The sequence below is a fragment of the Triticum urartu genome, chromosome 2A (assembly GCF_056163025.1).
Source record: "Triticum urartu cultivar PI428250 chromosome 2A, HENAU_Tu73, whole genome shotgun sequence".
Lineage (NCBI taxonomy): Eukaryota > Viridiplantae > Streptophyta > Magnoliopsida > Poales > Poaceae > Triticum > Triticum urartu.
In genome coordinates, this window is record NC_141874.1 from 491,169,098 (window position 1) to 491,240,093 (window position 70,996).

At 47.7% G+C, this 70,996-nt stretch overlaps 3 protein-coding genes across 5 annotated transcripts; 2 read left to right on the forward strand and 1 right to left on the reverse strand.

The window, feature by feature from the left end:
* Positions 1-16,523: 16,523 nt before the first annotated feature.
* HDA9 (histone deacetylase 9) lies at positions 16,524-22,073 on the forward strand. The gene is made up of 14 exons (XM_048701335.2): positions 16,524-16,761; positions 17,335-17,447; positions 17,542-17,659; positions 18,203-18,277; positions 18,345-18,564; positions 18,791-18,854; positions 19,848-19,940; positions 20,027-20,135; positions 20,356-20,405; positions 20,479-20,569; positions 20,817-20,887; positions 21,068-21,166; positions 21,355-21,421; positions 21,711-22,073. Exons 1-14 carry the CDS (start codon positions 16,725-16,727, stop codon positions 21,794-21,796), a joined length of 1,293 nt encoding a protein of 430 aa, XP_048557292.1. The 5' UTR covers positions 16,524-16,724; the 3' UTR covers positions 21,797-22,073.
* Positions 22,074-29,287: 7,214 nt separating this feature from the next.
* LOC125538026 (neutral/alkaline invertase 3, chloroplastic) lies at positions 29,288-32,488 on the forward strand. The gene is made up of 6 exons (XM_048701334.2): positions 29,288-30,005; positions 30,363-30,531; positions 30,625-30,836; positions 31,256-31,749; positions 31,833-31,881; positions 32,019-32,488. The coding sequence occupies exons 1-6, from the start codon at positions 29,490-29,492 to the stop codon at positions 32,346-32,348; spliced, it is 1,770 nt and encodes a 589-aa protein (XP_048557291.1). The 5' UTR covers positions 29,288-29,489; the 3' UTR covers positions 32,349-32,488.
* A 380-nt stretch (positions 32,489-32,868) lies between these two features.
* On the reverse strand, positions 32,869-36,644 carry LOC125538025 (serine/threonine-protein kinase D6PK). 3 transcript variants are annotated; one of them, XM_048701332.2, is made up of 3 exons: positions 36,224-36,644; positions 34,047-35,746; positions 32,869-33,927 (listed from the first exon to the last, which is right to left on the reverse strand). In XM_048701332.2, exons 2-3 carry the CDS (start codon positions 35,546-35,548, stop codon positions 33,078-33,080), a joined length of 2,352 nt encoding a protein of 783 aa, XP_048557289.1. In that variant the 5' UTR covers positions 35,549-35,746; positions 36,224-36,644; the 3' UTR covers positions 32,869-33,077. The 3 variants fall into 3 exon arrangements, with proteins under 3 accessions (XP_048557289.1, XP_048557290.1, XP_087400284.1); XM_048701333.2 differs by lacking the exon at positions 36,224-36,644 and adding an exon at positions 35,823-36,207; XM_087544158.1 differs by lacking the exon at positions 36,224-36,644 and having other exon boundaries at positions 34,047-35,765.
* Between the last annotated feature and the right edge of the window lie 34,352 nt (positions 36,645-70,996).

Here is a 70,996-nt window from a genome sequence, read left to right on the forward strand (position 1 = left end):
AGGTAGTCGCGAGTGGACTCGGCGGGGCCTTGTACGCACAAGGAGAGCTGTCTGGGCTTGGGAGCCCGCTTGTAGGTGCTGGTGAAGTTGCGGACGAAAGCTTCTGTGAAATCTAGCCAGCTGTTGATGCTGTGTGGTTTGAGGCTATTGAGCCAGGTCCGCACCGTGCCTTGCAGCATGAGGGGCACGTACTTCATGGCAAGGCGCCGGTTGCCGTTGGCTATGCTAACCGCCGTGGAGTAGTCGATCAACCAATCTTCCGGCTTCACAGAGCCGTTGTACTTGGGCGTGTCTCTTGGGAGAGAGAACCCTTTGGGGAAGGGCTCGTCGCGGATGCGGGGGCCGAAGCAAGGCGGACCGACATCGTCTTCTTCTTCTAGCGCCGGGGATCGCGCCAGGCGGTCGATCCGATGGCGGGCGTCGTTCTCGCCGACTCCTTCGCTGCGACCTAGCCGGCCGCTGAGAGTCGGATGCGCAACAGGCGGCGGGGTGGGATATCTCTCTCCATGGGGCCGAGGCGGAGGCGGGTTGCCCCGCCACTCCACGGCCCGAGGGTGGCCTTCTGCATCTCGCTCGATGGAGATCCGGGTTTGGCTTCGGCTGGCAGCCGGCTCTTTCTCGCGCCGCGCGCGGTCTCTACCCGCAGTCGGTGTCCAGGACGTCGCGCCGTGATCTCGGCGCGGGGGAGGGCTTTCTGCGCGGGTGTCGGCTTCGTGCCACTGCGCGGCTGCATCGATCAGCTGCTGGATGCATCGGGTCATGTGGGGGAGTTCTTCGGCCCCCAGTCCGTCTAGCTCGTCTACGGCCGCCTGGGCGGCGCGCAGGTTCTCAAGTGGAGTGGCGTAGACTGGGCGGTCGACTCCTAACGTGTCGGCAACGACAGCGCCACGCTGTCTGACAACGCCGGCCCGGCTAGGCCCGCCTGGGGGCGGCGTGCCAAAAGCGGCGCAGTCGGCCTCGTGTCGGTGGGCCTCAGCGAGGCGTCTCATGGAAACCAACTTCCGGCCCCCCGCGAGGAGGGCGAGGCGGCGAGCCTCCAGTGCTTCAGCATCGGCGTCAGCCGGGAGGGGGATGGACAAGTCGTGGACCGCCGCGTGCGGGGCGTCGTGGGCGCTCTCGTCAGCAGCGCCGTCGTGGCCGATGACCATCACCTCGGTGGTGACAGCGTTGCAGCCATCGGCTCGGGGAAGCGGGTCGTTGTAGATCGTGACGTTGGTGGGGAAGGTGTCGAATGAGGCCGTGTCGGAGTCGACAGGCATCGGATCGGTGGAGCCAACCGACTCCAAGTCCACAGCAGGCTCGCCGGAGACATGGAGCCGGCCGAGGAGGTTGACGAGGTGGTCGGTGCCCGCGTCAGAGGTGAGCTCGTCGGAGATGAGGGTCTTGTCGAGGAGATCAGCGAGGCTGCTCGCTGCGCAGGTGTTGGGGACGCCTTGTACCGCGTCGTGGCAAGCGCCATCGGGCGTGCCGGGCTGGCTACGCTCGCGGGGGAGGAAGAGGGTTCCCGTCCAGAACAGGTCTCCGGACGACGGTGCACCTGGCCCCACGGTGGGCACCAAATGTCGGGTGGTAGGTGCGACATATGCCAACGGGTGGCTTATCATTGTGGGAGCCAGTAAAACATCGCCGGTGCCTGGAAACGGGATGAGGCGAAGACATGCACGCCGGCGAATCTTACCCAGCTTCGGGGCTCTCCGTGGAGATAACACCCCTACTGCTGCTCTGCGGGGTCTCCGCATGATCACTAGATGAACAAGTAGCTACACGATGCTCCTTGAGCTGTTTGGTGAGAGGAGGAAGAAGGGCTCTGCTTGCTCTCTTCTCCTCCCTACGTGGTGTCTAAAACTAGCAGGGATCAACCCTTTGCATGGGTGTCCCGGGGGGTTTATATAGGCCTACCCCCCGGGGGTACAATGGTAATCCGGCTGGGCATGGGGCCCAGCCGTCTGTGTCTTCGCTCTCCGGCTTCTGTGCCGGCTGCTGGGGCCCGCCGGCTGCTGGGGCCCGCCGGCTACCAGCTCCTTGGTCGACAGGCAGGCCCCACTGTCCAGGGCCTTGTCGGTGGCTGGTTACTGTTGCTCAATCTTGGTGACGAGGGCTTCGCCGAGGTAAGCGTGGCTACAGTGCTGCCGTCCGGCGGGTGACCACTGTAGCCTCACCGCGTCTTGTCTCCTTAATGGGGCGTCTCCTTCGAGGGGGTGGCAAGCCGGCTGGAGAGAGACGGCTCCGTCTTGGGCCGACTAGGGGAGGCCAGGCCGCCTTCGGGTGTCTCTCTGCCCGAAGGGGCCCACCGCCCGTGGGCCGTACTGGTAGCCCATCGTGGATGACATCAGGGTCAACATGGCAACAGCGCTGCGCCGGACGGGTCACGGCCACCCGTACGGCGCACTGTGCCAGGCGCGCTCCGGGATTCGGGGGTGGCAGGCTTCACTGTAGCCACGCCCCATCACATCGCCGTTATGTGGATGCAGACTTCGAGGGTACGATCTTGACCGCTTTATGGGAGCCGGCTCCTTGGAGTCGGCCTTCTCGCAGCCGGCTCCTCGAAGCCGGCCCTCCCACGGCTTTCTTTATGAGGGCTGAAGTCGGGCCGCCTTCCGATAGCCGGCCTGGGAGACAGCCGGCCAGGGAAAGGCGGCCCCATGTCTTGGATTCTTGAGAGCCGGATCGGCTCGTAATTTTTTCAGAAAGGCCAGGGGGAGCCGGCTGGGCTACCCGTGGTCACTTACTCCGACACCAAGGGCCTTGCGCTTCTCAGCCTCATTGTAGGCTTGCACACACTTGTCAGCCAGGCTCTTCATGCGCTCACGAGAACCTTGAGCTTCTTCACGCTTCTTGAGAAAGGCTTCTTTGAGCTCGTGCAGCATGATCTTGAAGTTCTTGACCTCTTGCACGCTGAGCTTGGCCATATGCTTCTTGAACTGAGCTTTCTCAAAGTCAATCTTTTTCTTCAGTTCGACGATGCGCTGAGTTAGAGCTAGCTCTGAAGCAATGGCGCCATGGAAGGCGACACTGAGGCCAATGGGAAGTTGCAGATCTTCAAAGCTGAGGTTGGGCGTGTCAAACCACTTATCGATGAAGTCGTGGATGATTGCCACGTCAAAGAGAGGCAAACTGTTGAAGATTTCTGCTTCTTCTTTGCTCTTGATCAGTTGCTCAAGAGCGTCATCTGCAAAATCTTCATCATTGGATAGATCAATGGCATCGTTGCGCAGAATAGCAGCAGCAGTCAGTTCTTAGCTGGTGTGTGCCAGAGGCATCTTGACTCTCGGGGGCTTGGAGATGCGTGATAGATCTTCAGACTGCACACTGTCTTCAGGAGGTGCAGTAGCCAGTGGTTTTGCCAGTGAGATTTTTGGTGCTGAGGCAGGCTTTGAAGCTTTAGGCTGCTTTGGCTTCTGCGGCTTTGGAGTAGGAGTTGGGGCTTCATCAGTGTCAGCATCATCATCAGAATGATCCACTTTGGCACCTTGAACTGAGATGTGAGTGATGAGGCCATCCAGGTTGTAGAACGGACCGATGACATTGGGTTCTGCATCACGTGTGCCGTCAGCACGGGGAGCAGAGGGACCAGGGTTGAAGTCTAGTCCCAATGACTTCTTGTTCTGCTTCGCCGAATTCTGGGCAAACTGGAAGTTGCGCTTGAACAGATTGTTGTCACGACACCATAGCAATGACGATGGGTCAGCATCCGCAGGCTGTGGTCCACGGACCAAGTAGGGATAGAAGCCTTGTTCAATGGCTTCATCTCTGGACCTGGGTTGAAGATTTCTGTATAAAATGTCTCCCCATGGTCGCTTGATGGCATTCTTCTCAGCATATTCCTTTGTCACAAACCTGTACTTGAACCACTCTTCTGCCCAATATCGTCGAATCCATTGGATTCGTGTCTTGCGTTGATTGTAATCCTCTTCTGGACCTGTCTTGTACAGTTCTGAGAGGTCATCGGGCAGATCTCTTGATGTTTCACCTCGATGCTTTCTGCCACCCTTCCTTGCTGATTTCTCTGCAGCCATGAACTTTAAACTGAATGGCTTCAATACGTTCAAAGGCTTCAAGGGCTTTCACTTTCTGGACAAACAGGAACTGGCTTCGGGAGAATATATATGATGTTGTAAGAATTCTGCAAATGAATGCAGACTATGAGAACCAAGGGATTCTCCCACGGACATGTACCTGTGACAGCATTAAGGTGCAAGGGAAGGGGAAGAGGTCATATGCATTCTCAGAAGATTTTGAAGATAAATCAGTTTAGAAGACATTGACCTCATCGTGCGAAGACATTCACTCACAGATAAGGAGTTGGTTCCAGATTTGTACGAATCCACAGATCAGTACAAGTGAGGAATCTAACTACTTTGTGAAAATAAGTGAACATACTAGGCATAATATGAGATGCAGTATGAAGTGGATCCAACATGTGTGAACAGAAACTTCTTGTGGTAGAAAGTGACGAATCTATAGGATCAAAGGGGCCGTAAAAAGGAAGTTTTATTTACCACACAATGAACTGCTAGACGGAGTGGAAGAGGAGGCCGAGCAGTTCGATCGTCCGTGCCCTAACTTGGCGACGGAGGACACCTACGGCGACGGCGGAGAAGACGATGTCCGCGGCCAGCGTGAAGACGGCGTCGGAGAGGTCGCGGCAGCTAAGCGCTTCGTCGACGGCGTCGTCGAGGGCTAGCGGTGGCGCTAGGGTTCGTGCGAGAGTGGAAGAAAGGATAATGACTGTGGTGAGGCGTGTATTTATAGGGACAGGGACGGCACAGCATTATTACACAGGTGCCCCTGGCGACTCACATCTGAAGAACACGTGGACATCATGCAACATATCGGAGGTTGTTCCACGTTCCCACGCACGCCTGGATTGTCGGGTGGTCGTTCCCACTTCTCCGGGTTTCAGGTGAAGGAATTAGCATTGAAAACGGACTTAATATTTGTCTCTGTATCTTCTGCTGACAAGGACGCAGAGAAGATATTCGGCAGTTTCAATAGAATGCATATGATTTGGAGAGATAGAGTTTGAGATAGAAAGCATAGAGAGGTTAGGGTCCGATCACATTCACTAAGTTCAAAAGATTCAACAAGAAGACATAGCTATAAGTGAATGCTGTAGAGGACAGAACACTAGTATATATATATATATACATATATATATATATGATCAACATAATGAAGATAATCATGAAGACATGTTGAGATTGAAGCCAAACCAAATGTGAAGACACAGCAAATGTAACACCATGGGTAAAACACTTCAAACAGACGAATTTTGTGGTGGCGTTACCCACCGTATAGGAAGTATTAGACCCAGACACGGCGCACAATTATCGTGGCGCTCCGAAGTCAAATTCCGCATTAATGTATTCACACTTAGAATGTATGTCTTCATTGATTGAAGATATACTTTACTTCGTGTGTTGCACATCTAAGTCATCAATATGCATAAGTGTTAGGATGTGTGCCTGATCACAGGACATTTGAGGATTCCAAGATATTTAGCTCACACCGTAACTTGCAAAATCTCTTCTCATCCAAGGGCTTGGTGAAGATATCTGCCAATTGCTCTTCAGTGTTGACGTGTATGATATCAATATCTTCCTTCACAACATGATCTCTGAGAAAGTGATGACGAATTTCAATGTGCTTTGTCTTCGAGTGCTGAACTGGGTTGTTGGCAATCTTGATGGCGCTTTCGTTGTCGCAGTAGAGTGGCACTTGCTTCAGATGAATGCCATAGTCTTTGAGTGTTTGCTTCATCCACAGAAGCTGAGCGCGGCAAGATCCAGTAGCAATGTATTCAGATTCAGCAGTGGAGAGAGATACACAGTTCTGCTTCTTTGAAGACCAACATACAAGTGATCGTCCCAGAAAATGACATGTGCCTGATGTAGACTTGCGATCCACCTTGTCACCAGCATAATCAGCATCCGAGAATCCAACCAGATCAAACTCTGAGCCCTTTGGATACCATAGTCCCAGAGTTGGGGTGTAAGCCAAATATCGAAGAATTCGCTTCACAGCTAAGTGAAAGTGCGTTATATCGACTAGAGGGGGGTGAATAGGCGATTTTTATGAAAGTCTTCAAAATGTGGAAGTTATGAAGACAAACAGTAGAAATAAACCTATTACCCTGCAGCGGAAGGTAGACTACACTAGGCAAGCCATAGTCAAGTATTCAATAGAGTGAAAGCACAATGACAAATAGCTGCAATGTAGTAAGGATCAGGTAGGAAGATGTTATGAATCCAAACAGAACAAGCAGTCACTCAGTGAAGATAAAAGATAGTGCAATCATACAATGACTTCACAAGGAGTAACAGTACGTAAAGAGAAGGGAAGGATGAAACCAGTGACTCATTGAAGACAATGATGTGTTGGACCAGTTCCAGTTGCTGTGACAACTGTACGTCTGGTTAGGGCGGCTAGGTATTTAAACCTGAGGACACACAGTCCCGGACACCCAGTCCTGAACACGCAGCTCAGGACACCCAGTCCTCACCGTATTCCCCTTGAGCTAAGGTCACACAGACCTCGCCCAATCACTCTGGTAAGTCTTCAAGGTAGACTTCCAAACCTTCACAGACTTCGTTCACCGGCGATCCACAATGTCTCTTGGATGCTCAGAACGCGACGCCTAACCGGCTGAAGGATGCACAGTCCTCAAGTGTAATAAGTCTTCAGATCACACAGACAAGAAGACCTAAGTGATGCCTAATTCTCTTTGGCTCTGGGTGGTTAGGGCTTTATCCTCGCAAGGAATTCTCTCTCAAAGGCTTCGAGGTGGGTTGCTCTCAAACGACAAAAGCCGTACTCTGAATCTGAGCAGCCAACCGTTTATGGTTGTAGGGGGTGGGCTATTTATAGCCACTAGGCAACCCGACCTGATTTGTCCGAAATGACCCTGGGTCACTAAGGAACTGACACGTGTTCCAACGGTCAGATTTCAAACTCACACGGCAACTTTACTTGGGCTACAAGCAAAGCTGACTTGTCCGACTCTGGACAAGATTCGCTCTCATAGTCTTCACTCGAAGACATAGGTTATGTTTAAGCATCACTTCAGTCATTCTGACTAGTTCGCTTGGACCCAACTTAACAGTACGGTGGTTCCTATGACTCAACACAGAAGAAAAAGAACTACGAAAGATCTAAGTCTTCGAGCTCCATAGGCTTCATGCAGTGTCTTCTCTTGTCATAGTCTTCAATGTGAATATCTTCATATACCACCTTTGACATCAATGTCTTCATACATTTTTAGGGGTAATCTCTGGTAGGAAAACCGAATCAATGAGGGACTTCTACCTGTGTTATCCTGCAATTCTCACAAACACATTAGTCCCTCAACTAGGTTTGTCGTCAATACTCCAAAACCAACTGGGGCGGCACTAGATGCACTTACACTAAGTGATGCGATTCCTTTGGTGCCGCTTGTAATCGAGCACACATGCAAACACTAAGCATAATATCTGGCCTAGATGCACATAGATAAAGTAAAGAACCAATCATGGAGCGGTATACCTTTTGATCGAACTCTTTACCATTGTCATCGGGACCCAGATGATGTTTGGCTAGCATTGGCGTCATGAAGCCTTTGCAGTCTTGCATACCAAACTTCTTCAGGCAATCTTTGAGATACTTCTCTTGAGATATAAAGATGCCATTGGGTTGCTGACGTATTTGAAGACCAAGGAAGAACTTCAGCTCACCCATCATGGACATCTGATATTGCTCTTGCATCATATATCCAAACTCTTCACTGTACTTCTGATTGGTGCAGCCGAAGATAATGTCATCCACATATATTTGGCACACAAACAGTTCACCATCATGTCTTCGTGAAGAGAGTGGGGTCGAGGGAACCAGATTTGAAGCCTTTGCTCTTCAGGAAGTCTTTGAGTGTGTCATACCAAGCCCGAGGGGCTTGTTTGAGGCCATACAGTGCCTTGTTGAGCTTGTACACCATGTCAGAATGTTTTGGATCTTCAAAGCCAGGTGGTTGTGCAACATACACTTCTTCTTCAATGTTGCCATTGAGAAAAGCGCTCTTCACATCCATTTGATATAGAAGTATGTTGTGATGATTTGCATAGGCCAGCAGTATGCGTATGGCTTCAAGTCTAGCCACAGGAGCAAATGTTTCATCGAAGTCAATCCCTTCAACTTGAGTATATCCTTGAGCAACGAGACGAGCTTTGTTTCTGACAACTTGACCATGCTCATCTTGCTTGTTGCGATATATCCATTTGGTGCCTATTATATTGTGCTTCCGAGGATCAGGACGCTTAACCAGTTCCCATACATTATTCAGCTCAAACTGTTGAAGCTCTTCTTGCATAGCTTGAATCCATTCAGGTTCCATGAAGGCTTCTTCAACTTTCTTGGGTTCTGTTATTGAGACGAATGCGAAGTGCCCACAGAAATTTGCTACCTGTGTTGCCCTTGAACGAGCGAGTGGACTTGGTGCATTGATGCTATCGATTATTCTCTCAACCTGCACTTCATTTGCAACACGAGGATGTACAGGACGAAGATTTTGCTCTTGCTGATCATTGTCATTGTTAGAGGGATTGTCTTCAGTCTGAGCATTGTCTTCAGGTTGATCAGGTGCGGAGATGATAAGTTCTTCTTCAGGTTGAGCTTCAGAAGGTATGATTTCTCCAGTTCCCATAAGTTTGATTGATTCACTGGATGGAACTTCATCTAGCACATTTGGCAAGTGCTCTCATTGTGAGCCGTTAGTTTCATCGAACCGCACATCCACTGTTTCAACCACTTTGTAATGGAAGAGATTGAAGACTCTGTAGGAGTGCGAATCCTTTCCATATCCAAGCATAAAACCCTCATGTGCTTTTGGTGCAAATTTTGAAGTGTGATGTGGATCCTTGATCCAGCACCTGGCGTCAAATACTTTGAAGTAACTGACATTTGGCTTCTTGCCAGTAAGGAGCTCATAGGATGTCTTATTCAGAAGCTTGTGAAGATAAACACGGTTGATGATATGACATGCTTCTTCCTTGCAAGGGTGTGGAGGTTCCTCATGCTAGCATGCCCTAGCCTTCGATGCCAGAGCCAGCATTCAGAAGCTTTTGCTAGAAGACATACTACAAGTTGTGGTCCTGCTGAGAAATCTACAACATACAAATCATCTTTTCGATACCCTTCAAACACTAGAGACTTGTCAGATTCCATTAGTACAAGGCAACGATATTTTCCAACCATCACAATCATGTTTAAATCACAAAGCATTGAGACAGACATTAAGTTGAAACCAAGGGATTCAACAAGCATGACTTTATCCATGTGTTGATCCTTTGAGATTGCAACTCTACCTAGACCCATTACCTTGCTTTTACCAGTGTCAGCAAATGTGATGTGACTTTTGTCTGATGGATGTAAAGTTGAGTCCATGAGAAGGCTTCGCTTGCCAGTCATGTGATTTGTACACCCACTATCAATAATCCATTCTGAAGCAGCTGGTGTCGTACCCTACAGTGCAGTTAGGGGGATAGGCTTCACGAAGAGAATTATGAAGTAAAAAACATTTGACAAACCAGTGGATTATTAAAGCTTAGATCGAGATTAGGACTGATAGGGCAAGTTGCAAGCGATTCAGAAAAAAAGTACATAGTAAGACCATTTGGACATTTGATCTTGCGCCCTACAAGATGTTTAAGGTCCCCAGCAATAGTGTCAGACGATTTTGGTTTTCGGCTGGAGACCTTTCCCTGCAAAAGAAAGTTAAGCTTTCTTAGCCACTCACATCTTCAGGGGTGGCTTCAAAGCAATAAGTCTAAGTGCAGCATCTGAGAACTTTGGCTTTGGAGCCCTAGCAAAAAGTCTTGCAGGTGGACAATAGTATTCATAAGAATAAGCAGAATAGTTCTTGGTCTTATGAACATGGCGGTTTGATGAACCACACTCATATTCATAGGCCTGAGTATGGCTTCCCTGCAAAACATTTGCGTTAGTGTGACTCAGGTGAGTCCTCTGTCTATATGAAGCCTTTGGACCGTATGAAGCCTGTGGTCTGGGCTTTGTCTTCTTCACCTGTGGTGTCATGATGACATTCACAGGGAGATTCTCCAAACACCTTTTCGGCACCCAGATCTTCTTCATAGGCGGTCCATTACTGCAGTTAGTACCAATATACCTGGCAAACACTTCACCATTCTGATTCTTAAACAGTTTATAGTTTGCATCAAAGGATTCATCAATAACAATGGGGTTAGCACAAGTGAAGCCAGATAGAGTGGATGGATCTGCTGAAGGTTCCTTTGCAGCAACCCATGTGGTTTTGGGGTACTGCTCAGGTTTCCAGTAAGAGCCATCAGCATTCATTTTCCTTACGAACCCAACACCCTCTTTCCTAGGGTTTCGGTTCAGGATCTGCCTTTTGAGGACATCACATAGTGTCTGATGCCCTTTGAGACTTTTGTACATCCCTATTTCAAGCAGTGTCTTCAACCTAGCATTCTCATTAGCAATAGCAGTGGTGTCTTCAGCAGAGGGGTTAGTTTCCACATCAACAGTTGAAGATATTGCAACAGTAGCAGTAGTAGAACATTCAGCAACAGAAGTAGCGTTATCACGCTCAATGCATTTAAGACATGGTGGTTCAAATCCTTCCTGAGCTGAACTAATCTGTTCGGCGCGAAGTGGCTCGTTTTCTTTTTGAAGATCTTCATGAGCCGCTCTCAATTTTTCAAGATCTTGCTTCCTTTGAAGATAATAATAGGAAAGCCTTTCATGAGCTGTTGAGAGCGTTTCATGACGACTTTCAAGTTCCTCATACTTAACGTGAAGATTTTTTATGTCTTCAATTAAGGACTGAGATCGAGTCATTTCAGCGTCTAACAGATCATCGCTTTTGTCTAACAGTTTTTAAATGTGTTTCATGGTTTTTCTGTTGTTCAGTTGCAATTTTAGCAAGTGTTTTATAGCTGGGTTTGGAACCACAATCAGAGTCATCATCACTAGATGTTTGATAGTGAGTAGTGCGTGTGTTTACCTTGGCACCACGTGCCATGAAGCAGTAGGAAGGAGCGGAGTAGTCCTTGTCATTTGCATCGGTGTCAGTGATGAAGTCATTTTCTTCAGTGTTGAAGATGGACTTGGCAACGTATGCTGTAGCCAGACTTGCAATGCCAGAATCGGACTCCTCCTCAGACTCCACCTCCGCCTCCTCAGAAGCGGACTCATCCTCAGAGTCCATTTCCTTGCCAACAAACGCACGTGCCTTGCCAGATGAGCTCTTCTTGTGTGATGAAGACTTGGAGGAAGACTTGGAAGAAGATTTTGAGTATTTCTTCTTCTTCTTGTCATCAGAGTCATACTCCTTGCTCTTCTTCTTCTTCTTGTTCTCATTGTCCCACTGTGGACACTCAGAGCTGTAGTGGCTAGGTTTCTTGCACTTGTGACATGTTCTCTTCTTGTAGTCATGAGCAGAAGCTTCATCATTCCTTGAGCTTGATCGTGACGACTTTCTGAGGCCTTTCTTCTTGGTGAATTTTTGTAACTTCTTCACAAGCATAGCAAGCTCCCTTCCAATGTCTTCAGGATCATCAGAACTGCTGTCAGATTCTTCTTCAGATGAGGAGACAGCCTTTGCCTTCAAGGCACGAGTTCGCCCATAGTTGGGACCGTAGATGTCTCTTTTCTTAGAAAGCTAAAACTCGTGTGTGTTGAGCCTCTCAAGTATGTCAGACGGATCGAGTGTCTTGAAATCAGGACGTTCTTGAATCATCAGGGCTAGGATGTCAAACGAACTGTTAAGTGATCTCAGGAGTGTCTTGACGACTTCATGCTTGGTGATCTCAGTAGCGCCGAGGGCTTGAAGTTCATTTGTGATGTCAGTGAGTCGATCAAACGTGAGCTGGACATTCTCATTGTCATTTCTCTTGAAGCGGTTGAAGAGGTTGCGAAGGACACTGATTCTCTGATCTCTCTGGGTTGAGACGCCTTCGTTGACCTTGGATAGCCAGTCCCAGACTAGCTTAGATGTTTCCAAGGCACTCACGCGGCCATATTGTCCTTTGGTCAGATGACCACAGATGATATTCTTGGCAGTAGAGTCCAGTTGAACGAACTTTTTGACATCAGCGGCAGTGACACCTTCTCCAGCCTTGGGAACGCCGTTCTTGACGACATACCATAAGTCGACATCAATGGCTTCAAGATGCATGCGCATCTTATTCTTCCAGTAGGGATATTCAGTTCCATCGAAGACGGGGCACGCAGCGGAGACTTTAATTATCCCTGCAGTCGACATAGCTAAAACTCTAGGTGGTTAAACCGAATCACATAGAACAAGGGAGTACCTTGCTCTGATACCAATTAAAAGTGCTAGTGATCGACTAGAGGGGGGTGAATAGGCGATTTTTATGAAAGTCTTCAAAACATGTAAGTTTCGAAGACAAACGATAGAAATAAACCTATTATCATGCAGCGGAAGGTAGACTACACTAGGCAAACCATAGTCATGTATTCAATGAAGTGAAAGCACAATGACAAATAGCAGCTAGGCAGTAAGGATCAGGTAGGAAGATGTTGAGAAGCCAATCAGTACACGTAATAACTCAGTGAAGTCGAATGGTGATGCTATCGTATAATGACTTCACAAGAACCAACAGTAAGTAAAGGGAAGGGAAGGATGAAACCAGTGACTCGTTGAAGACAATGATTTGTTGGACCAGTTCCAGTTGTTGTGACAACTGTACGTCTGGTTAGGGAGGCTGAGATTCAACTCAGAAGACCTCGTCTTCACCTTATTCCCCTTGAGCTGAGGACACCCAGTCCTCACCCAATTACTCTGGTAAGTCTTCAAGGTAGACTTCCAAACCTTCACAGACTTCGTTCACCGGCGATCCACAATGACTCTTGGATGCTCAGAACGCGACGTCTAACCGGCTGGAGGATTCACAATCCTCAAGTGTAATAAGTCTTTAGATCACACAGACAAGAAGACTTAAGTGATGCCTAACACTCTTTGGCTCTGGGTGGTTAGGGCTTTATCCTCTCAAGGAATTCTCTCTCAAAGGCTTCGAGGTGGGTTGCTCTCAAACGACAAAAGCCGTACTTTAACTCTGAGCAGCCAACCGTTTATGGTTGTAGTGGGTGGGCTATTTATAGCCACTAGGCAACCCGACCTGATTTGTCCGAAATGACCCTGGGTCACTAAGGAACTGACACGTGTTCCAACGGTCAGATTTCAAACACACACGGCAACTTTACTTGGGCTATAAGCAAAGGTGACTTGTCCAACTCTGAACAAGATTCGCTCTCATAGTCTTCACTCTAAGACATAGGATTTTGGTTAAGCATCACTTCAGTCATTCTGACTTGTTTTCTTGGACCCCACTTAACAGTACGGTGGTTCCTATGACTTAACAAAGAAGAAAAAGAACTACGAAAGATCTAAGTCTTCGCGCTCCATAGTCTTCATGCGATGTCTTCTCTTGTCATAGTCTTCAATGTGAATGTCTTCACATACCACCTTTGACTTCAATGTCTTCATACATTTTTAGGGGTCATCTCTGGTAGGAAAACCGAATCAATGAGGGACTTTCTACCTGTGTTATCCTGCAATTCTCACAAACACATTAGTCCCTCAACTAGGTTTGTCATCAATACTCCAAAACCAACTAGGGGTGGCACTAGATGCACTTACACCGCTTCCACTTCCGCTTATTCTTATGCTTCTGTTACCCAATTCGCTTGAGCGGTAGTACCTCTCTAAGTGGTAGCACTGCTCCCCGAGCGGTACTACCTCTTCGGCAGAACTACCATTCATATTTTTCTACCTCGTTGGTTTGTTTTGACCATGCTAAGCGGTAGTACCGCTCCTCGAGCGGTAGTACCGCTTGTGCAGGACTTGTGGGCATAACGGTTGGATTCGGGGGGTGGGGCTATTTAAGGGGCCCTTCTTCCCCATTGGTCCCTATCCTTTGAGCTCGTGTTTTGTCCCAATTGTTGACCTTCTTCGAGCTTGCTATCTCTCAATCCCTTCATGGATTCTTGCTAGTGTTTGGGGGGAGGGAGAGAGAGGAGATCTAGATCCACATTTCCACCTATCACTTCCCCCTCTATGTGAGGGGAACCCCTTGGATCTAGATCTTGGAGTTCTTGGTGTTCTCCTTCTTGTTCTTCCTCTTATATTCCTCCATAGCTTTCATTGCTTTGGTGGGATTTGAGAGTGAGGGAATTGGGCCCCCAGTGTGCCCTTGCCATTGCATTAGTTGCATCAGTTTGAGTTCTCCACAGTGATACGTGGAAGTGAAAAGTTGACAACCTTATTACTCTTGGCTGCTTGGTACCCTAGAGCTTGTTCCTCTTGGGTGCTTGAGCGCCCTAGACGGTTTGTGGTGTCTCAGAGCTCAATCATTGTGGTGTAAAGCTCCGGGCTTGCGCGGAGTCTGCAATTAGGGTATGGAGATTGCCTCGAGTAATTTGTACGGGTTCCAGTGACCGCCCCAAGGGTTGTCAAAGTGTACGGGTTTGGTGACCACCCCCAAGGGTTGCCATTTGTACGGGTTCGGTGATCGCCCTCAAGGGTCCCTTAGTGAAATCACGACATCTTGCATTGTGTGATGGTGTGAGGAGTTTACGGTGGCCCTAATGGCTTCTTGGGAAGCATTGTGCCTCCACGCCGCTCCAAACGAAGATTAGTATCTGCAAGGGTGTGAACTTGGGGATACAACGTCATCTCCGCGTGCCTTGGTTATCTCTTACCCGAGCTCTTTAATTATGCACTTTACTTTGCAATAGCCATAATATGACATGATATATATCTTGCTATCACTTAGTTGTTTATCTTACTTAGCATAAGTTGTTGGTACACATAGGTGAGCCTAGTCAATTTAGGTTTTGTGCTTGACAAATTAAACGCTAGTTTTATTTTGCATTTGTTCAAGGCTAAACCGTAATTATCTTAAAGCGCCTATGCACCCCCTCTAGGCGATATCCATGATTTTTCAATTGTTTTGTGTGGGCATACTTATCCATATAGTCATGAACAATGTTCTGATGCCGGCTACACATGAATAATACTAATTCCCCTACAAATATTTAATTTAATTTCCCTGAGTAAAGAAGCATAAGCTGAGATAACATGGTATGGTCTCAAGTTTGCTTGTGTTTAGATTGGACCAAAATTATAAATATCATTTATTAACTACTATATACATACTAAATTAAATATGTTGATTTAGCCACCTAGATGTTTATAAAATAAACTGAATCCAGCCGCAAGTTATAGAACCCTGATGTTCCTACAGGCTCGGCTAAAATGTTTGACCAAAAGAATGGTTCGGCTAAGTTAGACCCTTGAGTACATTTCATTAGTTCAGAAAATACTCGCTATATCTAAATATAACTAGTGCTCAAGCGAAGATATCTAAACGTATTTCGTTACATACATTCGTTTGAGTAGCAGTTGTTTTTAGACCGACGAAGACTAAGTGGTTGTTTGGATAGTGAATATTAGCCCTGGGTTTTAGGAAAACAAGTTTTAAGCTGATTTTTTGCTAAACCGGCATTACTTATTTTTCTGTGCATAATCGATTCAAGGAAAACTTTGTTTGGGTGAAGGAAAGCCTGAAACCAGCGTACATAGATCCTTGTTTGGAGACTGATCGGCTGCAACTATTCCCTCTCTTCCAGAAAAAAAATATTTGTATTTTCTACGTATTCTTCTACCTGTGAGCTGGTGGCCTTTCCAAAGCTGGCCACTTTCTTCAATCTGGCCGGACGGCAGCTTCCAAATCTCCAATTCATCGTCGCCGTTGCCTCCTGTCACCAACACCACTTCCAAGCGGCTCCCCTCTTTGTGTCCAGTTACTCCTTCGTCCCCAACTCATAGAAGCTACAGCTCGCCTACACTTTGGCTTTGACGAAACGACGCACGCGCGACGCCGGCAGTGGATTTCCACGGCTCCTGCAGGGGTGCCCTACGGCTTTTGTAGTGGGCCCACCGGAGCCCAAGAAGAAGGACATGTACGTCGGCCTCGCCTGCGTCGTCGTCAAGGGCAAGCTCATGGATGCTCTGCACCGTCCTTGGCACCTTCGTCCTCATCGGCGATGGAAAAAACAGCGCGTGGAGGTAGCTGCGGGAAGGAATAGTTGGCGCCAATGTGTTTGTTGAGGAACGAGCGGAGAGAAACAAGTCAGTTATGGAGAGTTTTCTGTAATCTTGTTTTCTGAAAAACGACTATTAGACGTTTTTGATAAAACCTACTTTCCTGGCTTTGTGAAAACAGAATTTTAGTTATCCACGTTTTTGTTGGAGGGTCCAAACATGGTTTTAGTTTGTTAGACAGTTATATGAGTTCACGGAAAACTGGTTTGGCTAATCCCACGTATCCAAACAAGGCCTAACTAATGGGGAGTAATACAGTATTTTGTACAGAATCAGAAATAGCAGTACTTCCAACTAAAAAAAAACCCAGTACCTTTGAGTACCAATCGAGGCGAAATAATTCACCCGCGCAATAACTTTGACCGTTCGATCATGGTACCAACACGATCCTGACTGTCCATGCCGGTCCAGAACGTTCCCCAGAGCCATCGCCTCGCTCGGTTTTCCCCTTCCTCCTCACGCACGACCGCCCCAACTTCCGCCGCCGCCTCCGCCTCCGCCGTCGCGAACTCGCTGTCGGCTTCCCCGGCTGCCCCCATTTGGCGCCGCCTCCGCCTGTAGAGGCAGGCGGCCGCTGGAGAGCGCGGTCATGTTGGAGAAAGACAGGATATCCTATTTCTACGATGGTATGTTCCCTACGCCCCCTCTTCTGCAACCCCACCCCCCAACCAACCACCGTTCATACCTAGTTCTCCCCTAGTCGCAATTCGTTACTCTTACTCCTCCTAGGTGTCTCATCTGGCAATTTCGAAAGTAGGGGGAAATACTGTGTGGGCATAGTGGTATGTTGTGCTTGTTTCGCCGATTTGTAGTGGCAAGACGTCAGCATGGGTCATTGCAGTCGAATCCTGTGCTATGGTTATGCGACAAGGAAAATTACTTGATGCTACGTGCCATTGTGATCTGTTCAACTAGAATTGGTGTGTCCCTGTTCTTTGGCCTACTATTTCCTTGAGTTGTTCAACCCTAGCCGTAGGTGCATTGTAAAATTTGCATTAGTGTATGCTTCATTCTTGGTCGATAAGGAAGTCAAATGGTAAAAATTTCTGCGCTAGTTATTTGATTTGGTTCTCATGACTAGTTCCTTAACTGTGTTGTTTGTAGAAAATCCACACACCTTCAACACTATATAAGTTTTTTTGCTGTTCAACCTTTTATGATTGCTTACTTGGTTACTTTTCTGTGACCGAACATCTCAGGGGATGTTGGCAATGTGTACTTTGGGCCAAATCACCCGATGAAACCGCATCGCCTTTGCATGACACACCATCTCGTGTTATCATATGATCTTCACAAGAAAATGGAGATATATGTCGGTATTGAATTATTGTTCATCCCCTTTCTTTGTAATTATGAATTGTTTAAATGTGTCGCTTACCTTATTTTGCTCCCATTGGATTTTGCAGAGACCCCACAAAGCATATCCAACAGAGCTTGCGCAGTTCCATTCTGCTGATTATGTGGAATTCTTGCACCGAATAACTCCTGATACCCAGCACTTGTATGCAAGTGAATTAACTAGATGTATGAATGATTATATTTTTCTCTTTTACAGACTACTCTCCCAGGCTTTGCTATTTTCACAATAAAATACACGCCGCATATATTGCTTGCTTATATTTAGCTGTAAAAAAATCATGTCAAAACTTGGTTAGAACATGTGTATGACGAGTGGACCATGTGCCATGTGCCTAAGAATTTGTGGCTCGCCACAGTTGTTTATATGAACCAAACGCCAGCAGCATTTGGTCAAACTTGCGTAACTTCTGACACCTAACCCAAAACTCCCAAAATGATTTACCTGAATCTAAGGTAGTGCTATATTAGCTTAGGTCTTTGGATGTATGCTTAAAATAGAAGCGGAACACAGTAAGATGGTCTGATCTCTCAACAAATTGTTGTATCCAAATGGAAGCTTAGCTGTTTGCACTTAAATGAAGAACTGTCTGCTATAATTTCCACAATATGCCTGTTGTACTAAATGGAATTGCTAAAAATCACATCTCCATGTATTTAGGGTATTCTTACTTCACTTATCTGACTTCGTCATTGTAATCATTGTCCCAGACAACCTTGGAGAGGACTGCCCGGTCTTTGATGATTTGTTTGAGTTCTGCCAAATCTATGCTGGAGGAACTCTAGGTAATAGGAAAATTGCCAATGCTTCTTTCTGTTTTGTGATCTCTCTAAGCATTTCTTTATTTTTCAGATGCGGCTCGAAGACTAAATCATAAAACATGTGATATTGCTATTAATTGGGCTGGTGGGCTGCATCATGCAAAGAAGTGTGAGGCATCAGGCTTCTGCTACATTAATGACCTGGTTTTGGGAATTCTGGAGCTTCTCAAGTATCATGCTAGGGTTCTCTATATTGACATTGATGTCCATCATGGAGATGGAGTTGAAGAAGCCTTCTATTTCACTGACAGGTTCATGCTTTTATGGATAGTAAAATACATGACTGTAATTGTTGATAGGATGTGTCTCACTGATCTTCAGAGCCTCCATAGATGCCTACTCTTTTGTTATCACCATATATTCATTTTAGTTGCTAATCTCTGGCTCTGTCTAGTGTGAGGTTGCTGTATAGTAATGCCGCTGTCTCTTTGAGAGCCTTTAGATTTCCAATCTGATTTTGTCTATACATATTTGCAGGGTAATGACTGTAAGTTTCCACAAGTATGGTGACATGTTCTTTCCTGGCACAGGTGATATTAAGGTAATGTTCCACTGACAAGCTTTATGAATATACATTTTATGTAGTTGCTTTTACTTAATTTCTCAGTAGTTCATCGCTATTATTTTCAGTTTGTATCTTAGTTTGTGCTCAATATTGGGCATGAGTTTTATGGTGTTTGTTGTCCCCTATTTACTTATGTCGATTAAAGTTGGAATATGAACTCTCAATTGTATGAAATAGAAGAGACATTTACAAACTGAGTTACAATGGGTTTTAGCATAATATTACTCAAAGCTGATGGTACTGGAGGTAATCAATAATTTTAGGAACCATCGTGACATACTTCAGTTTCTTCTTTTCTTCACTCTCTCCTGTCCACCTAGAAGTAGAACATGTAAGTATGTGACTTTTATCATTGAACTCTTGTCTCTATTACTGGACAATCTTGGTGCGGTATTCTATCCAAATAGCCAGCATCATATTTGGGAATGGTGGAGGTTTATGATCTATATTTGATAAGCGGTAGTGCCAAAAAGGATGTTCTTCATTCTGATGCATGTATTATCATCTGAGCTTAGAAGAATAGAAGCTGTCAACTGACCAACACAACCCTTGCGGTCATGCTTGAACCATCACTTGAAGATTCACTTTATCGTTTTTGTATTGGGTCTTTACTTTTGCCATAATGCTATTTTTGCACATATTTTATGCGTGCATCTGTATGAGTGGAAGGGTTTCTTTACGCAATTGTCTTTGATTGAGTTGCGAGTTCTCCAATCAAAATTATCTCATCAACTAGAGTTTGTAACTCACATAGAGGAATGGCAAGGTTCGATATGAGCAGAAATGTGCGCTTTTCTATTTATTAACATGCTGAAAAAAATGGCACTTGCAGAGCCTGCATCTTGCTTTGTTTTTAAATAGTTCAATATCACGTGCTGTTAAGTAATGATGATGAGAGCTTTAAAAAATTTAGCTTCATTTTATAAGGATGTGCTCTTCATATCAATTTACCTGGCTGTCATTTTGAAGGATATAGGAGACAGGGAAGGAAGATATTATGCAATCAACATCCCACTTAAAGATGGCATAGATGACAGCAGCTTTACTCGGCTTTTTAAAACGGTAAAAGTCGATGTGCATTACTTTATGTTTATTCTTGTTCTTGTTCTCTACTCTTATGGAGGTACGTAATGTTGCTTATCATGTAGATTATTGCCAAAGTTGTTGAGACATATCTGCCAGGTGCTATTGTTCTTCAATGTGGGGCTGATTCATTGGCGCGAGACCGCCTAGGGTGTTTCAATCTTTCAATAGAAGGTACTCTCTAAAACTTGATATTACGTGCTACTATAGATTTGGCAAAACATCAGATGTATAAACTAACCGTGATTACCTTGTCCCCACTGTTGAATTTGTGTATTCTGAGAATTTTCTTGCGTTGATGGTATTTGGGTCCTTTGGACTTTAGTTTCATTGAGCTAACTCACTCGGATAATCTATTATTATACTTACTAACTTGATCTGTTTCCATAAACAGGCCATGCTGAATGTGTAAAGTTTGTTAAGAAATTTAAAATCCCGCTGCTGGTAAGGGAGAAAACTATCATTGTATGATTATTTTTGCTCTTTCTAGGATATTCATGTATTTTCAAACATGCAGGTGACAGGAGGTGGTGGGTACACCAAAGAGAATGTAGCACGCTGTTGGGCTGTTGAAACTGGGGTTCTTCTAGACACAGAACTCCCAAATGGTATCTCATTTGTTTGTTCTGCTCCCCTTAACCTTGTTGGTTTGAGTGACAGTAGCTAGTATAATCCTTCAATATAGCGGCATTTTTCTTGTATTCTTTTTCTTCTTTTCTTGATCTTGTAAGGTGAAAAGTGAAAATAAATCCAATATTGTCCCAATACTCTTCCCTTATAGAACTACTCTCCATAAGCAATTCTTCCTTAGTGGTTATCCATTGTCCGGAGTTTTACATGGCATTTTCTTTGCAGAGATCCCTGACAATGAATACATTGAATACTTCGGTCCAGATTATACATTGAAAGTACCAAATCTGAACATGGTATGAACCTTTCTGACTGATCTTTCTAACTCTATGCCTGCCTGGTGTTGTGGATTTAACTGTTGTTTGGTGTGTCATGTTTTTATATGTTGGGTACGCTTAACTAGAATATCAATTTCTTTCTTTAGAGGTGTGTAGATGTGCAAATGATATTTGTCTTCCTATTGATGAATGGACCAGGACAACTTGAATAGTAAGACGTATCTCAGTTCAATCAAAGTGCAAGTAATGGAGAGTTTGCGGGCCATACAACATGCACCTGGCGTTCAGATGCAAGAGGTTAGTTTGTATTCTCGTCCACATGTTGATTGTTGAAACATCCCAATTGAAACCGGGGATGGATACCATGTGAAGACTATAATATGCCTTTGCGTCTTTTGTTGTCTTTAACTTTCTTGCTTCCACCAGGATAGTGTAGTTTGTTGTTTCTGAGCAGAGACCGGATACATAATGAGTTTATTTTGCAGGTTCCACCCGATTTCTATGTCCCGGATTTTGATGAAGACGAGCTGGATCCTGATGAACGTGTTGATCGTAAGTGAAATACCTCTGGCATGTCTTGCAGTGCTCATATGGACAAGTAAAAACTTGATGATTTCTCCGTGCTAACTCGCCATTGTCCTCTCGAAGCATGTGCGCGCCACATAATGAGAAATTTCCCCTGAAATGAAATAAATGCGGTCCATTTTGTTATCTATTTATTCTTAAATTGGTTGTATTCTTCTTCATTCAGCCAGCTCCTTGCCTGGTATTGTCTCCAGTCCTTCTGAACCGTGCCATCATATTTCTATTTTCTTACAGAAGTGTGTATTATGTCATGCAGAGCATACCCAAGACAAGCAGGTTCATCGTGACGACGAGTACTATGAAGGCGACAACGACAATGATCACGATGACGGCGGACATTGAGATCGGCATCTTGACGATGTATGTAGGTGGAAGCTGAAAGTCTTTCCCGCAGCAGCTGCTGTTCAGTTTATAACATCGTGGGATGGGGAATAGTTGGCTGATTGACATTTTAGGATCTGACGCTAGGGCTGGAGAGCATTGTGGGAGAACGTAACACTTGCTGACTTGTACAGCATTGTACGATCTCACATTTGTACTTATTTAGCCTTTGGATTATTCTTGTATTTGTATGTATGGCCTTTTTGAATTTGGAAAAGCAACTGATTGATAACGTTCATAGAGGACTACTTTTTCCCCGAAACCTAGGGCTCCCTGGCGGCGCTAGGGTTTCGACGTGGAAACCAATCGGCGGCCGCGGATCTCATCGGCGGGCCGCCCGAAGGACTCGGCGAGGGTGATGGCTACACCACCCGCGGCGGAGACGTCTCCGCCGCAGGCGAACTCGGGATCGAATAATACCAGATCGGCGAGGGAGAAACTTGAGGAAGCGCTGGGAAAGCTGGACATATCCGAGGAGGAGGCGACTCCTCTCGTCATAGATGACCATCTGGATGGTGCTCCGGTGAAGTGGTTGCTGGCTGGTAAGGTTCTGTACCGCAATCAGTATCATATACACATCATTGGCAATGCTTTGCGACCGGCTTGGGGAAACCCTAGAGGACTGCAGTTCCGCTCGACTGGAGCGAATATGTTTGTGGCTGAATTTGAGTCCCAGCGAGACCGTGACAGAGTTTGGGCAGGATCGCCTTGGCACATCAACAAGAATGCGGTCATCTTGGCCGAGTTTGAAGAGTGCATGCGCCCAGATGAGGTCAAGTTCGATCGCCTGCAGGTTTGGGCTAGGGTTCTTAATTTACCCTATAATTTGAGAGATGATGCATGGAGCCTCCCAATAGCCAGGATGATAGATAAAGAGGTTCAGATTGCTAAGTTTGATCACAACGGAGACTACCTCCGAGCTAAAGTATCGGTGGAGGTCAATAAACCAATGAGGAGATGGGTGCTTATTGATTCGGCGAGGAGAAAGAAGGTGGATTCTTATGACATACAATATGAACAAATCCCATACTTCTATTTCTCTTGTGGGCGGCTGGGCCATTCGGATCTTTACTGCTCTAACCCAGGAACACGTGATGAGAAGGAAGAGCTTCCGTTTGGGCCAACACTGCGAGCTCCTGATGAGAACAGGTATCCAGCAGGTAGCGAAAATTCCTCCAGGGGCCAGAAGTCTGACCATAACAGCAAGCAAGAGACGAGGAATTCTAGAACAAAATCCAAGCAAGATGCGGGGGAGGAGGTGGTCTCGCCCTTGAAGAACAAAGAGAACACTCGCTATAAGAGAAAGGAGGGACCGACCGCAGTATATCAACCGAAGCAGTTGCTTCTTACGGCAGCACAAACTCCAGAAAATCTAGATCCGAGTACAAGCACTGCAGGTGGAGAAGATGATGAGGATCTTGTTCGGGAACCAAAGAAGAAGAGGCCTATGCCTGACAACTCGGCAGAGACCGGTGACCGGTCCTGCCCAGCCCAATGAATTGCCTCTCATGGAACTGCTGGGGGCTTGGGAACCCCGAGGCGGTTCGAGAGCTTTGCAGCATTGTGAAGCTAGAAGGACCCACTCTTCTCTTTGCCATGGAAACAAAAATTAAGGGGAAGAGAGTTGAGGACTTGCAAAGACATCTAGGCTTCGGCGGGTGCTTTGCAGTGGATAGTGTAGGCCTTAGTGGTGGCATCGGGCTCTTTTGGTCACATGATGTTATTGTTGATCTGAAAAACTATAGTTATGGACATATTGATGCTACTGTTAAATACAAAGATCAAAACTCCTTTCAGTGGAGGTTTACTGGTTTTTATGGAGCGCCCCGAGCTGAAGATAGACATCATAGTTGGCGTTTCCTATGTACTTTGTACACCATGCCGCATGCGGCCTGGATTTGTATGGGTGATTTTAATGAAACTCTCTATGCTAACGAACACTTCAGTCGGGCAACTAGGCTTGAGAGACAAACGAGAGCTTTCAGAGAAGTTACCGATGAGGTGGCCCTCCAAGATTTGGGGTGGTCAGGCACAGCTTACACCTGGGACAATCGGCAGGCAGGTGATGCAAATGTCAAGGCGAGGCTGGATAGAGCCTTTGCCAATGAAGAGTTCCGGCAACGCTTTTAATACATCAGAGTCAGACACTTACCTTCTGTTGAATCAGATCATTGTTTTGTTGTAGCGGAGATAAAGGAAAAGCTTACGAACATGTCACGAGCAAAGAGACAGTTTCGATATGAGAACGTGTGGTCATCGCATGTGGACTATGACCGTATAGTTGCTGCAGCGTGGCAAGAGGCAAATAGAGGTCCGGGTCTCCAAGGTATTGCGGACTCACTGCATCATCTGAAGGAAACGCTTGAACCTTGGGGGTCTCGTGAGTTTGGCTGCTTAACTCGCCGAGTCAGACAGCTACATAAAAGACTCGACAATCTTCGGTGTCGTTCGGTGGGACGAGGGCCAACGGAGGAGGAAAAAACTGTGGTCCGACAGCTGCGCGAGGCCCTTCACCAGGAGGAGATTTGGCTACGGCAGCGTTCTCGTGTTCCTTGGCTGAGAGAAGGCGATCGTAATACTGCATACTTCCAGGCTCAGGCAGCTCAAAGGAAACGTATTAACAAAATACAAGGTTTATGTCGAGCGGATGGCTCGGTTTGCGCAAATGAAGAGGAAGATAAGAGTGAGGTTCAAGCATTCTATAGGAATTTATATGAATCCCAAGGTTTTATGGATTCTACCGAGCTGCTCACTCATGTTCCAGTTAAGGTCACGGATGACATGAACGTGGAATTAACAAAACCCTATACGGCGGCGGAAGTCAGGGCAGCCTTGTTTCAAATGGCTCCCTCCAAAGCACCGGAGGTAGACGGTTTCACTGTGGGGTTTTATCAGCGTCACTGGAGCTTAGTAGGTGAGGCAGTAACTGCGGCAGTGTTGGATTTTCTAAACGGTGGAGAACTACCAGTGGGTTTGAACGACACTTCTATCACTTTGATCCCCAAGGTACGGCATCCCCAGTTCATATCGCAGTACAGACCCATTGCATTATGCTCGGTTCTATACAAGATTGCTTCAAAGTGTGTGACGAACCGAATGAGAGCATATATGGATGTGATAATCAGTGAAGAACAAAGCGCGTTCATCGCTGGACGGCTCATAACTGACAATGTCCTAGTTGCATATGAGAGTGTGCACACAATGAGAAGGCGGAAAAAAGGGAAGAACTATGCTTGTCCAATTAAACTAGACATGATGAAAGCGTATGACCGTGTCGAATGGCATTTTCTTGAGGCTATTCTTACGAAGTTGGGTTTCAACATGGTCTTTGTCCGGCTGATCATGAAGTGTGTATCTTCGGTACGCTTCTCAGTCCGGGTAAACGGGGAGCTGCTGCCCTTCTTTACACCCTCGCGTGGGTTGAGACAAGGTGACCCGGCGTCACCTTTCCTTTTTCTACTCTGTGCGGAGGGTTTCTCCTCTTTGCTGAAATTTTACAATAATGGGCACATCGATAGAGGTATAAGAGTGAGCTACAGATCGCCATGGGTGTCACACTTGCTGTTCGTGGACGACAGCTTGATCTTCATTACTGCAACCACCCAAAGTGCAGAGAGATTGAATGACATCCTCAGAATTTACGGGGAAGCATCGGGTCAGTGTGTTAATCGTACTAAGAGTGCTATTTATTTCAGCTCCAACATGCCGGCCCAGCTCAAACAGCAGCTTAAATCGGTTCTCAACATCGACGTCGAGGCCTTTAGCGAGCGTTACCTGGGGCTACCCACGGCGGTTGGCCGCATCACAAGCGGTACTTTCGACCACATCGGGGAGAGAGCTCGCGGGAAGATACAGGGATGGTCTGAGAAACTACTTGCATGCGCAGGTCGTGAAACATTGCTGAAATCAGTTGTTCAGGCGATTCCCACGTACTCAATGAGTACATTCTTATTGACAAAGAAGGTGTGCAAGAGTTTGACTTCACCAATGGCCAAATTTTTCTGGAGCAGCTCTATTGACAAAAATGCGTTGCATTGGGTTTCCTGGAAGAAGCTGGCTACCCCAAAGTGCCAAGTGTTGGGGAACGTAGTAATTTCAAAAAATTTCCTACGCACACGCAAGATCATGTGATGCATAGCAACGAGACGGGAGAGTGTTGTCTACGTACCCAACGCAGACCGACTGCGGAAGCGCTGACACGACGTAGAGGAAGTAGTCGTACGTCTTCACGATCCAACCGATCAAGCACCGAAACTACGGCACCTCCGAGTTCGAGCACACGTTCAGCTCGATGACGATCCCCAGACTCCGATCCAGCAAAGTGTCGGGGAAGAGTTCCGTCAGCACGACGGCGTGGTGACGATCTTGATGAACTACAGCAGCAGGGCTTCGCCTAAACTCCGCTACAGTATTATCGAGGAATATGGTGGCAGGGGGCACCGCACACGGCTAAGGAATAGATCACGTGGATCAACTTGTTGTCTTTTGGGGTGCCTCTACCTTAGTATATAAAGGAGCCAAGGGGGCAGGGGGGCGCCGGCCAGAGAGAGAGGCGCAGGAGGAGTCCTACTCCTTCCGGGAGTAGGACTCCCCCCCCCCCCCCCAATCCTATTCCAACTAGGATTCCCAAGGGGGAAAGGGGGAGAAGGGTGGCCGGCCACCTCTCCTAGTCCTAATAGGATTAGGGGAAGGGGGGAGGCGCGCAGCCCTTGTGGGCAGCCCTTTCACCTTTCCACTAAGGCCCATGAAGGCCCATATGGCTCCCGGGGGGTTCCGGTAACCCTCCCGGTACTCCGGTAAAATCCCGATTTCACCCGGAACACTTCCGATGTCCAAACATAGGCTTCCAATATATCAATCTTTATGTCTCGACCATTTCGAGACTCCTCGTCATGTCCGTGATCACATCCGGGACTCCGAACAACCTTCGGTACATCAAAATGCATAAACTCATAATATAACTGTCATCGTAACCTTAAGCGTGCGGACCCTACGGGTTCGAGAACAATGTAGACATGACCGAGACACGTCTCCGGTCAATAACCAATAGCGGGACCTGGATGCCCATATTGGCTCCTACATATTCTACGAAGATCTTTATCGGTCAGACCGCATAACAACATACGTTGTTCCCTTTGTCATTGGTATGTTACTTGCCCGAGATTCGATCGTCGGTATCCAATACCTAGTTCAGTCTCGTTACCGGCAAGTCTCTTTACTCGTTCCGTAATACATCATCTCACAACTACCAATTTAGTTGTAATGCTTGCAAGGCTTATGTGATGTGTATTACCGAGAGGGCCCAGAGATACCTCTCCGACAATCGGAGTGACAAATCCTAATCTCAAAATACGCCAACCCAATATCTACCTTTGGAGACACCTGTAATGCTCCTTTATAATCACTCAGTTACGTTGTGACGTTTGGTAGCACCCAAAGTGTTCCTCCGGCAAACGGGAGTTGCATAATCTCATAGTCATAGGAACATGTATAAGTCATGAAGAAAGCAATAGCAACATACTAAACGATCGGGTGCTAAGCTAATGGAATGGGTCATGTCAATCAGATCATTCAACTAATGATATGACCTCGTTAATCAAATAACAACTCATTGTTCATGGTTAGGAAACATAACCATCTTTGATTAACGAGCTAGTCAAGTAGAGGCATACTAGTGACACTTTGTTTGTCTATGTATTCACACATGTATTATGTTTCCGGTTAATACAATTCTAGCATGAATAATAAACATTTATCATGATTATAAGGAAATAAATAATAACTTTATTATTGCCTCTAGGGCATATTTCCTTCACCAAGGTGGTATGGGGTTTCGTGACCCTCATCAGTTCAATCTTGCGCTGCTCGGGAAGCATGGTTGGCGGTTTATGACTAACCCTAATTCTCTTTGCGCAAGAGTAATGAAAGGCCGGTACTTTCCGGACACAAATTTCTTGCATGCTTCTGTTCCAAAGTCAGCGTCAGCGACTTGGCGAGCCATCATTGCTGGCAGGGAAGCACTGCAAGCGGGCCTTATCAAGAGAGTTGGAGATGGGAGATCCATCGATGTATGGCAGGACAAGTGGATTCCAGGAACCATATCTATGTCACCTCTGCTAAAACCTCCAAACACGCCGGTTCAGACAGTTTCAGATCTCATTGATATTGATAACTGGACGTGGAGGCAGGATCTGATTAGGACAACCTTCATCGCCCCGGATGCTGATGCCATTCTTAACATCCTAATCAGAAGGGGAGGAGGAGAGGATTTCTATGCTTGGGCTTTTGAACGATCAGGCAACTACAGTGTTAAATCGGCGTACCGTGCTCTAATGACTCAGAACGAGCGCTTTGCTCTAGAGGAAGGGACGGCTACCGGCGCTTCTCGAGATGATAAACAGATGTGGACGGCCTTGTGGAAACTCAAAGTGATCCCAAAAGTTCGAGTGTTCTGGTGGCGGGTACTGAGAGGGATCCTACCGGACGAAAGCACTCTAAAGCATCGCCATATTGCAGTCTTAGATACTTGCAAAGTTTGTCTGGCAAGGGAGGAGGATCTCATGCATGCGCTCATTCAATGTTCCCATGCACGACGCTTCTGGAACAAAGCTTGTGCTTGGTTTGATCTGAGGCTTCCTCGACTACACCCACACTCGTGGGCCAGAGACATCCTATGTGGAGACCGGGTCAGAGATGAAGATCGAGCAAAGATTATTACCATCATGTGGACGATCTGGCATTCTCGCAATCGGATCAAGCATGGGGAAGAAGGGAGAGACCCAACAGCAGCCATCAGGTCGACGAGGGAGGCCCTAGCGCTGCTGGAATTACCGCGGAAAGAAGCTACACTTCTACCAGGCTTCGGATGGCGACCACCTGAACAAGGTATGATCAAAATATCGACGGATGGTGCACTCAATGTGGCGGATGGCCGAGGAGGCGCGGGTGGTGTTGCTCGCTCCGCGTTAGCGCTACCGGGCGCATGGTGCAAGCCGTTCGGTGACATTTCAGATCCATTGATTATGGAAGCTCTATCATTGCGAGAGGGAGTGCTTTTTGCAAAACTTCGTGGCATATCGCATGTGATAATGGAGACCGACTGTCAGGAGTTAGTGGAATTCTCGCCGCAATTCACGTTCGATTGTGGCCCCTATCCTAGATGAAATAGGAGAGCTAGTTTTTGATTTTTCAGTATTTGAGGTTCAACATGTAAACAGGACAGCAAATCTACCGGCGCATCTCTGTGCAAAACGTGCATGCACTCTGAATGCGACCGATTGCTGGCTCGAAAAGACTCCTAGCTTCTTGGTGACCAGCCTTTGGCTGATTGCCGGGAGAACACTTTTGTTGAATAAAAGCTCTCTGATTTGCCTGGAAAAAAAAAGATAACGTTCATAGAGGCAAAACTAGATGAGAGCATCGAGGCGTGGCGTGTAGACGGAGAGAAGCGCCGAGTGGTGGCCACGCACGGGTCTCCGATCCTCCCCGTCGCCCACCCCTCCGTGACGGACGGCCTCAGCGACAAGAAGCCAAAACGGCGCTTCGCTTCGCCCACTCGAACGCCTTTGTTTGCATCCCCCTCGTGCCCGCCGCACAGCCAATCAATCCCGTCAGTTTCGCTTTTGCGGTTCGATTCGAGGGCTCCTCCCAGCGCATGGGGATCGCACAGGCTGCCGCCCCGCTGCGCCTGCATCTCGGATGCTCCGGCGCGGCGCCCCCGCGGCCCACCTCCCTCAGGGTCGGGGTCGGGTTCGGATCCCATGCGAGGAGGAAGGGCGGGAGGAGGCGGAGCCCTCCCCGCGCCGCCAGCTCGCTGCATCCCAGCAGCAACACGAGAGCGCACGACCATGACCCCGCCCTCAAGCCTCCCGCTCCCGCCGGCGATGTCGCCGGGAGGGACTTGAACGGCGCCGCCGACCACGCGCCGCAGCAGAGGCGGCGCGCGGCGAGCGACCTGGAGGAGGAGGCGTGGGCGCTGCTCCGGGAGTCGGTGGTGAGCTACTGCGGCAGCCCCGTGGGCACCATCGCCGCCTGCGACCCCAACGACTCCAGCCCGCTCAACTACGACCAGGTCTTCATCCGGGACTTCGTGCCCTCGGGCATCGCCTTCCTGCTCAAGGGGGAGTACGACATCGTCCGCAACTTCATCCTGCACACGCTCCAGCTCCAGGTCACCCACCCTTCATACTCGTTGGAGTATTTCGGTCGGTTGGTGTCTGTCAATACAGATGCTCCTCTTACTTGTGTTATAATAATGTGTATGCAATTGAATCATTCATGCTGATGCTCCTCAGTTCCAATAAGATTAAGCACAACCTATATGAAATTATTAGTTGAAGGCAACAAATCAGGATACCATTCTGCTCAATGTACTGCCTATCATGTACTCCCTCCGTCCCAAAATAAGTGTCTCAACTTTGTACTAACTTTAGTACAAAGTTGTACTAAGCTTAAGACACTTATTTTGGAACGGAGGGAGTATGAAGCTTGTAATAATTTGTAAAAACTGATTGTTGACCATCTATAGAGCTGGGAGAAAACCATGGACTGCCACAGTCCAGGGCAAGGCTTGATGCCAGCTAGTTTCAAGGTGCGTGTTGTTCCGCTTGAAGGCGATGAAGAGGGCGCAACTGAGGAAGTCCTCGATCCTGATTTTGGGGAGGCTGCTATAGGCCGTGTGGCACCAGTTGATTCAGGTAAGGTTTTTTAATAAACCTTTTAATTCAGGTAATGTTGACTCTGTTAATACACGTATAGCATAAAAAAAGAGCCTTAATGATGGTTTTCAGGTCTATGGTGGATCATATTACTGAGGGCATACGGAAAATGTTCAGGAGATCTTTCATTTCATGAGAGAATCGATGTCCAGACTGGAATAAAATTGATCTTGAAGCTCTGCTTAGCTGATGGGTTTGACATGTTCCCCACATTGCTAGTCACTGATGGATCCTGCATGATGGATCGTCGAATGGGTATCCATGGACACCCACTGGAGATTCAGGTAGCACAAATGTCCGAAAGTAACAGCGCAGTGAAACATCACACACACACACACACAACAAACAGCAAAAAGCACATAACCATACCAACACAAACATATATGACGATGGCACAGGCACTAAATAGTAAATACAGTTATGGAGTCTGGTATATTTTTACACAAGGAATGAGAGAGTTCTTACATGTCTTAAATTCTTTTTGGGTGTCACTCATTTCACTGCACGGAGCACAGTTCTGGCCTGAAACCACAAATATTGGCCAATCGAAGCACCTGTCTTTAAAAACATAGTTATTCAGGTCATTCTAAGATTATGGTTAATAGTGCCACGTGATCCTCCCGTGCTATTCTGTAGATGAGTGAGGATTACTTTCTGCTATTTATGCATGATTTCTCATATATCATTTTCATTTCTTGTGCAGTCACTGTTCTATTCAGCCCTCTTGTGTGCACGTGAGATGCTTACCCCAGAAGATGGATCTGCTGACTTGATCCGTGCCCTAAATAACAGGCTTATGGCGCTCTCTTTTCATATTAGGGAATATTACTGGCTTGACAAGAGAAAGCTAAATGAGATATATCGATACAAAACAGAAGAATATTCTTATGATGCTGTCAACAAGTTTAACATATATCCTGATCAGATTCCCCCCTGGCTAGTTGAATGGATCCCTCCGGAAGGGGGTTACTTAATTGGAAACCTGCAACCAGCTCACATGGATTTCCGATTCTTTTCTCTGGGGAACTTGTGGTCTATAGTAAGCAGTTTGGCAACAACCCGTCAATCCCATGCTATTCTGGATCTAGTTGAAGCCAAATGGTCTGATCTAGTGGCAGAAATGCCATTGAAGATATGTTATCCTGCTCTCGAGGATCAAGAGTGGAAATACATTACAGGGAGTGACCCTAAAAACACGTGAGTCCTAGATTGTTGCCTACTTCTGCGAGTCTTGCAGATCGTTTGCATCTGCTCATAACATTTATTTTGTTTTGCTGCAGGCCTTGGTCATACCATAATGCAGGTTCCTGGCCAACATTGTTGTGGCAGGTTTGCAACTTAAGCATCATGTTTGAAATTTTGATGTGTACTATGCAAACCACCTTGTCGAGTGTTTGGATTGATTACTTAGCACCATTTGCTCTTGATTGTAAATGTCAATCAGTTTCTTGTTTTTCTTTTGGCAGCTCACGGTGGCATGTATCAAGATGAACCGGCCTGAGATTGCAGCAAGAGCCGTGGAGGTGGCTGAGAGGCGTATTTCCGCGGATAAATGGCCTGAATACTACGATACTAAGCGTGGGCGGTTCATCGGCAAACAAGCTCGACTATTCCAAACGTGGTCCATTGCGGGCTTCCTTGTGGCCAAGCTGCTGCTCGAAAACCCTGAAAAGTCTAGAATACTTTGTAACAACGAAGACGAGGAATTTGCTAATGCTTTTAATCTCATGGCTGATTCATGCAGCCCGAACAGGAAGCGTGGCAGGAAAGCCCCGAAGAAGACCTACATTGTGTAAGTCTAACAGCAGCTCCAATGTTAGGGGGGTTCTTAGATGTAGCGGTGTAGTTTTTTGTGCGAATCGCACATATACCTCCAGGATTTGTACATATTACAGTTAACTTGTCTAGAGGAAATGCCCGCTTTGAGACACTGTCACTCTGTTTATGGTTGGTTAATTGTTATCAAGGTTTTCGCAGCACAGCGCAGCGTTCACTTTACCACAGATGCACAGTTATGCTACTCACCGGTCAGCACCATAAAATGGTCACATCCAAGCAACCACTGATGTCCCATCGGCATTCATCAACGCAAACCCATAACATAATTGTGATGTCCGTGACAGACACATGACTTCTAAATCCTTGCTCCTAACTTTATGATATTATTAATGAACAAGAACATATGTTACACAACTTATTACTGGACCTTACTTGAGTTACTACTGCTACATACTGTATCAAGCAACAACGACTACTGCAAGCAGTAGTGCACAACAGCAGCATGTTCAACCAGATGCAAGCTTGCAAGACCATGGCTCATCTGATATCTGATGGTATTAACAAGGAATAAAGTTACAGGCACAACACCCGACCTTACTCTACTGATAACTCATTTTCAACAGAAAAACTGCAGGGGAGTGGGGACTGGGGAACTGTGGGACTACTACTTCTAGCTACCACGGTATGGATATTCTTCAGAACACAACGTACTACCACTACAACTTCTACTGCTACTACTGCCACCACTAGAAGAGCTCGAACTCAATGTCGTCTCCATTCATCCGGAACTCGAGGCACTTGCCTTCCTTCTTCTTCCGTGCCACCGCTGCCGTAAGGGTTGAGGCGTCGACGCTTTTCGGGGTCTCGGGCGGTGCAGTCCAACGGATCAAGGCCCAGTTCAGGCCTTGGAAGAAGGGGTGCCGCTTGATCTCGGCAGCTCCTTTCCTCGAGCCTAGCCGGAGCTCTGGCTCCTTCACAAGCAACCCTCTGATCAGATCGCGAGCCTGGTAGCTGACAGCTGGGCTATCAGGGAACTTCAGCCCCTGTGAGACCACATTTGTAAGTGTTTCGTCATTGCCAGGTCCTCTGAATGGTGTCTTGCCGTAGAGCAATTCATACAGAAAGATGCCAAGAGTCCACCAATCGACCGAGCTGCCATGGCCATCTCCTCTGATGATCTCCGGGGCAAGGTACTCATGGGTCCCCACAAATGAATTTGACCTCGCGTCAGTGGGCTCGACGACAAGCTGCGGAAGTGATGGTTTCTTCAGGGGCTCAGCTCTCCGTGTCCTGGAAGGTGTAGAAGATACCAGCCGAGGTGTGAAGCAAGAAGAGTTGGCCCAGGATGGCTGGATACACAGTGGATCGATGCAGCTTTCAGCACAAGGTCCGGAAGGCCTAGGAGGTTCATCTCTTCCTACTGATGAGCACCTCACAAGCACGGGATTAACTGAACACCTCAGGGACAGATCAAAGTCGGAGAGCATGATGTGCCCATCTTCACGAACAAGTATGTTCTCAGGCTTCAGATCACGATATATAACCCCCAACATATGCAGATACTCCAATGCTAGGAGAACTTCAGCGACGTAAAACCTGCAAAGGGACATACAATACTTGTGAGTTAAATAACTTGAAACATGATTTTCAGCTAGAAATTCAAGTGCAGTCGGTCAATGAGATCACACATAAACACCACAGCTGAAGTTACTTACCTAGCAGCGGCTTCTGAAAAGCATCTAGTAGGTTGCTTCTGCCTTAGGACATGCAGGTCACCGCCTGGACAATACTCCATCACTAGGCAAGACAGATTATCTGTCGTGAAATAAGAATACAGGGTGGGAAGAAACGGGTGGTCAAGCATTTGCAGTATCTCCCTCTCAGTTTGAGCCCTCAGCATCTTCTTCCGGCTTATTAGGTACTCAATGTCCATAACCTTCAGTGCAAACATGCAGTCCGAACCAACCAACTCAGCCAGATACACAGTGCCAATATCTCCACATCCAAGCTGTTTGAGAAGCTTGAAGTTCTTCAATCCCAGGGTCCCTTGTTGGATCGCTATGCGCTTCATGGCTTCCCATCTCACATCTTTTGACATGTGAGGCCTGCTGCCATTAGCACTGAAACTACCATAACTATCTTCACTGATGCTGGTGCTTGTGCTGTAGTCACCGATGCTGCTCTTTGAGCTTTGGGAGCTTTCACCCTTTTCCTTCGACCTTGACAACTCACCAGGCTGTGAACCAGGGATCCCACTGACATAGCATCCTTTGCCAAAATCAACTCCTTCGGCGCCGAGAGAGCCATCATCAGCACCCTTCTTGCTGGTTGGTGCTGGAGTTTTGGGCTCATCCTGAGGGGCCTCGTGTTGCTTCTTAGTATGAGAACCGGAACCTTTTGGCTCACAATGCTTCTGTGATGCCACCGCTGCAGCTGGTTCCGGTTTAACCTTCTTTTTAGTGGAGGACTTGCTGCGAAACACCAGCCGTGAGCCTCCAACTGGAACAGCTCGCGGACTAGATGCTTTTGGAGATTTACCCTTTCTCTGTTTTGCCACAGCTCTTCCTGCAGTCGGATCTTCGCTTGCCTCCAGTGACTTATTACTGATGACATCTTGGATTCTGGTTTTTTGGACCTTGGCCTTGGTTGGAGACGCTGATCGCACATGCTTGTGAGCTGAAGCCTTACTGTGCACCTTCTTGCCTGATTCAACCAACTTAACCGATGAACTTACTACAACCTTGTCAGGCAAAGCAACGGCCTTCTCAACCTTGTTCTTCCCATCTTGGTCCTCGTCTGTTGGAACCACAACAGAGGCATAAAGCTTCTTAATCGCCCCAGATTCAGGAGTACTCGACACAGCCGCGGGCTTGGACATCCTCTTCATGGCGGCCATCTCCGAGGCCTGGGAGATGCACATCTTCCTGAGGGCCTGCTTCAAGCTCACAGACTCCACGATCTCCGAGCTCGACATGGGCGCCTTCCCAAGCGCAATAAGCCTCTTGTCCGTGCTCGTCTGCCCAGAAGCCCGCGCCGAGGTGCGCACATTGAAGGATCTGAGGAGCCGGTCGAGGTCATCCTCGACCGAGCACGACCGGCCCCCATGCTCCTGCCCCACCGGCTTCACCCTCACCCTCAGGTGGGTGACCCCGCCCGGACGGGCGTCTTTGGTCTCATCCACCAGCTCGACTATCTCCGGGCACCCTGAAGAACCCATCCTCTCCAGCACTCCCACCGCCTCCAGAAATGCTCCCTCCTAGGCGCCTAGCAGAGTATTGAACTTGCGGAGCTCTGCAAGCAGCAACCGCATCTGGGTGGGTGGTGATGCGCTTCAAGTTAGGACCGTTGGCGCCTGCAGTTAGGTGAGCAAAGAGGCAGCTTTCCCGGATCGAGAAGCGGCATCACGAGGCAGGCCCTGCAAGGGAGTAAGCAGAAACTGGATCAGACGGTGTGGGTATTCATGCACAAGAAAGAACCTTATTGGCACTAACATAGTGGAGGAAAAAAGGTGGGAATCTGGAGCTTGAGCCGATCTTGGTGCCCTTGTACTCATTATCATCTCCCACTAGTCACCCTTCCCCACCCATAGTTAAAATTTGAAAAAAGAACTATAGAAAAAACGAAAGCAAAAGGGACATAGATGCGGTAGGTGAGGTGGGGTTTCTCTCTCTTTTCTTGTAGCGAACTGATGCAAGATCCGTAAACCTCCGGGCGGCTTGAGGGACAAGAAGACACAAGCAAGCACCAGATGGGCGAACAAAATGGGGGTTACTTTGAGCCAAGCCAAAGGCACAAACGCGCAGAGTCAAAAAAGAGAGAGGAAGAACCAGATTTGCGCACGAGAGAGAGGAGGGAAGCGGGGGATTTGGACTTTGGAGCGGGAGAACCTTACCGGCGGGAGGACGGCGGAGGCGAGATTTAGGGTTTCGAAGCAGCGGCGGCGACGAGCAGGGGAAGAGGCGGCCAGTCAGCTTGAGCAGCAATGCGCGCACATCTGACGAGGAGGCAAAAGAGGAAGAGAAATGAGAGCGGCTGCCTCCCCCCTCCCCTCACTCACACCTATGGGCTATGGAAGTATGGATGCCGCTCCTCTCTCCCTCGCTGGTCGCTGCCACACTCACCAAACTCACGCACGGTGCCCCCTCTCTTTCCTATCCTCTCCCTCACTCTAGCCCCTCTCTCTCCCTCTCTCTCTCTCTCTCTGGCTATGGCTATGGGCTATGGCTACGCGAGGGAGCGACGCGCCCCCACCGCAACCCAATAAAAACACGCACCACCACCACCACCACCCCTACCCTAGGATTTACGCTTGTTTATTTATGGCCGCTATTTATTATTGCTGCCTGTAGCAGGGCGTAGCGTGCCTCCCTTTCACGCGTCTCTCTCCTCGCCCTTTTCCGTGTCTCCCTCCCTGGCCAGCAGGGGGAGGGGAGGGGAGGGGATGGGAGGGCCTTTTCTTTTTTACTTTTCCTTTTCATGACTCGTGTTATCACGCTCGCCGCCGGTACAGGGCGACAAGAATACGACCCGGATGCAGAAAGCAAACTGTAGTAATTTCTTTATTTAAACGGGTTCAAAGCCACCACTACAGAGACTGTCGATCTCTAGCCGCACTAGTGGATGCAATCGCAGCCAGAAGATGGAGTATAGTACTACTGGAGCAAGTGGAGTAGTAATCTGCTTGTTACATATTCGCGGGAGGCCAACTGATTGTGCCGTTAGCTGCGTGGTCCGTCACGTCAACAGCGCCGCGTCATGTCGTGCCGCCGCTGAGACACATGGTTACCACTTCACCGCTGTATGTACTGTCCCTAATCTAACCTGTGGGGGCGCACCGCAGCACTGTATCTGTATGTATGTGTGCTGGTAGAGGCAGAGGCTCACACACCACAGACGCCTCGTGCGCGCCTTGTATCCCCGCCGCGGAGCGCCTGCCCCACCCCCACTGCTCTCCTCGTCGTTTTACGCACGCATTCATCTGCTCCACGCGCACCTCGCGTCTCGCTTGATCCTTTGCCCAAACGCGCGGCGCGGCTGCCGTGCCGCCTCACCCTCGCCAGTCGCGGCCCGCCGTCGGCCCGGTGGATTGGAGTACTTGTATAGTACTCCTATACTCTACCTGCGAGGTACTAGTACGAGTCGCTCGCCAGTAGTAGTAGAGTACACAGGCTGACACCGACCTGGCAGTGCAACCGCAAGTCCGCAACCGCAGCTGTGCCTCTTCCTCGCGGGAGGATGTTGCAGCCTGCCCTCCTGCCTGTAGGATACGAGCCGAAACAGATCTCGGTGGGTGTCGACTGTCGAGGCATCCAGCTGACGTTTCGATGCGAGAAAGAAACGACGTTTCGCTTGCGGGGCAAGGGATGTTGGTGCCAACTGCCAACTGTGTGTGAAGCAAGAACGATGCAAGTATGGAACCAGTGGTGGCGGCTGGCGTAGGAACGCCTCCACCTTCTCCTCCGGTGTGTTTTGTTTTGTTTTGTTTTGCCTCAACGAGGAATCCACTTTCTAAACGGAAATCAAACGGGTTCTTGTATATTTCGTCAAGACGTGAAACTTGCGACACCATCAGGTTCTGATTCTTGTACTCCGTCGCATGCGGCCTGCGGTCAGTGCCGCCGCCTAGAAGCTCGCCGCGCATTGGAATGCGGGGCAAAAAAGAGAGGAGGCGACGCAACGCTCGCCGGCCCGCGCAGTCACACACTTGCCGGCTCTTGCAAAACGGAACATGGGAACGCCTTTGTACTCCTCCGTTCGCTCCTTGGATCTTTCCCTCCGCAAACTTTTGAAAACAAACCAACAGCAACAGGACCCTCGCCGGCCCCGAGGCTGTCTTCATGGCTCCGATGCAAGTACTACTCCCAACCGCCGTGCATAATTTAAAACGGGCATGTGGGCCGTGGGCCCCTTCGTCACTTCAGTTAATCGTCTCCGTGCATCGGCCGTATCATCGCCATGCTTCCTCCTTTTCTAAAAAAATAAATAAATAAATCGCCATGCGTCCGCAAGAACCAGTCAGCGTACCAAAAAGCCAGTAGTACATCGACATGGCACTAGAGAGAGAGTAAAGACGGTAACGGTACGTGGTCTCCGGCCATTACAGAGAACAGAGACGGCAGGGATAGAGATTGCGAGGGTCCGTGGGGTAGTATTTTCCAAAAATCTCACTAGTACGCACGTACCAGCAGTACTGTACCGGTGATCAACATTCATACGCGTGGCTCGTAGATCTTCAAGATTCCGTTTCCTTGGAGTGGAATGCTATGCTATCATCTCATCTCACCCTTTGGATTACCTTGGTCACTACTTAGGCGGTGTTTAGTTCTTTAGTTTAGGACTTTTTCTAGTCCCAACTAAAAAGTCTCTAGTCTTTAAAAAATCCTTTCTTGTTTGTTTCCAGAAACTAAAAGGTCCCTAGTCCCTTCCTAGAGGTTATTAAATAACTATGTTGCCCCTAGTATATAGAAAAATATCAATCAAACAACATCATGGGATGGCGGGTCAATGAGTGCATGGAGGGGCATTGTTGAAAAAGTTTCAAAAAGTCCCAAAAATACTTTCCTTGAGAGTTTTTTCATTTAGTCCCAAATGCCTAGTTTAGTCCTTAAAAAGTCTCTCCCGTTTGATAAAAAAATCTTTAAGAGGGATTTTTTTAGTCCCTATAAAAAAAGTCCCTGAAAACAAATACCCCTTAATGGCACTATGCACCTTGGTCCAACAAAGTGTCTTGCGGAATTACTAGATAGCAAATTTTCACGACATGCAAAAAAAGGAAAGGAAAAGGTTCCAGCAGTCAGGTGCAAGCAGACATAAGAGCATGCCCGCGGCGTGCCGCCTAGCGATTGTTTGATACGATTTGCATGTTGATCCGATATTGTTTTATGGGGTAGTAGTACACTTGGAGTTCTTCTTAAAATATGCTCGTAAATCTCCTACCGGAGCAGTTTTATATTGGTTGAAATCTGCACGACCTCGGTCATCACAATCTGCTGGATTTTCTTTTAGTCCGATGTAACTTCTCCAAGCTGGCGTTTGATCTAACCGCCTTCATAATTTTTTAAGCTCGTACCCAGTTCAAAATGGATGCTCTCTACTATACCTGGCTATGGGCCGGGCCGGGCCAGGCCTAAAAAAGCCCACCCCAGAAAACTAAGGCCCAGGCCCTTTCAAGCCCTACCAACGGGCCTACTTTTCAAGCCCAAGCACGGCCCATCTGGTAAAAAGTCCTGAAAAGCCCTTAGGGCTTAGGGCCGTGGGCCGGGCCGGAGCTAAAAGAGCCCACGCCAGAAAACTAAAGCCCAGGCCCTCCCAAGCACTACCAACGGGCCTACTTTTTAAGCCCAAGCCCGGCCATATGGTAAAAAGCCCTGAAAAGCCCTTAGAGCTTAGGGCCATGGGCCGGGCCTCTTCCTTAAAATGCCAAGCCCAAACCCGTCCAGGCCCTGCTGGTGGGCTCAAAACTCAGGCCCAAGCCCGACCCATGGGCTAGCCCATCGGGCCTAGGGCCGGGCCTGGGTGGGCCGACAGGGCCGGGCCGGAGATGGCGAGGACTACTCTCTAGTGAACAGTATCACTGGAATCGCTGGTTTTGCCTAATGCCGAGTTGTTTGCCAAGTGTATTTCATCGGTGACTCAGCAAACACGACCTTTGTGAGAGTGTCAAAAATACACTCAGCGGAAAGCCAACACTAGGTAAAGTTTTCTTCTTCTTTCTTTTATCCTCTTTGTTTATTTTATTTTCTTTCTTCTATTTTTTATAATTCTACTAAAATAGACTTTACTTGTTTTTAATTATAAAAAAGAAAGGAAAGTCTAAACACATGAAAATCGGCATAGTGTCATAATTAATCATTTGACATTACAAAAATCTACACACAAATACACAATCAGATGTTCCATATCAACTTTTGACATTTTTGGGGTTCATTTGCTATTTTAAGCCACTAATGAATTCCTAGTCATTTAGTGAATATAATTCAAATTTAAATGCGTGAAAAAAGTTGGCAAAATGGATTGAAACTTTCAATTTGTGCTCTTCAATCTTTATTTAGGACTTATACAATAGAAGAAAAGGAATTCCAAATATCTGGGTGCCAAGACTTGACCCCGGACATGGATCTCATAGTTTTTTTATTCTAAAGAATGAAAACGGAATCCGAAAAACATTAAACCTCGCATGGTGTCATGATAAAAATTTGAGAATATTTAGCAAAATCTGTGACGTATGTTGGAAATATACCCTAAAGGCAATAACAAAAGTTGTTATTATTCTATTTCCATGTTCATACTTAAGTTTATACTTTTTATGTTAGAATTTGTGTTAGTTCTTGAATGTGAGATTTGGAATAAAACCTAGTTGTATGTGTAGAAAGATAAACACCAAATAGGTCTGTATTCAGGACTCTAAACTAGCTCATGTATTGTTGATGGTTTTGTTTTATTAACCATGGGCATTGTTAATGTAACAAAGATGAAGACCGTAGGAAATATGTCCTAGAGTTAATAATAAAATATTATTTTATTTTCATGTTCGTATTTAAAAGTTTATATTATGTGTTATAATTATAATGGTTTTTAGATATGAGATTCAGAGGAAAACCCAGTTGCATATGTGAAAACATAAACACCAAACAGATCCCTAGTCTCACCTCTAAGACTAGCTCGTATATTGCATATGATTAATTTTTCCTGATCACAGGGCATTGTCAAGAGTAATAAGGATGAGAGCAATAATGAGAACACATTGTTGGGAGAAAAATGGTGTTGGATAGACCCAATTTATGATATACTGTGAGATCCTATCGTCACTATGTTGTGAGTATTATCATATTATGTGAAACGTTTACTCATGTTCTTAGACCATGAGAACAACGTACCTTCATACCGAACGACCGCTTTGGGATTGCCGAACGTTACTCGTAATTGGGCGATCATAAATGCAGCTTACAACCACACCGAAAAAGTGTGTCAAGGTGCTAGATGGTTCAAGACTAGGATTTGCTCGTGCGACGATGAAGAGATACTCAATTTGGTATAGTGATCAAGGTGTTGCTTCATAAGTCTCACCTGGGTTTTGTAATGTATTGCGAATGAAATGAAATTGTATGCGGATAAAATGTTTGCTCAATAAAGATCTTTATGAATATGCGGGAATTATCATGGTTGTCTAGATCTCGTTGTTAATTATTGATCGAAAAGAGTTCTGAGTCATCTCCACATATTACCAAACTTGTAGGGTCACACGTTAAACGACTAGTAGTTTGCAGGAGAGCTATGAGATAAGAGAGAATAAGATATTAGGAACCGGGATTGTTCCGGATGATCCTAGAAATGTTTCGGGAGGTCTCGATGATGCTTGGAAAAGCCCTGGGTGGCTCTAGAAGCTTTTGGAAGGTTACAGAAAGTTCTAGAGTGCTCTAGAGGATCATGGTGTGCGGTTTACCCCTCGACTGGGCCAAGAGGCGAAGACCACATGGCACAAGTCTGATAGATAGGACACATTCGACCTCGTTGTCCGCCGTCCGCCCAAGGCGCAAGAAGGTCACATATTAGAAGATGCTCATGCCGGAGCACCATGCTGAGCTTGCCGTCAAAAAGTGTGTCTACCACACACGACCCTTATTACGACCGACCAAACCAACGCTCGGAGAAGCCAAGCTTAGAGGTTTGCCCCGCCGCCGAGTTCGAGGTGGTCGACGCCGCAACCGACAGGGGCGACGACATCTGCCTCCTCTTGATGGAGGAGGCGAGGAGCAATTTCTCCTGGCACAAGCTGTAACGCCCCGAGACCGTTGCGCCAGGTGTCTTCCAGTTATTCGCTGTTGTTGCCTTGTCATTTGTTTGCGTGTCATGCATTTCATATCATGTCATCATGTGCATCGCATTTGCATACGTGTTCGTCTCATGCATCCGAGCATTTTCCCCGTTGTCCGTTTTGCAATCCGGCGCTCCTACGTCCTCCGGTGCCCCTCTTTTGTCTCTTTTCGTGTGCGGGTGTTAAACTTTCTCGAAATGAGCCGAGATTTGCCAAGCGGCCTTGGTATACTACCGTAGACCGTCTGTCAAGTTTCGTGCCATTTGGAGTCCGTTTGATACTTCAACGGTTAACCGAGAAACTGTAAAGGCCTTGTGTGTGTTGCAGCCCAACACCCCTCCAAAGTGGCCCAAAACCCATCCAAACCCCCTCCATCCTCTCGGTCGTTCGATCATGATCGCGTGGCCGAAAATCGCACCTCATTTGGACTCTCCTAACTCCCTCTACCTATATATATGGGTCTCCCTCCGAAAATTCACGGATGAACCCTAACCTAGCCTCTCCTCGCGTCGCCGGACATTTCTTCCTCCGCCGCCGGACATGTCCGCGTGCCGCCGGACAAAGTCTCCGCCGCCGACCACGCCCAATCCCCGCCTGCCACGTGTCGCGCCGCCGTCTCCCGAGCGCCTCCCCGCGCCGCGGCCCGCCTGGCCCAGGGCAGGCCCGCGCCGCGCCGCGCCGGGCCCGAGCCGTGCCGCCGTCGCGCGCCCGGCCCGATCCGCCGCGCCGCCGTCTTCCCGCTCCTCCCGAGCGCCCCGTGCTACTCGCTCCCGAGCTCCAGGGGAGGAGCTCCTCGCCGGAGCTCCGCCGGAGACCTCCAGCAGGCCGGTCCCGTCCCTCTCCCTTCCCTTTCTCTCCTCTGCTCTCGCTCTCCCTCACGAGCTCTCTTATCTCCATGAACCTCGCAGGAACACCATGGTCGCCCGATCTACGCGCTTGCGCCGCCCCAAGCCGCCCCTTCGCCGAGAATGGGTTGCCCCGCGCCCGATCTACCCATTCACGGCCTTCCCGACGCTCGCCGGAGTTCCACGCCTCCATGCCATTCCCGTTGACTTCCCCCGGCGCCATTCTGTAGCAGAGAACGAGCTACCCCCGACGTGGATCCCGTTTTGCATTGGTAGTTTTCCACTATGTTCCAGAATTTTCATCTTATGTGCACTGGTTTGACCTAGCGTAACTCCGCATCCATAGCTTCGTTTTGCGCGTGCCATATATCAAAATGTTCATCATGAGATCCTCTTCATTTTGTTCCATTGTGCCATGCTTGTTTGAGTCCATCTTGATGCCCAAATTGCTGTTGCAAGAGTGCTACAAAATGTTAGTTCCTGATTCTTACCAGATTATGAGCATTTGTCATTTTTTCCATGATTATTGTGTGCTGCATTTGGTCTTGAGCTCTACATGTGTTTTGGGCTATGACATGCCATCTTTACAGGGGTGTATGCCATGTATTTTTGTGATCAATGTGGTGATTAGCACAAGCATGCAAAGTAGCTCTCGTGATGTTGCTGATTTCAGGGACTTAGAATTTCTTTAAGTCATTTCCGTGATGTTATTTTTATGCCATGTATTCATGTTGCTACAGAGTGATCCATGCCTCTTTTGAGTATGTTCAGTAAGGCTGATTTGGGCATATGATTGTGCTCTATCCATCCATGCTCCTGTTTGCATTTATGGAGTACCCTAGCATGACTCAATCTTACTCTACTTTTGCTATAAAATGTTCCTGGCAGATTGTTTACGTGTTAATCATTTTTGCCAAGGTTGTTGTAGTTGATCCATGCATGCTATGAGATTGTTCTTGACATGGTTAGCTTCTTGAACATGTCTTCTTGCTGGTAGTATGCTTAGTTTGTCATGCTATGCCATGTGTTGAGTGCATCGAGCTCGCAAACATGCCTTCATAATTCTGATTATGCCATGCTCTGTTTTCTGCCAAGTCTGAATCTGTTAATGTAACTTGCTATGTTTACATGGGTGCCATCATATCTTCTGATCCTTTTTGGCTTATGGTCAGTAAAGGACTTTTGTTATATGCTTTGAGTAGATTCATTCCATGCATTGTATTGCTATGATCTGATCATGTAGCATGTTGTTATCTTGCTCTAAACATTGCTTCCGGATGTTAATTCCTGACATGTTAGTATTTTCACTAAGTCTGTGATGCTGTTATCTTTTGCACTTTTGCCATGCTTGTTTGAACCTGCTCTTGTGTGATTTAGCCGTAGCTCAGTGTTCATCTTTTGTCAAGCATCTTGAGTAGATCACTGCCATGTGATTTGTTGCTATGTTAGAGTGCAGTAGCTTAGTTTCTTGTTGCATTCTAGATGGCATCGTGCTGTTAATTGTAGAATTGTGCCATTATTGTTTTACTTGTCATTTGCAGACCGTGCATCCAATTCCGGTGATCTTTATATCGATTTCGACCGAAATCAACTCATCTTTCCAGCGGCGCACTTGGTTTGCCAAGTTGATGCCTTGTTCAATCTTTTCCTTCCGGAGCATGCATATGCATTGCATATCACATCCCGCATATCATGCCATGTTTTGCATCATGTTGCTTGCGCATTGCACCGTAGTTGATTGTTGTTTCTTTTGCTTGTGTTCTTGCCTTGGGTAGAGCCGGAAGATGAGTACGTGATCGAGGAACCCGTTGAGTACGCTTACGAGGATCAAGCTTACGTCAACTCGGAGAACTTTGCAGGCAAGATGACCATACCCTCGAAACCACTTCTATCTTTGCTTGCTAGTTGCTCGCTCTTTTGCTATGCTGCGATACCTACTACTTGCTATATCGTGCCTCCCATATTGCCATGTCAAACCTCTAACCCACCTTATCCTAGCAAACCGTTGTTTGGCTATGTTACCGCTTTGCTCAGCCCCTCTTATAGCGTTGTTAGTTGCAGGTGAAGATGGAGTTTGTTCCATGTTTGAACATGGATATTTGTTGGGATATCACAATATCTCTTATTTTAATTAATGCATCTATATACTTGGTAAAGGGTGGAAGGCTCGGCCTTATGCCTGGTGTTTTGTTCCACTCTTATCGCCCTAGTTTCCGTCATACCGGTGTTATGTTCCTTAATTTTGCGTTCCTTACACGGTTGGGTTATAATGGGAACCCCTTGACAGTTCTCCTTGAATAAAACTCCTCCAGCAAGGCCCAACCTTGGTTTTACATTTGCCTAACAACCTATTACCCTTCCCTTGGGTCGGCCAACCCAAGGGTCATCTTTATTTTAACCCCCCCGTGCTAGTGCTTCTCTAAGTGCTGGTCCGAACTAGAGCCCCTTGCAGCGCCATCTCGGGGAAACTTGAAGGTTGGTTTTAGTTGTATGGATTGCTCATCTGGTGTGCCCTGAGAACGAGATATGTGCAACTCCTATCGGGATTTGTCGGCACATTCGGGCGGTCTTGCTGGTCTTGTTTTACCATTGTCGAAATGTCTTGTAACCGGGATTCTGAGTCTGATCGAGTCTTCCTGGGAGAAGGAATATCCTTCGCTGACCGTGAGAGCTTGTGATGGGCTAAGTTGGGACACCCGTGCAGGGTATTGAAATTTCGAAAGCCGTGCCCGCGGTTATGGGCAGATGGGAATTTGTTAATGTCCGGTTGTAGAGAACTTGAAACTTAACTTAATTAAAATGCATCAACCGCGTGTGTAGCCGTGATGGTCTCTTCTCGGCGGAGTCCGGGAAGTGAACACGGTTCTTGTGTTATGCTTGAACGTAAATAGTTTCAGGATCACTTCTAGTTCACGACTGTGCTTTGCTTCTCTTCTCGCTCTCTTTTGCGTAAGTTAGTCACCATATATGCTAGTGCTTGCTGCAGCTCCATCTCACTACCTTCTCCTACCCATGAGCTTAAATAGTCTTGATCGCCAGGGTGTGAGATTGCTGAGTCCCCGTGACTCACAGATTACTTTCAAAACCAGTTGCAGATGCCGTTGATACCAGTGCAGATGACGCAGTTGAGCTCAAGTGGGAGCTCGATGAAGATCGTGTTCGTTGCGTTGTTTCGTTTTCCAGTTGATCAGTAGTGGAGCCCAGTCGGGGCGATCGGGGATCTATTGCATTAGGGGTGGTCTTCTTTTATTTTGGTTCCGTAGTCGGACCTTGATTGTATTCTGGATGATGTAATGCTATATTTATGTATTATGTGAAGTGGCGATTGTAAGCCAACTCTTTATTCCTTTTTATTCAGTACATGGGATGTGTAAAGATTACCTCTCTTGTGACATGCCTACTATGCGGTTATGCCTCTAAGTGGGTGTTACACAAGCCGAGGAGGCAGAGCACCTCGCGGCAAAGGTGTAGCTTTAGGCTGAGCTCGCGATCGCTGCAGCCCCATCGATCTTGTAGGTGACCCCGCCGTCGTCGCCAAGAATGATGCTACCCTCAAGTCCGAGCGGGAGGTTGCGCGAACCGTCGCAAGATAAGCCTGTGCGACGTCAAGCAGGAGCAACTCTTCACGGAGGAGCCCGACGAGGAGATGTCCTTGATTTGTCCTGCCGCGAACGACCATGAGGCCGGTGGCTCCGGCGAGGGGGTTGTCTAGCTCTCCTTTAACGAGGACTAGGGGTAATTTTAAGTTCGTTGTATGCATTTTTTTCATATGTCCTAGTATGTAGTACTCTTTCTGTTCAAAAATACTTGTCATCGAAATGGATAGAAAGAGATGTGAGAGTACGTCAGATGTTACACTGTTGTCCAATGTTTATCTATAGCATGTACTATGTATGTGATATGGGGCCAAAACAATACCCACTCGGTAAACAAATAAAGACGTTTTAGATCATTATAAAGCAGTGGCGGAGCTACGTTGGGGCAAAACCCAGCCATGGCCCGCCCAGCATAGCACCAAATAGTAAAGATTAAGAGGCTCTTAATAGAAAAATTATTAAGGTTAGCTTTAATCTGGTCTGTTTGGCCCGCCCAAGGATTTTAGCGTAGCTCTGCCACTGTTATAAAGGCTGGTGGCGCTCGATCCGAACAATACCCGTTTCAACCAGCACCATGACACGTCAGCTAAAAAACATGACACGTGGGTTATTAGCGGTGAAACAGAGCCTGGACACACGCACGTCGACACGAAGGCATAGAAGGGAAACGATGCACCACAGCAGGCGTTGGACGGATGCCCGACAAGACGCACGCACCCTCCTGTGATCCTGTCCCCGTCGGCTCGGCACCCACCTCACCCGCCACGGCGTGGCCATAGCCACACACATGCGGATGGAGCGGTATCCGAAGCCCGGTGCTCGCCGTTCGGTGGCATGACACGGTCCCACAAGACAAGAGATGGTCACGAAGTGCACATGTCTTCGGTTCGGGTTCGCGGTCACTCGCAGGCACATTCGTGGCCGGGGTGGTCCGGTCTGCACAGCAGCTGTGCCCGTCATGGCGCGATCGATCTCTATCTATCCCGCCCGCTGTGTACTCGTTTTGGACGCTTCTGCGTCGGTCCGCTGCTTGCTGCTACCCCAGGAACATGTGCCGCGGCTTCTCCTGGCCATCTTGATCGTCGGATGATTGGAGCAGCGGCCCCGATTCTTTCCGAGTGCTCTCACGGGACTGTTACACGGCAGCGGTAGCGAGTTCACATAGTGTTTTTCTTTTTCTTGGCGGAGTTCAGATGCTGTATTATTGTGTGGCATTGCCGTAGCCTCTCGATCAGACCATCAGTTTTTCTCCGTAGCCACATATACTCCTTCCGTCCGGGCATACTTGTCAAAGAAATGAATACAAATAAATATATCTAAAACTGACATATATATATAGAGAGAGATACATCCATTCTTTTCAAAAATATTTTTGTACGAAGAGAGTATAAGATCTTTTAAATCACTAAAAATAGTGATTTAAAAGAACTTATATTAGATTACAAAAGGAGTACACGACTTTATCTTTTCCTCCTATGGTTTATGGGGCCTAAAAAAGTCCGAAATCCATGAGTTTTTAGAAGGAGATGGAAAACAAAAAACCTCCTTTGAATACATATCCCGTGAAGAGCGCTTTGGTTACTGTTCACAACATATCTTTTATAACAACTGAGAATATCCCGCGCATTGATGCGGGAATCAATTGCAATATATTTCAGTGATTTGATTGTATGAAGCTTTCATCGTTGAATTAATAACATATGAATTAAAGCCAAATATATATTATATATTATACTTGATTATTGTGTAGTCAGAAAATATTTTGAATATATGTGGCATAATGTAATGAAAAACTTTTTTCCAGGCACGTTGAGTGGACCTTTGATGAGGTGACATGTGTGGTGAGGTAAAAGATGTGCATGAGATCAACTCATAATGGAAAACTTATTCTCATGCATGTGAGTGGTGAGCCTTTGATGATGTGACATTGTGCATGTTGAGATAAATAGGATATTGGGATCAAACTTCTTATGTAGCTTTGCTTTACCCTTAAAAAAATGTATATAGTGTGAAAACACATACTGCGTCAATATGTAAATCCTTTTTAATTTTCTGAAAGGTTGTCTTCAGATAGTGACTGCCGGTTTTTTAGGGCTGCACATATCATCCGTCACCACAGCAGGAGTAGCCTCTCTGTCTATCTAGCTAACGCAATTTTCCTTCTGCTACCGTAGGACTAGCAGTTAATCAGCAGACTAAGCTCACACTCTTGTCAACAAAAACACATCACGCCTAGTACACTACCTAGATGGCTAGATACTAATGGAAAAGTCGATCTTTCTCTCATCTATCCGTAGGTACGAACCCCACGCCATTAATCTAACCGACCTGCCAACAATCGCACCGTTCTCGTTCGTCAAACTCCGCCTTTTACGCGGTCCTTTCACGGTTTCAACACAAGGTGGTTACGACTACGGATTGGACTGGTGACCGAACCCGCAGGAAAAGCGGCAGCCGTGCGACAAGGGCTGATCGCCGAACCGGCCGAGGTGCGGTCGTGCAACCAGAGAAAATGGTGTGCACATCGCGTTAATGGAGGATGCACGGTGCACGCTGACGAACATGCATGCGTTACGGGCGCGAGTTGGCTGTAGCCGTGACTGCAATAAACTGCGTTCGCAGCTGAGGTGGCCTGGGTGCCTTAATTCTTGTGTCCTTGGAAAAGTGCCCTCTGCGTGCGTAACTGCAGCGAGGGACTGCACGTGTCCCGGGCCGGCAGATCGCGCAGCCGGCAGCAGTTCGGATTAACGCGAGGCACTGTGGTGATCGATTGTGGCCTTTGTGGGGGCGCTGTGCTTGTGCAGTGCAGAATTATGGGAACGGGGTATGTGGGGGCGAGCTGGATCGATCTAATCTTGGTATAGTATCCGAGAATCCAAGAACAGAATGAAATAATACGGTTGCCCTGCCTGTCCACTCTCATGATGCACACGCTTTTTTTAGCATTTTCGAGCTAGGGTAAGAGAACTACTCCCTCTGTTCCTAAATATTTGTCTTTCTAGAGATTTTAAATGGTCACCACATACGGATGTATCTAAACATATTTTAGAGTGTAGATTCACTCATTTTGCTCCGTATGTAGGCACCATTTAAAACATTTAGAAAGACAAATATTTAGGAACGGAGGGAGTACAGGCTAGTCATGAGCCTCAACATTACATTAGACGCTCTCTCATGAATAAATTCAACTTGAACAAAACGTCCTCGACATCGCTTAATCTCCTGTGAGATAGAACTACAGTGGCAACGGCTTCCATGATTAATATCTCTGATCTCAGCGGCAACACATAATGAGCGCGGAGCCTTCTGGTATTATGACATATAGATCCACTAGCAATGCCAAAAGCTTCACAACATGTCATTGATTTCAATGTTGCGTGATGACACGTCAAAAAAAAATTGCATGATCAAAACGTCCTTATGCATCTCCATCTTTGAGGTTCGTGATTCTCGTACTTTGTCTTTTTGGGCACACTCCATCACGCCCAGAGCAACTACGTTTTCTTGAGCCTTCTTCCAGGCATACTTGTTTGTCAATCATAGAAGAAGAAAGAACTTCATTTACCGTCTCGAGGACAACAACGGTTGGGTTATCGACAACGATCACAAAAATGCCATCATCCAAGACCACTTCGCCGAGGTCACCAAACGTGGGCTGCCACGTCACATGGACATCAATTGTGGCAACATTTTTCAGTGCCTGCTTGTGACCTTTTAGACCTTGGGCGGCTTTTACGGAGGAGAGGTGAAGAAGGCAATTTCCGGTCTTCCTTGTGGCAAAGCGCCGGGCCTCGATGGCTTCTCTGGAGCCTTCTTCAAGGATGTTCGGAGATTATCAAGGAGGACATTATTCTTACGACGAACTACTTCTCGAACTTGCACACCTTCAACCTTCGGTGGAGGCGGGGTGGTGGCGGAGTCCAAGCTGAAGCCGCCGCCGACTGCTGGCATGATGACGTGCGGATGAGCGCGTCAGCACCGGCACTTGGGCCGCCAACACAAAGCCGATGCGGGGTAGCAAGACCCGAGCGGCCAATGCAGCAACGCCTCCCGAGCGGCCAATGCAACACCGTAGGGAGGCGACCATACACATGTGGCGGAGGCGGGAGGTGATGGAGGAGTCCGATTCGGAGCAAGGCGGCGATGGCCGGCGCAGAGCGACGAGCGAGCAGGCGCACAGACTACGGTCGTGACAGGCCGCCGCATCGTGCAAGGCCGGCTGGTCGGAGAAGAGGCCGGGTGGTCACGTCAGTGTCGAAGTAGAGGCGCACAGGGGTCGGCGGTTGTGGCGGGCGATGCAAACCGATCTTAGATTGTAAAACCAATAAGAAAAAGATGACCAATGCGACCGGCGAGAGAGAGAAAATGTTGGGGAACACAGTAATTTCAAAAAAAAAATCCTACACACACACGCAAGATCATGGTGATGCATATCAACGAGAGGGAAGAGTGTTGTCTGCGTACCCTCGTAGACCGTAAGCGGAAGCGTTATGACAACGCGGTTGATGTAGTCGTACGTCTTCACGACCGACCGATCCTAGCACCGAAGGTACGACACCTCCGCGATCTGCACACGTTCGGCTCGATGATGTCCCACGAACTCATGATCCAGTAGAGTGTCGAGGCAGAGCTTCGTCAGGACGACGGCGTGATGACAGTGATGATGATGCTACCGGAACAGGGCTTCGCCTAAGCACCGCTACAATGTGACCGGGGTGGATTATGGTGGAGGGGGGCACCGCACACGGCTAAAAGATCAATGATCAACTTGTGTGTCTATGGGCCCCCTCCCCCGTATATAAAGGAGTGGAGGAGGGGGAGGGTGAAAGGATCGAGAAGAGGTGTCTAAGGGGGTGAATAGACTCTTAATAAGAAAAGTTGCATTTTTTAATTTCTTTAAGTTGAACTGGAGTTTTAGCATAAGTTTAAACATTCACAATACATATCAAGCAAGCATGACAAGAGTATATGAGCAGCGGAAAGTAAATCATGCAAGTTGCAAAAATGTAGGGGGGTGGGATTTGAGTGTGCAAACGCAATAGGAGACACGGAGATTTTTGGCGTGGTTCCGATAGGTGGTGCTATCATACATCCACATTGATGGAGACTTCAACCCACGAAGGGTAACAGTTGCGCGAGTCCACGGGCTCCCACGAAGGGTCCACGAAGAAGCAACCTTGTCTATCCCACCATGGCCATCGCCCACGAAGGACTTGCCTCACTATGGTAGATGTTTACGAAGTAGGCGATCTCTTTGCCCGTACAAACTCCTTGGTTCAACTCCACAATCTTGACGGAGGCTCCCAAGTGACACCTAACTAATCTAGGAGACACCACTCTCCAAAAGGTAATAGATGATGTGTTGATAATGAACTCCTTGCTCCTGTGCTTCAAATGATAGTCTCCTCAACACTCAGCTCTCTCTTATAGGATTGGATTTGGTGGAAAGAGGGTTTGAGTGGAAAGCAACTTTGGGAAGGCTAGAGATCAAGATTTATGTGGTTGGAATGGAATATCTTGACCTCAACACAAGTGTAGGTGGTTCTCTCTCAGAAAATGTATGTTGGAAGTGTAGGCATGTTCTGATGGCTCTCCTCATGAATGAAGAGTGGGTGGAGGGGTATATATAGCCTCCACACAAAATCTAACCGTTACACATAATTCACCAAACTCGGTGGGACCAAATCAGACAACTCGGTCGGACCGATTTAGTTCATAATGTGACCGATTTAGCTCATCAAGAGTTGGGAGCACCACTTGTAATTGAATTTCATCTACCTACATGGGTTAGTCTTGCAAGGAAGAGCACTTGTGTATCCAACATGACAATCATGAAATTTGATACCAATGAAATTTGATATATGGAATTTTTCAAAGGATATGCTGAGGGGTTTCATGCTTCCTTGTCTTCAACCACCATTGTGTAGAGACTTGGAGATGTAGAGATTACTCAATATGTGAGTGAGTTGTAATCTCATGGATTTAGATTTATCCAAGTACCTACAAGGGTTAGATAGCATGCAAGGGTGCAAATATATCCAAGACATATGATCACATCATCATAAGAAAAGTATCAAGGATTAGTCATCGGCTCATGCCTTGCATGTCCAAATGGAGTTCCTACTCCAAGTTTGAAGCATCAATGATGTTCAATTCACCTTTCAAACGGCAGAAAACTTTCCCATCAAGCGGTTTGCTGAATATATCCGCCAATTTCTTATCGGTACGAACATGCTTAAGATCAATGTCCCCTTTAGCAACATGATCTCGAATTAAATGATGACGAACTTCAATATGCTTAGTTCGAGAATGTTGCACGGGATTGTGAGCAATCTTAATAGCACTCTCATTGTCACAAAGCAATGGAACATGTTTCACGTTGATCCCATAATCTTTAAGAGTTTGGGTCATCCAAAGTAATTGAGCACAACATGAACCAGCGGCAATGTATTCCGCTTCAGCGGTGGATAAGGATACTGAGTTTTGTTTCTTGGAGGACCAAGAAACAAGTGATCTACCAAGAAATTGAAAAGTACCCGAAGTGGACTTTCTATCAACCTTGTCTCCGGCATAGTCCGAGTCGGAATAGCTAACAAGATCAAAAGAGGACCTCTTAGGATACCAAATGCCAAAATTTGGTGTATGTATTAAGTATCTCACTATCCTTTTCACAACCTTAAGATGACATTCTTTGGGGGCCGCTTGATATTGTGCACACATGCACACACTTAGCATAATATCGGGACGGGAGGCACATAGATATAATAACGAACCAATCATAGAGCGATAAACCTTTTGGTCAACCGGGTTGCCATCCTTGGTCAAATCCAGATGTCCACTAGTTGGCATGGGAGTTTTCATACCTTTGCTTTCTTGCATGTTGAACTTCTTGAATAAGTACTTGGTGTACTTTGTTTGAGAAACAAAGGTGCCTTCCTTAGTTTGCTTGATTTGCAAACCAAGAAAGAACTTGAGTTCACTCATCATAGACATCTCAAACTTCTTCGACATTAGCTTCCCAAACTTTTCACTAAAATGAGGGTTAGTCGAACCAAAAATGATATCATCAACATAAATTTGGCATACAAATAATTCACCATTAACCCTTTAGTGAAAATAGTAGAATCTATCTTTCCAATCTCAAAGCCTTTCTCAATAAGGAACTTGGTCAAGCACTTATACCATGCTCTAGGAGCTTGTTTCAGACCATAAAGAGCTTTGTGAAGTTTGTAAACGTGATCGGGTTTCTTAGGATTGACAAAGCCGGGTGGTTGTTTAACATAAACTTCTTCCTCAATTTCACCATTTAGAAAAGCACTTTTAATGTCCATTTGATATAAAGTGATATCATGGTGATTAGCATAAGCAAGTAAGATGCGGATGGACTCAAGTCTAGCAACGGGGGCATATTGTAACACCCACGATGCGGCTATATCTCCCACGTGTCGAGGCACGACTTAGAGGCATAAACGCATTGTGGTTTTGTTGCAAGAGGGGTAATCTTCACACAATCCCATGTACTGAATAAGAAAGGGATAAAGAGTTGGCTTACAATCGCCACTTCACACAAATAACAAGTTAAACATACATCATCCAGAGTACAATCAAGGTCCGACTATGGAACCAAAATAAAAGAAGACAACCCCAAATGCTAGATCCCCGATCGTCCTGACTGGACCCCACTACTGATCATCAGGAAACTAAACATAGTAACGACCCAGATCTTCATCGAGCTCCCACTTGAGCTCGGTTGCGTCACCTACACTGGTATCATCGGCACTTGCAACTGGTTGGAAGTATCCGCGAGTCACGAGGACTCAACAATCTCACACCCGCGAGATCAAGACTATTTAAGCTTATGGGTAGGATAAGGTAATGAGGTGGAGCTGCAGCAAGCACTAAGCATATATGGTGGCTAACATATGCAAATAAGAGCGAGAAGAGAAGCAACGCAATGATCGTGAAGCAAGAAGTGATCAAGAAGTGGTCCTGAAACTACTTACGTTCAATCATAACACAAGGCCGTGTTCACTTCTCGGACTCCGCTGAAAAGAGACCATCATGGCTACACACGCGGATGATGCATTTTAATTAAGTCAAGCGTCAAGTTATCTACAACCAGACATTAACAAATTCCCATCTGCCACATGCTACCTCTTAAGCATGCCACTACAAACAAAAATACACTTCCGTGATGATACGTGTTTGTCACAGTAGGTCGCATTTTTTGTCATGCATGTACATCCATGACAAATTTATGACACAATCAAGATAGTCATACCTGTGCTGTAGTAGAAGTAGAAGTGTTCCATGACATTACCAAAATTATCATCATGGAAGTGCCACTTCCATGATGATAAATCGCGCGTCACAGAAGTGCTTTCGTCAAGGGTGACCGACACGTGGCATCCACCGTAACGGAACGCCGTTAAGCTATCGGGTCGGGTTTTGGATCTGATAATCCGTTAACAGCCCCGACCAATGGGGATTTTCCACGTGTAAAATCATCATTGGCTGGAGGAGACACGTGCCAGGTCCGCGTTGGCACAGGTGTCACTCATCCAATGGGCGAGACGCGCCTATGATACGTTGACACGTGGACCGGCCCATCAAGTTTAAATGGGCCGGCCCAACTGAAGGCCCACAAGATTTTGTGGACCATAATGGGACGGCCCAGCTAAAGGCCCACGAGATTTTGCGGACCATAATGGGCCGGCCCAGCTAAAGGCCCACAAGATTTTGCGGGCCATAATGGGCCAGCCCAGGTAAAGGCCCACAACATTTTTGTGTGCCATAATGGGTCGGCCCAGGTAAAGGCCCACAAGATTCTTGCGGATCATAATGGGCCGGCCCAACTAAAGGCTCACGAGATTTTGCCGACATTAATGGGCCGGCCCAGCTGTAGGACCACAAGATTTTGAGGACCCTAGTAGGCCGGCCCATTAACTGGCTGCCATGTTTTGGGCCAAATGCCGGCCCATATTTGATCTGGTCCATTAATGGCCTGCCACGCTCTGGGCCTAATAGTGACCCATATGAGATCCGGCCCGTTAAAAGCCTACCACGTTCTGGGCCAAATTACGGCCCAGATCAGGTCCGACCCTTTAAGAGGCTTTGGGCTCAATTATGGCCCATATCAGATTCGGCCCGTCAACTGGACACTATGCTTTTGGGCCCACTTGCTAAAGGCCCACTTAGTAATTTGGCCTGATATTAGTTTTGGCCTGTTAAGGGCCCGTTTAACATTTCGGCCTTATATTAATTTCGGTTTGTTAAAAGCCCGCAATATAGTTGGGCCTAACTACGACCCGGTTTGCATCCGGCCTGCTCGCAGCCGATATCTGATTAGGCCAAACAAGGACCGAGACAATTTTGGCCTGTTAAAAGCATGTGATTTGATTCGCACAATCATGGGCCGGGGTTCATTTCGGGCTGCTGCCAGCCCGTGAGTTGTTCGGCATGTTTCAGGCCCAACCTACATCATGATTGCATGACGACCCGATTATGTATCGTAATTTTACGGTTTGGCCGGTTTACTGTGAAGACAAGATATATACACAGTAAAATAACTGCAGCATCGTGAATAAGAAAAAACCTAGACTATACAATAAAGAAATTACGACATATTACATCCACTGGGCATCAAAGTTCGCCACTATGATAATAAAGCACAAGCAGATAGCAGATTACATACACGGGGCATCAAAGATCACCACCAGTGCAAATAAACACGCCGACAAAATAATATACAAAACCGACAGCACTTCAATAGAGTTCAAGAAAGGTTAGCCCTGCTGGGGAGCTGCAGCGCAAGCAGCTGAGCAAGATGATGAGACTGCGCTTGTTCAACACTTATATCTTCCTCACTCTGAAAGATAAACAAGCAGACAGATGACAGGTTTTGCACATAAAAGTATCAGTGCTGACAATTCATCACACTGACGAATAAAGTGACACAGTTTAAAATTGCATTAACACAATATGATATTGTTCAGGTCAAGACATGGCAGGAAATGACATTGTGAAGGAGTTGGCAGCTTCACGACACCACTAGATTACAGATCAAGAACTCATAAGTATCAATGGTTAGTGTGATGTCAATTTATACCATTTCAGATTGGCAAATAAAGAAACGGTTTAAATAATAGTAGAATGATATGACATTGTTCATAGTTAAGACATTGCAGAATATGACATTGTGCTATAGTGGGTAGGTTCACCACACCACTGGATTACGGATGAAGAACAGAAGCATACATGCAGTGCAAAAGAAGATCACTTGCTCTGTATAGTTTAATTTACATGGTATGAAGAAGGAACTTGGTTGTACAACTGAAAACTTAAATTGAGAAAGGACAAACTTTTGTTTATGAACTACATAATAAACTTTAAACAAGCAATTTGATGCAAACACCAAAAATAAACAGTTGTTGCAGTCATGCCTAAACAAATATATACAACAAAGTTTGAAGGCTTGAGATGGACAAACTTACATTATTGGTGAAGACAGACTCTATAAAGGCCTTGTCCATGCTGATGGGGGGGGGCAATTCAAGAAGTTTACCACAGAATCTTCTTCAAAAGCATTGCCTTTATTCTACATTTTGTTAAGAGTAAATATAGATGTGATAATATACGAAAAAATGGAGAATATTTAAGATAAGATGAAGAGTGATGCTACATAACCAAGTAGCTATAAATGTAAGTGCAACGATACAGGCAAAAGGTACAGCCAAGAGCAATGCACAGCTAAACTTCTTCAGTACCAACCTTATGGTAAGAGTAAATATAGATCTGATGTGTAGAAAATGGAGGGCAAAGGAAAATAAGCTGCAGAGTGATGGTACATGAACAACTACCTGTCATTATAAGTACACTGATAAAGGACAGCATGTACTTACAAGAACAATGCAGAGCTAAAAAAACATTAGCATTGGATATATTCTACACTAATGTAACTATTCATATAGATCAGATAATTTGGAGCGAACAATTGATAAGCAAGCTATCATGCATACTGCTGTCACATAATGAACCATGTATGTATGCAAGTACAATGATACAGGACAACAGGTACTAACAAGAGCAAAGTAGCGGGCAACATATTTGCGATATCCTGTCGTTCTTGTCAAACCGGAATTTTTCTTCGAGCAGATTTCCTGCAAAAAAGATTCGTAAGGCACATGCGGAAAAGTAGAAGTTCAAATTGTCATGTGATTTCATAGACAGTACCTCATCCTGGGAACGAGACCAGTGCATAACAAGGTTTTTCCATTCAATGTCTTCTAAATTTAGCACAGGAGACTTCACCGGAAATTCGTTTATAGACTTGCCATCAAAGTGTGATTTCCTCAGGTAACACTGATACTGCTGCAATGCTTCCTTGAAAAGCACAAGCAAGCTTTGCTCGTCATGACTATCCAGATTGACCCTCGTCTAGTTACAACAATGTAATGTAAATTATTGATGTGTTCAATCAGCAGAAAACAGGAAAATAATAACCATGAATAATAGCACTTACACGTAAGTTGGACAGGAAGATGTGAAAATGGTGTTTGTCTTCACAATAATCTTCCCATGATGGGAATATATGCACGTAGTCCCTAACAACATTGAAAGCATTGTCTTTTAAACTAGGAATAAATGGAATGGGGTTCCAATCTTCAGGAATTGGCCGTCTCTGCAGTTGGGATAGGTCTTCGGCCGGTGGACTTGCTGTACTTTTTGCTGGAGGTGGATTTTTCTGTGGTACAGCAGGTGCTATGGCAAATGAAATCGGTATACCTTTTACTGGAGTGCAGGTCCTGTGTGGTGGGGCTAGTGGTGTGGCCAGTGAAGTATGGGTACAGTCTGCTGGAGTCGGTCCTACGTTTTGTGTCACTGGTTGTACAACCAATATAAGTGGGGTGCTTTCTGATTTCTCTGGCACCACCATGTTTTTCAAGGACTTTGCTGGTGCTCCTTTAGGTTCGGCAATCACCCTCTTCCTTTTTGATGTCTGATGCACAAGAACAACATTTGAGTGGAAAAACATTGACAACAAATGGAATATGTATTGATAATGGATGGTCATGGCATCTCGACATATATCATGAGTAAACTAAGCAGATGGCGGTGCAACAAAGTAGAAGAAATGCAAGACAACATATGCAAGATACCCGCAATCAATAAAACATTGCCAAATTAGAACAGGCACCTTGATGGGTGAACAGGACAGGCCATCTTCCTTTGACTCCTCGAGGTTAGAATAGTCATTAGGATCATATTCTGAACAAGAATCAATAGGTGGGGAGCGTATGAGTTTCATTGTATCCAGAATGGCACTCAATGCCTTGGTGCCAATTTTGTAAGTCATTGTAGTGTTTAGCTTCAAGAGTGGACTGCTGCTAGTGCGACACAAAGCAGTTACATAGATCATAGTGTAGATATAACGGGAAAACCTTAAGCATCAAAGTAAAATCAGCAAAGTGGAACTTGCTGGAATATATGTGCTAGTATTGCCGGTACGGCTAGAAAGACTTCGAATACCAGCTCTCTTCAAGTGAAGGTGCGGTACTGTTAATATTAGTGTAACTCTCAAAGGCGACACAGCTCCCCGCATTTCATTGCTATTCTTATAGGATTCAAGTGGGCAGGCCACTACAAATCCTATTCCTATATTTACAAGATCCTACGAATCAAAGAGGCTCAAAGTGTCCATCACAACCGACCGTATATACCTCTACACTGCAAATGTCCCTGCTCATCTTCAGTACAAGGAACATACTGTACTACTATCATATGTCGGATTTTGGGTTCCGGCAGACCCTTGAGGTTCGAACACTGGGGTGCGCGCGGAGATCTCCCCCCTACCGATCTACGTCCAATCTCCTCGCGTGATTTGAGCTGGAAACAACGAACAACACAAGGGACACAAGGTTTATACTGGTTCGGGCCACCGTTGTGGTGTAATACCCTACTCCAGTGTGTGGTGTGGTGGATTGCCTCAAGGGCTGATGAGGATCATTACAAAGGAAGAACAGCCTCACGAGAGGTGTTCTTGAGCTGGTGCGATGAACTGCTAGGGTGAGTTCAGTCACCTCTCTCTCTCTCTCTCTCTCTCTCTTTTTGCTAGGGTTCTACCAGATTTCTAGATGTCTTCTCCCTCGACCCCTCTCTCGATCCTCATTCGCTACTCTGTGGTGGCTAGCTCTATTTATAGAGGCCCTGGGCCTCTCCCCAAAATAACGAGTGGGGAGGGCGCCAACAATTGGCCATTTTGAAGGGGAACATGTAGTACAAGTTATCCTGACCAAAGGTGGTCTTCGGCTGCCAAAAGTATTGGTGATGACACCGTCTTGGACTCCACGGTGACCTCCGTCCTGCCGCTCTGCTGGTCTTGGTCTCGTTGCACCGGAATGGCAACCTTTGCCTGATGCCTTGGCCTGTGCTTGCCCCCTTTGCACCAAAGGGGAAACAAGGACACTGCGCAGGCCGGTGCCCGGCCGGCGCCCGCCTGGTCTCGATCGTCATGGCTTGTGTCATGGGTTCCTCGCGAGGTACCCCTGCCTTGATCTCTCCGCCTCCTCGCGAGCCTGTCTGATGAGGCTGCCTCTTAGGAAGCTTCTTGTCGTCCGCCCCGCGAGGCTTGGCCCCTCGCGAGGGTCTTGAGCTTGAGATGATGAAGATGGGTCGTGCTGGGCCCCCACTTGAGCCACACCACAGGCCGCAGGCAGGCAAGTCTGGGGACCCCCGTTCCCAGAATGCTGGTAGTAGCCCCCGGGCTTGGCCTAGCAGGAAAGCAAAGGGGATAGCATGAAGCGCCGTGGGCCCCAAAAGCCTGTGGCCTTGGGCGCCGCATGGCGACCGATTGGACGTGGGCGTCTGCGTTTCCCCACGACGCCTTGTTACGCGCCTGGCTAAGCGGACCCGTAGTTGCACACAGTTGTTCCTCCTTTCCGCTGCTCGCCTGCCTCCTACCTTTCCTTCTTCTTTGAGCTCCAGCCTCCGCCGCCAATCCGGCTCGAGTTCTTCTTCCTCTTCACCGCCATGGCGCTGACGAAGAAAGGAAGGGGAAAGAAGCCCGCGCCTTCGCCCCGCACACCTCCAACCTCGACCCCCGCCATCGCCCGGTCGATCATACTCAATCCAGAAGCTTTGGACAAGGTCCGCTCCGCCCTCGCAACTATCATCAATGAGTGCGGTAGGACCATGTCCTGGCCTGCGTCCCATGCCTCCCTTGATAGGATCGTCACAAAGGTCCGATTCTTTGCCGCTGCTCTATGGGTGGGTCTGTTCCCCCCTTTTCCGCCTTCTTCAATGCGGTGCTCTCCCATTATCAGATCCATATGATGCACCTCGGGCCGGAGTCCATTACCCTTCTGGCTGTCTTTGCTTTTGTTTGCGAGGCGATGATAGGCATACCTCCTTCCGTTGCCCTGCTGCGCCACTTCTTTTCCTTGCGCATGAGCGACCCCACTCAGTGCTCAGGGTGCATGAGCTTCTTCGCCGTGCCAGAGACGGTCGCTTCAGGGATCGACTTAGGCGTTCCTCCTCTTGAGGCCAGGTTCAGAGAGCGGTGGCTATACGTGGACGTTGGAGTGCCCAAATTTCTGCTCTCGCACCTGACCTCGCCTGCTGTTCCTCACGCGGGTTGGGACCATGAGGTGCTCGCGAGCCCCCGGCTCGCCTTTGTCTGGCGCTGCTTCCAGAGTTTGAGGGCGCTCAATGTGACAGCGCTCAAGGTGGTGAAGGAGTTCCTCCAATGTTGCATTGCTCCTCTTCAGCGCCACTCTCGCCGGATGTGGGACTTTGCGGGGCATAGAGACCGCATGCGGCTTCAGGAGGAGGACTTGGCGCCTGAAGTGCTGCAGACGGTGCTCAAGGTCTTGACTGGCGATCCTTCCCCAGGCAGCCTTCGGAGTAATGGCATCCTCTTGTATCTTTGCTCTGGCAGGGCCGATTTTGTGAGGCAGATGCCCAGCTTCGATGAGTGGGGACTGCGCCCTGCTGGTTTCATGGGGCCGCGCGAGAACCCAGCCGCCGTGGTTGCTTCTCCTACCGCCCACAGCGGTCCTTCCTCGGGCGACAGGGCAGGAAGACAAGAGCTAGCGAGAGTTGAGGCGACCGATGTCGAGGCGCTGACGCCACGAGGAGTCTTGAAGGCGGCGTCTCCCGAGGCTCGCCCTGGAGCGGCGGCAGGTGCGGAGTTGCGGTCGGTGGTTCCTAAGGCCGGGGCTCCCGAGCCCCCAGCCGTTCCTCGTGAGGCGACGCCTGGCGGCGCCCTCCAGGCTGACTCCTCCAGCGCTGATCACCTTGATGCTTCTCCCGCACCAGGGGCCGACCCGTGCGCCGGGCGCTTGGGTCGGTTCCGCGTAGACTTCGAGGCCCTCTGTAAGAGGAAGGAGGCCTTGGGTGGCAATGACCGCCCTTGCCGCTTGTTGAAGCGCAAGAAGTACTTCGCCATGGACGAGTAAGTCTTCTTCTTTCCTTGCTTGTTCGCTTTGCTATCCCTGCGACTGATTGTGGCCCTCTCAGGCCCTACCCTGCGAAACCTGCCGAGCCAGCCCGGGAGCCAATCCCCCAAGCTTCGCCTTCTCCACCGGCTCTGGGCTCGCCGAGCTCGAGCGGCACCCCTGCTGCCGGACCAGTTGGTGGAGTGGTCCGTTCCATAGGGCACCTCGAGCCTGCGCGCCCGCTGTCCTTTCTTCATGGGTCCTCCTGGGGCACATCTGGCTTGCCCCGCGTTCCTCCTCTGATCATTGATGGTGAATGACTGAAGTCCGTCTTCGGCTCCTCCTCCGTGGGCGGGCCGACGCCTGGCCGGATTCCCAAAGAGGTCAGTTCGGTGATGGCTAGGGCGCCAGCCCCCAGCCCCGCGCCGAGAGGAGGCCAGCCGCCCTGGGGCCCTCTGCATGCTCCGGTGGAAGAGGGAGATGTAGAAGACGTGCTCAGGCGCGCTTGGGAGCGACGCGCCCTTCGCGAAGAGTTCCTCCAGGGGGCGGCGGATGCGGTGAGCCGGATCGGGGCAGAGCTTGCTGATGAGGATGCGTGCCTCGAGGCCGAAGGTTTGCGCCTTGCTGAGGAGAGACGCAAACTAAAGGTAGCCGTCACCCTCGCGCGTCATCAACATGATCTTGACAACGCGAAGGCTGAGGCGTCGCTGGCAGCTTCACGGGAGGCCTGCTCCCTGGCCGTTGAGGAGGCTCGGGAGGCAGACCGGCGGTGCAAGGATGCAGAGGAGCGCGCACGGGAGCTCCAGGCCTGGAGCAACTCCCTAGAGCAGCAAGTGGAATTGCGCCAGGCGGCCCTTGAGTCGATGGGAGTGGCCTCTGTTGACCGGGCGGAGCTTCTGAAGCGCGAGGAGTTCTGACGCTGGAGGCCGCCGAGCACAACCTTGACCTTGAGCGGTTGGAGACGAGGGAGCACCTGGTGGCCCGGGCGGAGGATGACGTTGCCGCGCGTGAAGCTTGAGCCCAGGAAGAAGTCGATCGCCGCGTGGCGGAAGCTCGCTCGGCCCTCGAGCATGAACACCGGACGAGGTTGGGGCTGATCATGGTCGAGGCTGAGGGCAGGACCGCATCCCTTAGGGCCAAACTGACCGAAGCGACGCGGCGTGCGGATTCCTCCGCAGCCGCCCTCAGTGCGGCGCAGGCGGAGCTATCCTCTTCCCGGGCCGAGTAGCTTCTTCTTCAACAGAGGGTCGATGATGCCGAGGCCATCACGCAGCGGAGTGATGACGAGCTCCGTCGGCGGCGGGTTCTGGAGCATGTGCATGCCCCCATGCTTCAAACGCTCCGAGAGAGGGCCAACACAGCTTTGGGCTATGTCTGCGAGGCTGCCGCTAGGGAGGCGCACGAGGTCAACTACGCCGGCAACCTCCAATTTTTCACTGATGTGGTGACGCTTCTGGAGAACCGGTCTGAGAGGTCCCGCTGGCTTGTCGAAGAGAGGAACCGAGCCTTGCTCGGGCGTGCCTTCTCCCGTGTCTTCAGCTATCTGCAGGACAGGGACCCCCACTTCGACTTCGACGCTGCCATCGCACCCGTGCCCATTGCCGTCCGGGGCGACCTGGCGCGGTGGGTGGAGGACAACGTGGATGCCCTCGTCAGGGCCTTTTTGTCTGATGACGACGGCGTGGTCGTGGGTGCCAATGAAGGCAACATTGTGGACGAGCCTGGCGCTGATGGAGATGCTGGCGGCGGTGGTGACAATGCCGACGGCGCCAGTGATGCCTCTGAGGATGCCCAAGACGCAGTGAGTGATATGTCCGACTGACCGCGCGTTACTGCCGTTTAACCTTCCGACCCCGACGAGTCCCGAGCGGGCTTGCGGGGGCCACTGCACCTTGGGTGTCTTCTGATCAACTTGTGGATCCCGCGATGAAAACCTCCGGAAAGGGTGCGGTAACAGTGGTCCGGGTTGTGAACGTGCCTGGCCCGGCCCGGCTCGCGAGGGGCTCACGAGGGGGGGCGGCTGATGTTAACCTTGGACGCAAAGCCAAAACCAGAACGCGAGAGATTGCTCGAACGAGACTAAACACCCCTACCCCCAAACACACGCAAGCACCGAGCTCAAATCCAACTTAAATCCAAATCGAAGAACTTGTCAACAAGGAAAGGCAAAAGCAAAAGGCCGCATCCGGCACCTAGTCTAGTCTTCGACATCTTCTCACCAGCGCGGAGCTAAGTCCTGCCACTGGGCGTGGGCGGGAGCCCCCGAGGCCCGAGGGCGGCTCTCCGGAGACTCCGGGGCGTGTACGGCCCCACTCATTATTACGTGAGAGTGTCATGGGGCGGCGAGCTTCACATGCACTGGGCTTTCTTCACAGGTACTGGCCTTGCTTCATATCGCCAGACGAGGGCCCCGCCTTGCGCCACACTCTGCCGCCATCGACGGCGACAGGAAACTAGGACGACGCCAATGGGGCAGAGCGGTCGCCAGCGGTTCCCCCGACGACCATGGGTCCCCTGCCGGGGGCAGGCCTTGGGGTACCTCCCCGACAGGGGGCCTACCTCCTGAGAACGTGTAGGATCGAAAGTATGTCTAGAGGGGGGGTGATTAGACTACTTGACCAAATAAAAACTTAACCTTTTCCCAATTTTAGTTCTTGGCAGATTTTAGCTATTGTAGGACAAGTCAAGCAATCATCACACAATTCAAGCAAGCATGCAAAGAGTATATTGGCAGCGGAAAGTAAAGCATGCAATTTGCAAGAATGTAAAGGGAAGGGTTTGGAGAATTCAAACGCAATTGGAGACACGGATGTTTTTCCCGTGGTTCGGATAGGTGGTGCTATCCTACATCCACGTTGATGGAGACTTCAACCCACGAAGGGTAACGGTTGCGCGAGTCCACGAAGGGCTCCACCCACGAAGGGTAATGGTTGCGCGAGTCCACGGAGGGCTCCACCCACGAAGGGTAATGGTTGCGCGAGTCCACGGAGGGCTCCACCCACGAAGGGTAATGGTTGCGCGAGTCCACGGAGGGCTCCACCCACAAAGGGTCCACGAAGAAGCAACCACCCACGAAGGGTCCATGAAGAAGCAACCACCCACGAAGGGTCCACGAAGAAGCAACCTTGTCTATCCCACCATGGCCATCGCCCACGAAGGACTTGCCTCACTAGCGGTAGATCTTCACGAAGTAGGCGATCTCCTTGCCCTTACAAACTCCTTGGTTCAACTCCACAATCTTGTCGGAGGCTCCCAAGTAACACCTAGCCAATCTAGGAGACACCACTCTCCAAGAAGTAACAAATGGTGTGTAGGTAATGAACTCCTTGCTCTTGTGCTTCAAATGATAGTCTCCCCAACACTCAACTCTCTCTCATAGGATTTGGATCTGGTGGAAAGAAGGTTTGAGTGGAAAGAAACTTGGGGAAAGCTAGAGATCAAGATTCATATGGTAGGAATGGAATATCTTGGTCTCAACACATGAGTAGGTGGTTCTCTCTCAGAACATATGAGTTGGAATTGTGTATGTGTTCTGATGGCTCTCTTCACGAATGAAGAGGAGGTGTAGGGGTATATATAGCCTCCACACAAAATCCAACCGTTACACACAGTTTTCCAATCTCGGTGGGACCGAATCAACAAACTTGGTCGGACCGAAAAGGTAAACCTAGTGACCGTTAGAGATTTTCGGTGGGACTGACATGTAACTCGATAGGACAGATATGGTTAGGGTTTGGGCATAACGTAATCTCGGTGAGACTGATTACATAAACTCGGTGAGACCGATTTTGGTAATTAGCTAACCAGAGAGTTGGTCAGGCAAACTCGGTGGGACCGATTTGCTCTTTCGGTGAGACCGAAAAGTTACAAAAAGGAAACACTGAATTTACATTGCAATCTCGGTGGGACCGATTCGCTCTTTCGGTGAGATCGAAAAGTTACGAAAGGGAAACAGAGAGTTTGCAATCCCATCTTGGTGAGACCGAGATCCCTATCGGTAGAACCGAATTGCTAGGGTTTGGCAGTGGCTTATGACAAGTGAAACCGGTATGACCGAGTTTGACCGAGTTTGGGAAAGAATCGGTATGACCGAGTTTGGCTTAGGGTTTAGGTCATATGTGGATATGGGAAAGTAGTTGAGGGTTTTGGAGCATATCATTAAGCACATGAAGCAAGAGGCTCATTAAGCAACACCTCATCCCTCCTTGATAGTATTGGCTTTTCCTAAAGACTCAATGTGATCTTGGATCACTAAAATATAAAATGAAGAGTCTTGAGGTTTTGAGCTTGAGCCAATCCTTTGTCCTTAGCATTTTGAGGGTTCCACTTTCACATCCATGCCATGCCAATCATTGAGCTTTCCTGAAATAGTCATCTTGGAATAGCATTAGCTCAATGAGCTATATGTTGTTATGAATTACCAAAACCACCTAGGGATAGTTGCACTTTCAATCTCCCCATTTTTGGTAATTGATGACAACATATAGATCAAAGCTTCGACAAATGATAATAAGCAGAAATATATTGTCGCTTTGAGAAGTATGTGACAAGTAAGAGCTCCCCCTAAATTTGTGCATATTTAAAATTCGCTTTGGACTGCAAATGCACAAGGAGTTAGAGTCATGGGTTACTCTTCCATGTCACATACATCTTGGTGGAGCGCTTAAAATGATAAGAATGAAATACATGCACTCATCACCAAGAAAAGTGAATGATCACATAAGATAGATAAGATGATAATATTAAGCAAACATTAAGTGTAGCTTATGATCAAACACATGATCATCAATGTCTCACGAGCAATGACATAGTATCTCAAGCACTCAAAAGCAAACAAAGTTCGAAAAACCACCAAATAAAGCAAGAGAGAAAAAAGCAACACTCTCTCTCTCGAAGCCTATGATCTATACATTTTTCTCCCCCTTTGGCAACAAGTTACCAAAAAGTTCCTAGAAAATGCATAGTGCTAGATCAACGCTCAGGCTTGATCTTCACATGGTGGTGGAGTCCGGAGCACTCCAAGGACGAAGCCTTCTGTAGACGTGGTCGGAGTCGAGGCTGAAGTGGACGCTGGAGCTGGTGGAACTGAGGCTGTAGCTGGTGCAGAGGTGGTGGCTCTGGTGTCAGCAACTGGCACTGCATGTGATCTCTGAGCTCTTGGCACTTTGGCAAATGCATCAGTTGTAGTCTTGCCTCTCCTCTCCTGCATGTCATCCTGAAGTTGTTCCACTGCAGACTGAATCTCTGTTACTTTGACATCCAAGTCATAGAACTTTTGTTCCATGATCCTCTCTAAGCTTGCCTGGTTCTGAGTTAGGGTGGCTAGTCCTTGCTCAATCCGCAGGGTGGATGCAATCAAGTAACCAAGCTGCTCTTGTTTGGTTTTCAAGAAATACTCAGATGCCTCCTCTTGAGTTGGCATCTTGGCAGCTTTCTCCTTCCTTGCCTTCTCCTTCTTTGCTTGTGCTTGTGCAGATGATGGTTCATTCTCATTCATGACAACTTGATTGTCCTCAAAATCTGGACGGATGGGCAGGTGTTCCTTGTCCAATAAGTATATGCCTGTGCCCATCTTGGAGTTGATTAACTCCTGAATTTGTGGGGCATATCCACAGCTCCTCTTCTGATCTGCTGTAGTCCTCTTGATTGTTTCTACTATGAGGCTCATGACCTTGAATTTCTGAGGCACATCAAATATATGTAGCAAGTTAATGGCGTGACCTCTGATCATTCTGTGATCTCCAGACTTGGGCAAGAGTGTGTGCCTAAGGATCCAGTTGATCGTAGGCAGTCCTGACAACAAGTGTTTTACGGACCCAAGCTGGTGAGTGTCAAGGTCATCTACTGGAATCTCCTTGTACATATTTGCCGTTGAGTTATGATCCATCTTTTTCTTGGCATAGACATCCAAGTCATCTTCATTTTCCTCTGGGGCATTGTGAAGGAAATATGCCCTAGAGGCAATAATAAAGTTATTATTTATTTCCTTATATCATGATAAATGTTTATTATTCATGCTAGAATTGTATTAACCGGAAACATAATACATGTGTGAATACATAGACAAACAGAGTGTCACTGGTATGCCTCTACTTGACTAGCTCGTTAATCAAAGATGGTTATGTTTCCTAACCATGAACAAAGAGTTGTTATTTGATTAACGAGGTCACATCATTAGTTGAATGATTTGATTGACATGACCCATTCTATTAGCTTAGCACCCGATCGTTTAGTATGTTGCTATTGCTTTCTTCATGACTTATACATGTTCCTATGACTATGAGATTATGCAACTCCCGTTTGCCGGAGGAACACTTTGTGTGCTACCAAACGTCACAACGTAACTGGGTGATTATAAAGGAGCTCTACAGGTGTCTCCAAAGATAGATGTTGGGTTGGCGTATTTCGAGATTAGGATTTGTCACTCCGATTGTCGGAGAGGTATCTCTGGGCCCTCTCGGCAATGCACATCACATAAGCCTTGCAAGCATTGCAACTAATATGTTAGTTGTGAGATGATGTATTACGGAACGAGTAAAGAGACTTGCCGGTAACGAGATTGAACTAGGTATTGGATACCGACGATCGAATCTCGGGCAAGTAACATACCGATGACAAAGGGAACAACGTATGTTGTTATGCGGTCTGACCGATAAAGATCTTCGTAGAATATGTAGGAGCCAATATGGGCATCCAGGTCCCGCTATTGGTTATTGACCGGAGACGTGTCTCGGTCATGTCTACATTGTTCTCGAACCGTAGGGTCCGCACGCTTAAGGTTTCGATGACAGTTATATTATGAGTTTTGATGTACCGAAGGAGTTCGGAGTCCCGGATGAGATCGGGGACATGACGAGGAGTCTCGAAATGGTCGAGACGTAAAGATCGATATATTGGACGACTATATTCGGACTTCGGAAAGGTTCCGAGTGATTCGGGTATTTTTCGGAGTACCGGAGAGTTACGGGAATTCGCCGGGAGAAGTATTGGGCCTTGATGGGCTTTAGTGGGAAGAGGAGAAAGGGCCTGCTGCGCCCCCCCTCCCCTCTAGTCCGAATTGGACTAGGGAAAAGGGGGCCGGCCATCTTTCCTTCCCCTCCACTTCCTTCTCCCTTCCTCCCCTCTTGGTGGACTCCTACTAGGACTTGGAGTCCTAGTAGGACTCCACATCCTGGCCGCACCTAGCCTTGGCCGGCCTCCTCCTCCTCCATCCTTTATATACAGGGGCAGGGGGCACCCCATAGACACACAAGTTGATCCTTGAGATCGTTCCTTAGCCGTATGCGGTGCCCCCTGCCACCATATTCCACCTCGATCATATCGTTGTAGTGCTTAGGCGAAGCCCTGCATCGGTAGAACATCAAGATCGTCACCACGCCGTCGTGCTGACGGAACTCTTCCCCGACGCTTTGCTGGATCGGAGCCCGGGGATCGTCATCGAGCTGTACGTGTGCTAAGAACTCGGAGGTGCCGGAGTAACGGTGCTTGGATCGGTCGGATCGGGAAGACGTACGACTACTTCCTCTACGTTGTGTGATCGCTTCCGCAGTCGGTCTGCGTTGGTACGTAGACAACACTCTCCCCTCTCGTTTCTATGCATCACCATGATCTTGCGTGTGCGTAGGAAATTTTTGAAATTACTACGTTCCCCAACAGTGGCATCCGAGCCTAGGTTTTATGTGTTGATGTTATATGCACGAGTAGAACACAAGTGAGTTGTGGGCGATATAAGTCATACTACCTACCAGCATGTCATACTTTGGTTCGGCGGTATTGTTGGATGAAGCGGCCCGGACCGACATTACGCGTACGCTTACGCGAGACTGGTTTCCCCGATGTGCAATAGGTGACTTGCGGGTGACTGTTTCTCCAACTTTAGTTGAACCGAGTGTGGCTACACCCGGTCCTTGCGAAGGTTAAAACGGAGTCAAATTGACAAACTATCGTTGTGGTTTTGATGCGTAGGTGAGATTGGTTCTTGCTTAAGCCCGTAGCAGCCACGTAAAACTTGCAACAACAAAGTAGAGGACGTCTAACTTGTTTTTGCAGGGCATGTTGTGATGTGATATGGTCAAGACGTGATGAGATATAAGTTGTTGTATGAGATGATCATGTTTTGTTGAAGTTATCAGCAACTGGCAAAATCCTTATGGTTGTCTCTCTATTGCATGAGATGCAAGCGTCCAATAATTGCTTTACTTTATCGCTATGCGATAGCAATAGTTGCAAGAGCAATTGTTGGCGAGACGACCACGCGACGACACATTGATATAGATCAAGATGATGGAGATCATGGTGTCATGCCGGTGACGATATAGATCATGACAGTACTTTGGAGATGGAGATCAAAGAAGCAAGATGATGATGGCCATATCATGTCACATATTTTGATTGCATATGATGTTTATCTTTTATACATCTTATTTTTGCTTTGATTGACGGTAGCATTATAAGATGATCTCTCACTAAATTATCAAGAAGTGTTCTCCCTGAGTATGCACCGTTGCCAAAGTTCGTCGTGCCCAGACACCACGTGATGATCGGGTGTGATAAGCTCTACGTCCATCTACAACGGGTGCAAGCCAGTTTTGCACACGTAGAATACTCAGGTTAAACTTGACGAGCCTAGCATATGCAGATATGGCCTTGGAACACGGAGACCGAAAGGTCGATCATGAATCATATAGTAGATATGATCAACATAACGATGTTCACCATTGAAAACTACTCCATCTCACGTGATGATCGGTTATGGTTTAGTTGATTTGGATCACGTGATCACTTAGAGGATTAGAGGGATATCTATCTAAGTGGGAGTTCATAAGTAATATGATTAATTGAACTTAAATTTATCATGAACTTAGTCCTGGTAGTATTTTGCAAATTATGTTGTAGATCAATAGCTCGCGTTGTTGCTTCCCTGTGTTTATTTTGATATGTTCCTAGAGAAAATTGTGTTGAAAGATGTTAGTAGCA

What these genes read in the sequence shown, in the direction of transcription:
- HDA9 (XM_048701335.2), top strand. Translation starts at nt 16,725, where the DNA reads ATGTTGGAGAAAGACAGGATATCCTATTTCTACGATG. An exon ending in GCCTTCTATTTCACTGACAG is followed by an intron (nt 18,565 to 18,790) that starts GTTCATGCTTTT and finishes ACATATTTGCAG; the next exon opens with GGTAATGACTGTAAGTTTCC. An exon ending in TCCTGATGAACGTGTTGATC is followed by an intron (nt 21,422 to 21,710) that starts GTAAGTGAAATA and finishes TATGTCATGCAG; the next exon opens with AGCATACCCAAGACAAGCAG.
- LOC125538026 (XM_048701334.2), top strand. Translation starts at nt 29,490, where the DNA reads ATGGGGATCGCACAGGCTGCCGCCCCGCTGCGCCTGCATCTCGGATGC. An exon ending in TGCACACGCTCCAGCTCCAG is followed by an intron (nt 30,006 to 30,362) that starts GTCACCCACCCT and finishes GACCATCTATAG; the next exon opens with AGCTGGGAGAAAACCATGGA. An exon ending in GGCCAACATTGTTGTGGCAG is followed by an intron (nt 31,882 to 32,018) that starts GTTTGCAACTTA and finishes TTCTTTTGGCAG; the next exon opens with CTCACGGTGGCATGTATCAA.
- LOC125538025 (XM_048701332.2), bottom strand. Translation starts at nt 35,548, where the DNA reads ATGGGTTCTTCAGGGTGCCCGGAGATAGTCGAGCTGGTGGATGAGACC. An exon ending in TTTTCAGAAGCCGCTGCTAG is followed by an intron (nt 33,928 to 34,046) that starts GTAAGTAACTTC and finishes GTCCCTTTGCAG; the next exon opens with GTTTTACGTCGCTGAAGTTC.